The 71057-nt window shown below is 50.3% G+C and overlaps 2 protein-coding genes across 3 annotated transcripts in view; one reads left to right on the top strand and one right to left on the bottom strand.

Moving 5' to 3' along the window:
* Nucleotides 1-9447, top strand: part of DEXI (Dexi homolog) — a 12063-nt gene extending 2616 nt beyond the window's left edge. The window contains exon 2 of one of the 2 annotated variants that reach the window (XM_006096340.3): nucleotides 8782-9447. The gene's annotated coding sequence lies outside the window, so the exon portion shown is untranslated. Of the gene's footprint in view, nucleotides 336-8781 lie in introns of those variants that run through there. The other variant, XM_023760218.1, reaches the window with a different exon arrangement.
* A 4169-nt stretch (nucleotides 9448-13616) lies between these two features.
* On the bottom strand, nucleotides 13617-66942 carry CIITA (class II major histocompatibility complex transactivator). The gene is given in 22 exon segments (XM_014462275.2): nucleotides 13617-13737; nucleotides 14531-14627; nucleotides 15331-15414; nucleotides 15594-15677; nucleotides 18128-18214; nucleotides 20465-20557; nucleotides 21123-21203; nucleotides 24084-24155; nucleotides 25105-25263; nucleotides 26153-27132; nucleotides 27134-27230; nucleotides 27232-27799; nucleotides 28804-28872; nucleotides 29423-29578; nucleotides 30462-30605; nucleotides 31065-31217; nucleotides 32303-32347; nucleotides 36855-36935; nucleotides 37113-37175; nucleotides 39584-39679; nucleotides 39920-40066; nucleotides 66615-66942. Coding segments are annotated over 21 exon segments (3618 nt in total). The 5' UTR covers nucleotides 66898-66942; the 3' UTR covers nucleotides 13617-13737; nucleotides 14531-14551.
* Nucleotides 66943-71057: the final 4115 nt, after the last annotated feature.

The following is a 71057-nucleotide window of genomic DNA, read 5'->3' as shown; positions in this document are numbered from 1 at the left end:
GGCAGAGGGCACTGCCATTGCCAAGGCTGTCGGGTGGAGAGACTTGGTTCTTCCAACAACTAAAAGGAGGCTGTTGTGGCAGGAGAGCAGCCCCAGGAGAGGTCAGTGGGGTGGGCGGTAGCCAGACTGTGTGGGACTTGGAGGCCACAGCCATGAGCAGTGGGAAGCCACCAGCAGGGATGACACAATTCCACCTCACATTCTGCAAAGATGGCTTAGGCCAGTGGTCAGCAAACTCATTAGTCAACAGAGCCAAATATCAACAGTACAATGATTGAGATTTCTTTTGAGAGCCAAATTTTTTAAACTTAAACTATATAGGTAGGTACATTGTTATTAACTTAATTAGGGTACTCCTAAGGCTTAGGAAGAGCCACACTCAAGGGGCCAAAGAGCCGCAGTTTGCCGACCACGGGCTTAGGCTCTTGTGGGCAAAATGGGTTATAGGGGCAAGTGTGGAAACAGGATAGCCAGTTAGGAGCTGTTCAGTTGCTTGGGTCAAGGTGACCGAGGCTAGGATGAGGCAAGGTTAGTAAAGATGCAGAAACACAAGTAGACCAAGAACACCTTTTGAAGGTAGAACTATGGAATCCATTCAAAACCTGTACTGAGTATTGATCATCTATACTGGTTCCACGCCCTTTGTGTGTTCACTGACTCAGTCATTCAGCAAGTGTTAACCCTGCCTCCTCTTCTGCGAGGCTCCAGGATCCCAAGATGAATCCCTGCCTCCAAGCCAAGTGCTTGACTCTCAGACAGTGTAATTTGGAGGAGACTGTCTTATTTTATCTCCTCAGCACATCAACAGAAACACTTCCCCTTGCAAATGAAAACATTGGCATACTCTGAACCAAAAACCGAAGCCCAAATGCTTTGACATACTTTTTAGCAAACACTGTTTGAGGAGAAACACAGGAAGTGTGTCTCGGGGACACCCTTGCAAAGCTTTCAAAGTGACAGAGCTGGACCCTGGGAAATAGGGAGGTCAGGGGCGGTGGGATATACTCATGCCTGGAGAAATGGTGGAAGTCACGCACATTATTCCTTCTTCTCCACTCCCAAACCAAGGTAGTCTTGGCCCCAAGGACTGGAGAAGCCCAGACTTGGGTGGGTGAGGGGTGGCTAGAAGCAGGAGAAGCCTTGGGGAAGATTAAAGATGATCTGATGGCACCCCATCTCTAGGCTCCTTTCCATAAGCAGAGGCACAGCAGTGGTCAAATCTTACTCTTCTCACTCATTCTCACGTGGACACAGGCTCAGGAAACACTGACTAAGGGCGAGGGGCATGCCAAGCAGTGGGGGAGAGGGTGGATCTCCAGATGAAAAGATTCACTCACTTTTGCTCCCTCTTTTTCTTTTTTCTCTTTATGTGTGTACCTGCATAATTCAGGTCATCAAACATTTGTGGAGAACTTATTAAGGAGGCTGTATTAGGGTTAAACACCCCAGATTCAGATGCCCTGGGTTCAAATCCCAACCCTAATTGTGACTTTGGGCATGCTACATACCTCCCTGTATGTCAGATTCCTCTTCTCTGAAGCAGAGATAATGAAAATTGACTTCCTTGTGAAGATTAAATGAGATCTATGTAAAGCTCTTCAACCTTCCTGTGCTATATTAAAATTAAACACTATTATCATTAACAGATATAATGGAAAGTGTGTATACTCAGGCCCTTGAATATATAAACCTGCACATATACCCACTGGTAGTTTAGATTCCCTGATGAGCTACGGAGGACTGGCTGGCTGAGCGATGGGAGGTCCAGGCCTAGACTACTAGGATAGACTTCTTACTCTGCCTTCTAGGTCTGGGACCCTCAGGAGTCCTTGCTCATTGTGCTGTGCCCTCCAAAGGCCACCAGATCTGGAGCCCCGGAGCGCCACAGCTCTGTGGTTTTCCTGGAGTGTTAATCATTGCCCAGGAGCAGGGGGAGTAGGGAGTCAGGAGCTCTCCCTTCCCAGGAGAAAGGGCCACTGGCCTGGGAGCTGAGGAGAGTCCTAGTGTCCTAGCAGTGCTGGTGTTAAAAAGAACGTTTATATCACTGAAAAGAGAAAACCAGCATCAGTTCTGGTGTGGAGGCAGCTCAGCTGGATTGATTTCTCCTGATTCTTGATGAAAGCCCACAGTGCTGCCAGCCCTCTCTTGGCACACAGGAAGGGCTGAGGGAGAGGAGCCTCACTGCGCTGGGAATGGAGAGACTAGAGAATGCAGCTGCCAGTCACGTGCCTGGCGGAACTCAGATTTGGAGCTAAGGGTAACCAGACCCAGTGGTCAACTTATTACAGGCTTTCTCAGGCTCCAGTGTCCCGACTGGGTGCTGCAACTACTTTTTCCTGATCTACCTGCCCTGCTCCCTCATGCCAATCTGTGGCCTGTGCTATCAGCAGAAGACACAGGAAGCTGGCATACCACTGCTCTGCTCAGAAACCCAAACCTTTTTGGGGGCATGGGCACGATAGAGTCAGGTCCCGGGAGATCCCCCAGCTAGGGGTCTGGTCTGACAGGAAACCAGGTGGGAAGTTATGATTGTTACCCAGACAAGAGACAGGTGATGATGATGAGGGGAGGCACATGCTGGTGATGTGAACCTTGATCACTTGGCTAAGGTGGTGTCTGCCAGTTCTTTACACCGTAAAGTTACTATTTCTCCCTCTATAATTTATAGTTTGTGATTAAGTCTACTAGTTTTAGTGCTTCGTTTAAAAAAATATATTTTCATGTGAATTTTTTAAAAAGAACATTTATATCACTGAAAAGAGAAAACCAGCATCAGTTGGCTTGGATAAAAAACAGGAAGTGCCAAAGTCATTAAATTCTGGCCAAATACGAAGGCCAGCTAAAGGTGCAGGGCCTCTGGCCTGCTCTTTGTTAAAAAGGCAGATTAGCAACAGTCAGGTGATAAGATACTCCAGCTCCAGAGTGGAAGTTTCTCCTCAAAGTAATCAAGGGTCGATCTAGAACCAAAAAGAATCGCTTGCTCACCTCATGTGACTCGGTGTTACTTAAGGCCATCTCCATGTGCCCCCTAAAATTGTAGAGACTTTGCAGTCAGATTGGGGTTTAAATCCCAGCTCCACCAACACCTTGGACAAGTGACTTCACCTCCTCAGGCCTCAGTTTCCTTTCTGAACTGGGGATGATAGCATCTGCTGCAGGGCTTTGCACAGATGAGATGGGGAAGGAAGGACTCATAGTCGGTTCTTAATAAATGATGCTGTCAGTGTTGATGGTGTGGCACACCCAGGGGGGGGCTTGGCCCGGGAACCCTTCCCCTTTCCTTGGCTCTCTTACTCTTGGGGGCCAGTTACCAAGGAGGGTATGTCTGTGTGGGCAACCTTTGAAGCAGCCCAAGGCTGATAAATACCCTTGCAGCCCTCATCCTTTGCCCCATCCCTGGGGGTGGCTGGGAGCTGGTTCCAGGTCCTTACCTCCAGAAGGGACAGGAATCCTGGGATTCCTTCCTGGCAGGGGACTTGGTGGTGGGGTGGTTAAAAATAACTGCCCCTCCCACATCCATAGCTTCCCGGATCATCACCCGTGAAGCAGGCAGGGCAGGGCTCATTAACTTCGTTATGCAGGAAGGACACGGAGGCTTAGGAAGGTTCATTGACTCACCCCAGATGCCAAGCTATCAGGTGGCTACGGTGGGCCTCCCAGCCACACTTGTGGTGCTTCCCCAGTGATGTCGCCCGTCAGGCGTCCCTGGAGGCAGCAGGTACACGGAAGCAGAGTGCCATCCGCCTCTCAGCGCTCTGCCACTCTGTGGCACCTACTACTTGTCCCTTTGGACCAGAGAAACCAGGCCCAGGCTCGTCTTTGCAGGCCAGGGGTATCTAGCTAGACATCATAGTTTCATTTCCATGATGTTTACTTTTAGCATCGCCTCATGTTTATGACAAATGATACCAATTTTTATTCATGATAATGTCATAAAGGCTCCTTTTAAAATTTTGTAGTTAAGAGGTTTGTGGCACTAGCTGCTTTGGCTCAGTGGATAGAGCATCAGCCGGGTTCGATTCCTGTCAAGGGCACGTACCTTGGTTGCAGGTTCTCCAGCCCTGGTCGGGGTGTATGCAGGAGGCAACCAATCAAGGTTTCTCACATCGATGTTTCTCTCTGTCTTCCCCTCTCCCTCCCACTCTAAAAATCAAATGTCCTCAGGAGAGGATTGACGATAAAAGAAAAAGAGGTGTGTTGGTTGAAAATACTAAATAAGAGCAGTCCAGGTGGTTGTTGGGTGTGGCAGGACTCGTGAAGGTGTTGGGCAGACGCTGCCCTACAGAAGGCCTCACGGAATCTTGGACACGGACCAAATGGGAACACGTTGTGGACAAAGAATCTTCACAAGCCCCACTCTGATGAGCATCAATAGCTGGCATGTGAACCAGAATCCACATTTGAGAAGCTGACTTCCATCAGAGACATGAGCCAGGCAGCTTCTCCTTTCCCGTCCCCTTCTGGCCACACACTTGTCACCTAGACAAGGCGGAGGCCCTCCTGCCGCACAGCCTGTCCCAGAGACCACAGTGGAGACACTGGGCAAATCATACTTGGGTGACCTCTTCGGTGACGTCATCACTTTGGTTGTTTGTTTGATACATGGACAAAGAGCAACGAGTAATGGGTTTCCAACAGGCAAGGTCTTTGGAGGAGGAGAGCTGCTTTCAGAAGGCCCCAGCGTTGAGGAGGCCCCTGCCTGGTGTTTCTGGCTGGGAACAGGTGGGGACAAGGAGGAGGGGAACCCGCAGGTACCCTGCCTCCTGGGTGCTGGGTAGGGCAGGCATTCCACCCACAGGATTTCATGTAAGCCTCACAACAAACAGCCCAAAGAGGTAGGCATCGTTGTCTTCCTTTCAGATGAGGAATGAGGCCCAGAGAAATTAGGTGATTGCTTGAGGTCACCCAGCTGAGGAGGGAGAGCCCGAATGACCCGGTAGGGATCATACTGAATCCCCTTTCAGTATGTCCAGAGCAGGGGTCCTCAAACTACGGCCCCCGGGCCACATGCAAATACAAATATTGTATTTGTTCCCGTTTTGTTTTTTTACTTCAAAATAAGATATGTGCATTGTGCATAGGAATTTGTTCATAGTTTTTTTTTAAACTATAGTCCGGCCCTCCAACGGTCTGAGGGACAGTGAACTGGCCCCCTGTTTAAAAAGTTTGAGGACCCCTGGTCCAGAGCATCGTTACATCAGTACCCTTAAGATACATAGGCCATTTTCTCACTTAAGCCCTATCCTCAAGCTGGGATATTGGTGCTTAAAATGGATTAAGTGCCCAACTATCATTCTAATGACAAGCCAGTCAGCCACTCACTCCCTCTGTCCCCTCTGGGGAGTGGCCTGGAATGAGGTTACAGTCTCAGAAAGAAAGAAAAACAGCCAATGGCTAATGAATTGTCTCATGTTCTAATAATGTTAGGCATTGCTTATCAGCGGTTCTCAACCTGTGGGTCGCAACCCCTTTGGCGGTCGAATGACCCTTTCACAGGGGTCGCCTAAGACCATCCTGCATATCAGATATTTACATTACGATTCATAACAGTAGCAACATTACAGTTACGAAGTAGCAACGAAAATAATTTTATGGTTGGGTCACAACATGAGGAACTGTAAAGGGCCAGAAGGTTGAGAACCACTGGCTTAGATTCTCAACTGCAGCCCGGGATGGTTTTCAGCTGCGGCTTTTTTTTAAATCCTAAACAGGGTACAGTGGGGCCTTGATTTAGAGTTTAATTCGTTCAGAGACCGAGCTCGTTAACTCAAATTACTCTGTCAACTCAATGCAAAAAATCGGAGGATCGTTAGTCGGGACACTCCTAAGTCAAGACCCCACTGTATTTTTTCCTTTGCTTTTCAGAGAGAAAGGAAGGGAAGGAGGGAGAGAGAGAGACATTGATTAGTTGCTTCTGCATGCACCATGATGGGGGAGGGAGGGCAGGGAGCAAACCTGAAACTCGGGTACATTTCTTTGACCGGGAATCAAACCCACGACCCTTCAGTGTGTGGGCCGACACTCTGACCACTGAGCAACACTAGCTAGGGCTCAGCTAGGGCTTTTGATGCCTTGGAGGAAAGTGATGGACCAAAGATGCTGAGAGGAATTAAGACTTGGGGGTCATAGCAAGGAGGTTCAAATCCTGGCTTGGCTGTGTGGCCTTGCACAATTTACTTAACCTCTCTGGCCCCATCTGAAATTCAGGAAGGATGGTCCTCCTTGGCCCCACCTCCTAGGGTTGTTTTGAGGAATAAGACACGAGTTAAAGCAGATGGGACAAGGTGAGTGTAAAGCGCTTGATCGAGGTCAGCTGTTCTCATTCTGGGTTTTGCTGTGAGACCAGAGGAGCAGGGGGTTGGTGGCCCAGATGAGAGGTCCCAGGACATCTTCCAGCCGTGGACACAGAGGCCCGGGACGATGTCTGTGCTTGACTTGCTGTGTGACTTAGGGCAGGTCACCACCCTCTCTGGGCCCCTTCATTCTCTGTGGAGTGGAACTAACTTGGATCAGTATCTTCCCAAACCTCACAAGACCCCTTCAACACTTTTCGTCCTGTTGCCTGAACTATTATTTATGTGGTTGTTTTCTTTAAACCGGCTCTCTAAATTTTTAAAGTGAAATTAATGTTCTGGGAAAAGAGGAACTTTATGTTACTAGCAGAAATGGAAAATTGGCATCCCTTGCCATAAATAGAAAGTGACCCTATAGATAAACACCATGGAGACAGAAGCGCTGATGGATTCCTGCCGAGCCAGCTCCTGCGAGGCCCTATATTAGCACAGGAGAGAGGTGCTCCATCCTGCCTGATAGGCTCTGGGACTTGACGCTGTTTGTTGTGGCCACAGGACTGGGAAAGGAGTGGGTCTATTCCATGGGGGGGTTCTGTGTTCTCCAACACCCCATCCCCCAAGTCTGAAATGGGCTCGGCGTGATCCCCTGCCTCGGAGGTGGCTGCAGTGAGCCCAGTGAGGGTGAATCTGAAGGAAGAATCCTGCTCCAGGTCATGGACACCAGGAGCACCCCCATAGGAACCCCAGGGGTTACTTGGAGGAGAGAGGTCAACAGGAGGTGGACTCCAGGAGCCTGGGGAGGGGGGCCTGTGAACACCTCTCTAAGGGCCAAGAGCTCCGATGCTGACGCTCTGGCTGTGGCCCCCGTTCCCCTTCCCACCTGTCAGGTCTAGTGGGGAGGTGGGCTGGGGCCCAAGGACTCAAAGACTTACCAGTGTCATTAGTGGAAGCCGGGGAAGGTCTGAGCCGTGGAAGGATGTGTCCCCAGCCAGCCTCTATGAATCTGGCAGAGAACACAAGAAACTGGAACAAGTTGGTCCCTGCTACCCTCTCCAGCCTTGTCTCCCCACTGGCCTGCCTTCTACCCCTCCCCCACCCCATGCCAACCTGGCCACCTGCCCTCCACCTGGCATGCCTTTTGTGCACAGCCTTTCCCAGACTCTGAGACTCTGAGCTCCATGCATCTTCCTGTTGTCAGGTATCTGAAATTGTTCACTATATTGTGTCAAAGGCAGGAGCTGCACTCCTCATGGGGTCCCTGCACCCACCTGGCACACGGGTGGTACAAGGTTTGGTAGTCTTTGAGATCTCCTGTGGGACAAAGCCCTGGATAGGTGGGCATCCTTCACCCTCTCTTAGTGTCTCTCTCTGTAAAATGGAACCGTAATAGTATATAACTCCTGGGGTTGTTAGGACGGTGGAATGAAATCACCTGCGTGAGGCTCCATCTCAGGTGTGCTCTCCTGTGAGCAGACCCGGGATGAAGATTCAAGTGCAAGTTGTTTGTTTGGGAGGTGATCCTAGCACCTGCTGGCAGCCTCCACCTGCAGGAGATGCGTGGTTCTCAGTGGAAGCAGTTCTTCCCCCTTGGTCTTAGGAAATGGAGCAAGGGGGCATTTTTGTTGTTACTGTACTTGGGGATGCTGCTGGCAGTTGGTGGTCAGAGGCCAGAGATGCTACTAACATCCTTCATTGCCCAGAACAGCCCTCCAGCATCGGAGAATCATCTGCCCCAAATGTCAATAGCGCCCTGATGAACAAGACGTGTTGGGTGTTTAACAGCAGTTTCATATGATGCTGGATGACGTTTGCAGAAGCAATAGTCTGAACTGGCAAAGATGAGACTCAGAACTGGGGCGGAGGATGGGCATGGGAGTATGAGACACTGCAGACACACTGGCACCAGCTGGACAGAGAGAAGGGCAAGGGGAGTGGGGACCTTCGAGGGGCCTGGCGGGGGCGGGGGGTGATGCTATGTCCTGGGAGAAAGAGCTAAGTGGGGCTGCTAAGGACCTTGGCTGTGGCCACAGCCTTCCTGTAGGCTGTGAAGCATTTATGGGCAAGGTGGGAGGTGCTGCCAAGCCCTGCCCACTACCCAGAGCTTGCTCAGCTGCCCTAGAGCTCTTGTCAGCTGGCAGACCCTTGGGTGACCACTGCATGGGCTGCCCTCTCCCAGGTACCAGGATTCCCTCCCTCCTTCCCAATAACGGACAGTCTTCCTCTCCCACGTAAAATTGCACTGGTTCTTCAGCCCAGGGTCCTTAGAAATCAGGCAAATTCATTAAAAGAAGTTTTAAATAAGTTATCGGAAAACACTCCCAGCCTGAGTCTGTGGCTTCTGGTGGTTCACTGAGAGCGAGGAAGAGAAGGAAGACTTCCCTGGCCCCCAGGAGCCTCCTGAGGCCGGGTGGAGGGTCCAGAGTCCCATCCAGGACAGGTGGCAGTTGTTGCTTCCATGTTGGTAACACCCCTTTTTCTCTCTTGTTAGGCCTGCTCCCTTCAGAAGTTCTGTGCCAACAGAGAGGCTCCCATCCAGGCCCAGGACAGGGGGATGGAGAGGTTGAGACTGAGTGCCGAGGTCGGGAAGGCATTTGTCCCCCTCCCCAAAGGGAGAAGGCGGGCATGTCCGAAGACCTCTCCCGCCTGCAGCATTGCACAGATGGCCTTGCCTTGGCTTCTGGCCTTCCGCACCGCGATGGATGTTTACAGGAACCCAGCCAGAGTATGCCTCCCTGCTCTCTCTCCCCGACTGCACCTGCTCCCCACACTTAACTTTCAAGAGGACACTTCACACCGCGGACACGCACACAGAAACGACAGGCAACTCCGGCTGCTGCCCGTGGAGCCCTCAGCCCGACTGGGTTTGGCCCAGGCTGATCTTAGAGGCAGCGACCGTTTCCGGGAATGACTCCGAAGGAGAAGAGGCGGGGAAGGTGTCCGGGCTGAGGGCAAGGCTTTGACTTATTCATTTCAAGTTGCTTCTTCATCAAGTTGCCAAAACTGATCCACCGCGCCTGGGGAGGCCATGTTGCTCCTCTGGCCAGAATTATTTTTAGAAAATGCGAGTGGTTTGAATACTGGACTTTGATAAACCTGTAAAAGCAATACTTAGGAGGCTGACTTCTTTCAATTAAAAAAATGTATGCAACTTCAATCCCTGTGGACCTGCCTTTTTTTTTTTTCTTGGAGATTTGGCAAAGGAATTCATAAGCAGAAAACCTCATATTCGACAAAGGGCAAAAGAGGGCTTCCCAAGTAAGAGACCCAGCCAGGCGTGGAGTCTGCCCAAACTGGGCTGGCATGGGAGGCCCAGCCCAGTCCCCTCCCTGCTTCCACAAGCCTGGCATACCAGGGCTGACCTTTGGGGTGTGGTGGCACAGGCCTGGTGGCCACGCTGGAAATTGGGCCCAAATCCCCAAGAATCAGAGGTGTGGTATTCGCTGGGCACACAGTAGAATCCAGTGAAGGGAGGGAGGGAGAAACGAATGAGTGAAATGGGGCCCACTTGCCTCCAGTTTCATGAAAACAAATAGCATAATTCTCTCCAGTTGGCAGAGCACCTGCTGCTTTTCAAAGCACCTTCACCTGTGCCCCCACGTTAAAGCAGCTACAGATGATTAGCTCCATCTTACGGGGGGCAGACTGAGGTGTGGGGGACGAAAGGTCCGGCAGGACTCGAGAGAAAGGACAGTTGCAGCACCACTTGTCTTCATGTGACTCTAAGAAAGGGGGTGCTAAGGAACGTGCACAGAAGATGTTGGGGAGGCCCAAGGTGAGCGTGAGACAGGAGACATGTGGAGAGGCCTGCAGGGGAAATGAGGGTTTAAACCAGTGGTTCTCAACCTTGGCTGCACATTAGAATCACCTGGGAATCCTTTTAAAATCCTGATTTTTGGTCTCATCATCCGGAAATTCTGTTTCTTTGTTGCTAATGTTGTGGCCCCAACCCATAACAAAGAAACAGAATTTCCGGATGAGTCCCAGAAATCAGGATTTTAAAAAGATTCCCAGGTGATTCTAATGTGCAGCCAAGGTTGAGAACCACTGGTTTAAAAGATGCAAGCACTTGCGGCCTGACCATTGTGGCTCAGTGGTTGAGCATCACAGTTCGATCCCCGGTCAGGGCACATGCCCAGGTTGCCAACTTGATATCTCCAGCAGGGGGCATGTAGGAGGCAACTAACCAATGATTCTCATTAATGTTTCTATCTCTCCCTCTTCCTTCCTCTCTGAAACCAATAAAAATATTTTTTTAAAAAGATGCATGCACTTGAAATCCACTAAACATGAGATTGTGCCATCAACATATAGTGTGATTCCAGACAGGATGTGCGCAGATTCCTGTGAGCATCACTTCCCCTTCCGACAGGTGGGGCTCGGGGAGCAACTCCAGTACACTGTGCCCGTGGCCACCGAAAGACCCTCCAAAGAAGTCAAAAGGCAGCCTTGCATCTTGACTGCCTCCTTTGTAGGGGTGTGACCTTAGGCAAGTATATCTTCTGTGAAAGGCCCACTTCCCAAGATGGTTTTTGCATTAACAAAGGTGCCCCTCTGGGCTGAGAGAGCTCCACACCAGGACTCACCGCTTGGCAAGCAGACTGGGTTACAACCTCTATTTACCCCCATGTCCAGTGCCTTTGTGCAGTGCACAGACTGCCCAACCATACCTGGCAGCCTGCCCAGGGGTTTTAAAAATTTTACTAAAATGCAAGACTTACCAGAGCATCTTATTCACCACTGTGTACTCGGTACCTATTTGTGGAACGAATAAAGCAAAGTTGTGGCGAGGCTTATTTGTTCATTCCATGAACGTTTACTGAGCACTCACTATGTGCTGGCACTTTGCTGGGAGCAGAGGGCACAGCAATGAACAAAGCAGGCAAATTGCCCGCCCTCCTGGAGCTCACATCCTAGGATAAGAGCAGACAGCACAACAGATAAGGGTGGAAAAGAAAAACTGGTGATGAGCTTGGAGAGTGGGGGGCGGGTGTGTGAGTGTCTGTTTAACGGAGTGATCTGGCACACCTTCCTAGGGGGCTGTCCTTTAAACCTAGTCCTGAGGATGAGAAGAAGCCAGTGATGCGAGGGACTAGAAATCACAGTCCAGGCAAAGGCTGGAGTGCAACACATTCATATGTAACAAGGAGAACTGACATGGACCGAGCTGTGTGCCAAGCTCTCGCTCTCAGTGTGCTAGCTCACCGACTCTCCCATGACCCCGTAAGGAAGACAGCACGGTGAGACTTTTACACGTGGGGAGACTGAGGCACAGAAGCCATTGGTACAGGTGGGGAGCTGGGCATTGGGTCCAAGTGCTCTACCTCTAGAGTCTGTGCTGCTGACCCCAGGCTACGGTCCCTCCTGATGAGGAAGGTGCCTGACACAAAATGAGAATCAATTCTAATATTTACTGAGCACGTATTATGTCCCTCGCACTGTGGCGAGTGCTTTACGTGTATCAACTCATTTACTAATGGGGAGCTGTCATTTGAAATCATTGCTATGCATAATTACAGACTGAGCAGACCAAAAGCAGGGAGTACAGCAGCGCTCTCCCTGTCTGGCCAAGGGTGCGGTAGACGCCTCAAATGGAGGGGTGGGGTATTGGCTCGGTGCTCACCGCTGTGAGGACAAATGGGAGTATCTTGTGGACTCCACAAAGTCCATAAATGCAGGGGAAACCCAAGGGGCAGTGTCCGAGCTATTTAAAGCCGAAACCTGGGTCAGGACACCTGATGCCCTCTGCAGCTTCGCCAAGGCGGAAGGCACCGTCTCTCTGCAAGGATTGCCAACCAGGCAGCTGGGTCTCAACCCCTTCCCCCCGCCCCCACCCCACCCCGACTCCCAGTTGCTGGGAAGAGACGAGTTTGGGCCCAGGTGTCAGGGCCATGCACTAGAGCTGAACAGACAGCTCTTAGGGCTGCCAAAGCCAAGTCACCCCAAACCAGGCTTCTGACCGAGCAGGCCATGCCCCAGTGACAACAACGACAGGCGAGCTGGCAGCTCTCTGGGTAGAAACCAAAGCTGCCAAGGCCCTTCCAAGCTTGCCTTGGCCAAGGCAGAATCCAGCTGGGTTAGGAACGGCTCCCAGGATGCAGGGGCCAAAGGCAGAGGGAAGCACTCCGTAGACCTTGCTGCTCCCCTAATAATGAATGTCCCACTGAATCTTAGGATGTCACAAAGAAAATCCTTTCTGAAAGGACAGGACTTGGGCCAAGGCAGACTCAGGGCAGTTGGGGGGAGGGGGGGTGATTGTGTGTGTGTGTGTGTGTGTGTGTGTGTGTGTGTACGCGCACGCAATGTGGGAGGGGGAGAGAGTGACGGCCCCTGTCGGACTGCACAAAGAATTTGACAGAAGAGTTGCGGTGTGACTGCTAAGGCCGGGTTATAAAAAGGATACAACTTCTCTCTGTTCTCTCTCCTCTCTTTCCCTCTCTCCCCCACCCTCTTCCCTTACGGGTGACCCCCCTACAACCCAGCCACCACGCTATGAGGAGACCCAAACTAGCCCCCATGGAGAGGCCCCCCGCCGACCCTTCCTTAGGGGAACCAAGGTCCCCAACCACCAGCCAGCATCCAGGGAGCGAGCCTTCCAATGACCCCAGCAGACATGGAGCGGGGCAGAGACGAGCCCTGCCCAATGACAGGTGTGCGAGCAGAATAAGCGTGTGTGTTGTTTGAAGCCACTACATTTCGGGGTGGTTTGTGATGTCCTAGATCAGTGGGCACACCAACAGGGTAATCACGCTATCAACTCAAACACTGGACCTGCCTGTGGGGTTGAATGAGTCATTTATAATGTAGTGAAGAGGCACAAACGAAGGCAAAAGGCAGGCATGGCTCCAGTCGGCCCCCGCCCGCCCCTCCATTAGTGTACCATCAGTTGCTTCCAGCTAAGGTCCAGTGCGTCTGGCCTGGCCTGGCCTGGCTTGGGCCTCGGCCAACAAGTTCTGTGCAAACAGTGAGTCCCACAGACAGAGAGCAGCTGCCTCAGAGTCAGTTGCAGCTTGGATCCGGTTCCCGTCTGGGACCCTCAAAGCGCCGAGCGTGCCCTGTTAGGACAGCAGCCTGGACAAGTGCTTTCTCCCCAGCCTGGCGGGGCCCTGCGGAGGCGGAGACGTGCTGCCTCAGTTCCTCTCTCTGGCCTGGCCGCGACTTCCGGAGTGTCCCATAGAAAATGCGCCAGGGCTCCTGGGTGGACGGCAGCTGCCACCAGGCACCCACCTGTCTGCCAGGGCTGCAGCAGCTGTGTAGGGCTGGCATCAACCTGGGCCCCGGGCCTGGAGCCGGGCCTGGGTCTGTCCGGGCAGCAGGCCATGGGCAGCAGGGCTGGGTGCCGGGACCCTGAGGCTCGTAGGATATGACCTGAGAAGAGCCGTGTCCACAGATAACCAGTTCAAGGTCCAGCGTGGTCCGTGTCCTCGGAGAAGGGTCGGTGGGGGGTCTGGAGAAGGGGTAGGTCAGGAAGCTTTAGGACACGTGGAGAGAGTGTTGTCGAGACTGGGGACAGAAGGGATGGTGGGAAGGGAGGACGAGACAGAGGGTTTGGAGGGGGACCGCACAGGTTGGAGGAGCAGGGAGGTGGGAGGACAGTCATCTGCCAGTGAGAGGCAGGGAGCACACAGAGCAAGTTCCGATCAGGACGATCGGAGACATGGGGCCACCAACAGGCTGACACAGCAGCACACAGGGTTTGGGAGTCCCCGAAGGAACATCTTCCCAATGCTAAGGCTGTGGGATGTGGACGGCCCCAGTCTCTAAGCCTGACCACAGGGAGGGTCCTCAGGGAGGGTCCTCAGGGCTCAAGCGACAAAACCTTTAGGACACCTCCACCGAGCCCAGCGCAGAGACAGGGAGGCCCTAGGTCAGTGATGGTGAACCTTTTGAGCTCAGCGTGTCAGCATTTTGAAAAACCCTAACTTAACTCTGGTGCCGTGTCACCTATAGAAATGTTTTGATATTTGCAACCATAGTAAAACAAAGACTTATATTTTTGATATTTATTTTATATATTTAAATGCCATTTAACAAAGAAAAATCAACCAAAAAAATGAGTTCGCGTGTCACCTCTTACACGCGTGTCATAGGTTCGCCATCACTGCCCTAGGTGGTGTATGGTCCAGGGGTGGTCACCCACATCCCACCTGCTGTCCTGTCCACTTTTTGTGGATTCTGCCTTCCCAGGATGCTGACCCAAGGGGCCCTGTGGTGCTCCCCTCACAAACCTCCCCAGTTACCTTGTCCCAGGCCCAGTGGGGTCATCCCAGGCTGATCCGGGAGTCCAGCTGCTGCAGGTGTTCCAGGACACCAAAAGGGATGGTGGGTGTCCACAGCCTGCAGCGGGGCATGGGACACAGAGGCCAGGTTAGAGGGGCGAGCGTGACCTGAGCCCCCCACACGGCCGCTCCCAAATCTCTCATCAGCCGGGGACCTTGGGGACTTCCCAGCTGGCAAAACCAGACCAGTGTGGGGGTATGAGGACAGCAGAGGCCTAGGAACCCCAAAACCCCTTTCTTTAGACCTTTGGTTCTGATGCTGACTGGCTGTATGACCTCAAAAACGTTGGCTAAACTCTGTGCCTTATTCTTCTCAGCTGTAAAATGGGTCTATATGATCCACTGTATCCCTCTTAGAAGATGTAAGTGTTTATGTACATGAACGTGCTCTGAAAGTGTATAAAGTACCAGTATTGGACATTAGACATCATGGTGCTATAATAAAAAGTTTGAGCCATATGAAATTGCCGTTTTTGTAGGTCAACATGGTTTATACAGGCAATTTCGTATTGTTCAACCCAACATATTAAGCATTTTAATTTACCAAGTACTGTGCTAACTGCTTTTTAAGTCTTGTCTAATTTAAACCTCACAAAACTGCTTGGGGGCAAATATTATTACCACTGCCCTTTTACAGATGAAGAAGCTGAGGCCAGAGGGGTGACGTGTCCTGCTTGCCCAAGGCCACTCGTTGGTGACAGGCAGAGCAGGATTTGAGCTCAGGACTCACGGAACCACCCAGCTGGGCCACTGAGACTTACGCCAGTGTCTCCACATCAGGGCACTTTCTCAGGCTGGCCGCCAGCTGCTGGGCCCCGGCAGCTGTGAACTTGTTGTACTGGACACTGGGGGGAGAAAAACCCATCCTGGGGCCTGGCCCTCGGGACCATCCAGCCCCAGCCCAAGGCCACCACCACACGCTCGACAACCAGACCACAACCCATTCCTGCCGGTGATGCCAGAGGGAACCCCCGTCTCCGCAGGCCCTCGCGCTACCACCCACTGCTCAGGTTCCCATACTCACTCCAGCACCCGCAGGGACTCCATGTCCGGAAGCACGTGTGCCAGGCTCTTGGCTCCCACGTCACAGATGCAGTTATTGTACAAGCTGCCGGAAACAGAAGACAGGCACGGGCTGGGTGCAGGGGGTCAGGGCCCAGGGGGATCCGCACCCCTCTGGGATTACTGCCCCACTTTACAGGGGGCAAACTGAGGCCCAGAGAGATGAGGCCACTTCTCCATGGTCATACAGTGAGTCCAGGGAAGCAGCAGGACTGAGAAGCGGTAGCTTCCGTGCTGAGACTTCAGTTCAAATCCCAGTTCTGCCATCTGCTGCCTATGTGACCTTGGGCAAATTGCTTAACTCCTCTGTGGCTCAGTTTGCTCTTCCATAAAATGGGCATGATGGAGTCGCTGTGAGGAGGAGTAAATGAGTTAATGCTGGTATAACATAGAACCGCCCCAGCATGTGGAATGAACTAAATGTTAGCTGCGGTTATTTCACCTCCCAGGATGGGTTGTGAGGGTGAAATGAGTTACTGTAGAAGGTATGACCGGCACTGGGCTGGCTCAGGTTTCTGTGGTGTAGTCACGGTCACCATCTGCAGTGTTGAAAATAGCACGACGGATGTCACTGAGGCTGACTTAAGCTGTACACTCATTACTAAGCATCCTTTTAACAAGCCAGCTACTGCCGTGGTTCTAATCTCAAGGACATGACTTTGCCATGACAGCCTCGGGGCTACACTGCGGGGCTGCATGTAAAAGCAGCAGGTCTACACTGCAGCGAAGTAGATTCAGACTAAACTCCAGCATCCCCTGATGTCATGACTTGGCTGCTGCCAGGACAGGCACCAGGCAAGGGGCTTTGCAGTCTGTGTCTGGGGCAGGTCTTAGAACCCAGGAGGCCCATATTTCATTCGTGCCAAGAAGCACATGTTCATATATTTGAATATTACTGAGATCAGGATCTAATAATCAGTGGGGTTTTGTCCTCTGAAAGATGTCTTACAACAAATAGCATCTTAGATTCCACGACATGAGGTTTCTTTAAGCATCAGTCGGATCAGGTGTCACCTCCATAGGCCCCACCTGCTTCTTCCTTCACCGTTGAAAAACTCCAAACCCCCTCCTCACCTACGAGGGCTTCTATGCATGATCTGGCCTCCACTTGCCTCTCCCACCTTATCACCCAGCCTCTGTCCCTCATTCACTATGTCCAACCACAGGGGACCTCCTGGCGCTCAAAGACCCAACCTCTTTCCTACCCCGGCCTTTGGATCTGCCGTTCCCTCTTTTTGGAATGCTTTTCTCCTAAAGCGGCCCATGGATGGGGGATGGTCACCTCCTCAGAGGTTTCCTGACCTCTCTGGTGAACTCAGTATTCCCTGTTGTAACTCCTGGGCCTCGGTTAGTTTCCTTCCCAGCATAAATCACTATTTTATTTATGCATATGCTTACTTGCTTATGTAAGAAACTTGAAAGCAAGAACCACACCTGTTTTGCTCGTAGTTGTATCTCTAGCTCCTAGCACAGGCTGGCCCATGGTTGATGTGAGAGAATATTAGATGCCCTGCACAACTCTATAGGGTACCAATCACATAGACTAGGAATTGCACAGTACACAACCTATACAGCTGTACCCAGTGGTCCTGAATGGAAGGATAAAGAATGGATACTTCGGTAACTCGACGAACCAGATGCCATCTCCCCTGGGAATTTGACTCTGGCTGTCCTTGGCATGGGCTGAGGGCTGGGGAAGGAGAGGGAATTCCTCCCAGCCTGGTGAGGGAGGACAGCTGGCAATGCTGAGCTGGTCCAAGCTCTCAGTCCCTCACCAGGGTTCAGGCTGGAAGAAATCAAAAGCAAGAGGTGCTATACCAAGAACCACCACAAGGTGGCAGTATAGGCACTGGCTGGTGTATGAGTGAGAAGAGCCAGCCAAGGCTGAGAGTGGTCAGCCTTCTAGAAATCAACACCCCTCTTGCCCCTGTGGCTTAGTGGTTGAGTGTGGACCTATGAACCAGGAGGTCACGGTTCAATTCCTGATCAGGTCACGTGCCTGGGTTTCGGGCTTGATCCCCAGTAGGATTCATGCAGGAGGCAGCTGATCAATGATTCTCTCTCATCATTGCTGTTTCTATCTATCTCTCCCTTTCCCTTCCTCTCTCTGAAATAAAATAAAATAAAAAGGCTCTAGAGAAAGCTCAGTCCTCCATCCCCTGGGAGAAGAGAATCAATATGTATTGTGCCCTGGGCCCAGCATTGCATCAAGGGCTTTCCATAGGGCATTGGGATGGTACCCATTTTCCAGATGAAGAAACAGAGGCATTGCCCAACCAGGGGTTTGTGTTCATATTGGATTTTAGATGGGTACCACCACCACCACCACCCCTTTGCCCCGCCCCCCCCCCCCCCCCCCCGCAAGTTGTGCAACTCTGACACAGCAGAACAGCCTGCAGGGACTGCCTCCAGGGTCCCAGTGTAGGACTTTGCAGCTGGTACAAAGGGGGCTCTCTGCCCTCCCCCGGCCCACCAGCTCAGCGGGGCCCCACTCACCTCAGCCTGAGGAGGGATGCAGCCAGTGAGGGCAGGGCCTTGGCGAGCTTGCAGGCGCCCACATCCGTGATGTTGTTCTGGGACAAGCTGCAGGGACACAGCAAGAGGGCCAACCTTGTACACCCCTCCCCACTACCTGCCTTCCCTGGGACAGAACTGAGAAACTCGCTTCTGCACAGGGTGGCCCAGAGCAGCTAAGACAGGACAATGACCTCAAGGAGAGCTGTGGGTCATCAACTGTGAAGGGCACGTGGGTAGACTGGTGGTAACTCTTAATAAATAAAAGGATACTGCTAGGCCCTGTGGCTGAGTGGGATGATGGGGGTGAGGATGCACAAGAGAGAGCGCTTTCCTGCCCTCACCTGTTTTATGATTTTATAGCATCCCCTTTGAATGACTGTTTAAAAATATATATCTTTATTGATTTCAGAAAGGAAGGGAGAGGTAGAGAAAGACAGAAACATCACTGATGAGAGAGAAACATTGATTGGCTGCCTCCCGCAGGCCCCCCACTGGGGATCAAGACCGCAACCCAGGCCCTGGCCGGAATTGAACCCGGGACCCTTCAATCTGCAGGCCTACACTCTGTCCACTGAGCCAAAATGGTGAGGGCCCCTTGGGATGACTTTTCAGCTCTGTAACTAAGTAAGTGTTCATGTTATTTGTCTGATGGATGTGGGCTCCACAAGGCAAGGGGCCTGGTTTGTTTTTTGTTCATTACTGTATTCCTGCTGTGCTTAGAGTAACGCCACGCACATAGTAGGTGCTCAATAAAAAGTTAAGTAGGGCGGTGAAATGAAGGAAAGAGAGGGGAAGGGAAAAGAGGGAGGGATGGACGGGAAAAAGGGAGGAGAAAAGAAAAGAAGGAAAAGAAGGAAGGAAGGACTAAAAGAGAAATCTGGCTTACTCACAGTGTTACCTAGAACACTATAAATTACTTTGAGAAGTCTCAGTATCTTATAATCAAGGAAATGCCTAAGTGAATTCTGGTGAATTCTGTGGCCATCCTAATCATGGTTATGAAGTGGGGCGTGGATAAATTTTGATGATACCATCTATGTTCAGTAAAAAGAAAAATATCATATCGATCTTCTTGTATCATATCCATCTCCTATTTCCCGAAGCACAGAATAGCTTTTATTGTTAATCACCCCAGGATATTTTTTCTATTGATTTTTAGGAAGAGTGGAAGAGAAGGGGAAAGACAGAGAGAGAAACAATGATGTGAGAGAGACACATCAATTGGTTGCCTCCTGCAAGAGCCCTCACCAGGGGCCCGTCCAGGGAGGAGCCTGCAACCAAGGTACGTGTCCTTGACTGGAATTGAACCTAGAACCATTTGACTAGGACCCAGAATAGTTTAAAAAAATAAAAATATACTATTTTGATAATGTTTTACTGATAAATCCTAATCTATCTCTCCTATTTCACCTCCAGGGTAATTTTCTGTCACTAAACATTGTTTACTTTTATTACTATCCTATATAATAAAAGGGTAATATGCAAATTGACCCTAATGGCAGAACGACCAGGAATGACTGGCCACTATGACATGCACTGACCACCAGGGGGCAGATGCTCAATGCAGGAACTGCCCCCTTGTGGTCAGTGCGCTCCCACTGGGGGAGCTCCGCTCAGCCACAAGCCAGGCTGATGGCTGTGAGCACAGTGGCGGTGGCAGGAGCCTCTCCTACCTCCTCGGCAGCGCTAAGGATGTCCAACTGCCAGCTTAGGCCCGTTCCGCCAGGGAGCAGGCCTAAGCTGGCAAGTGGACATTCCCTGAGGGCTCCCAGGCTACCAGAGAAATGTCTGACTGCCAGCTTAGGCCTGATCCCCCAGGGAGCAGGCCTAAGCCGGCAGGTGGACATCCCCCATGGGATCCTGGACTGCGAGAGGGCTCAGACAGGGCTGAGGGACTCCCTCCCGGGCCCCCTCCCCCGCACCCTGCCAGTGCATGAATTTTCATGCACAGGGCCTCTAGTATACTTTATAATTATGGCTTTATTTGTTTGTTTGCTTGTTTATTGTGTCTTCTCACTAGAAGACTCCTGAGGTCAGGGATGTTGCTTATTTTGTTTAAAGCTGGATCTCTGGGGCCTAGAATGGAGCCTGCACACATTAGGTGCTCCTTAAATATTTGTTGATTAAATTAAGAAATGATTGGATGCATGAATGATTACATAAAGGAATGAATGACTGAAAGGACAAATGAAGGGATGGATGGATGAATGATTATGTGGATCAATGACTGGAGGATGGATAAGTGAATGAAAGAATAAAAAAGCCAGCCCGCCTTGAGGGAAAATGGAGCAAGAAGGGCAGGCCCAGCCCACTTACTTGAGCGTTTCCAGGGCCTTCAGCCGAGGGAAGGTGGCTGAAAGCTGCGCGACACCCTCATCCCCGATCTTGTTCTCGCTCAGCGAGTCCAGGCTGCAGGTGAAATCAGATGGGGGGGCCATCAGCCAGGGAAGTCACCTGACCTTTCCCCTCCCTCCAACCCATCTGGGGCCTCCTCCCATCCCCCACCCCTGGACACACCAGAGCAGATATCTATCTGCTCCTGAGCTTTTGAGAGGGAGTCTTCATCACCCAGGGGCACCAATCAGCCAGCCAGGCGACAAGGTTGTAGTTCTCAACAGACCCAAATCCCTATTTTGCTTCCTGGGAGCCCTCACAAGTTTGGGCAACTTCCTGGCAACCTCTTGGGCCTCGATTATACCGTGGGATCCTGCTCTCTGACCCTGCTTCTCTGTGGACTGCTGGGAGCACACGTGAGGGGAAGAGTTTCAAAGGTCATAAAAGGTTTCGACTTAAAAAAAAGGGGGGAGGGGGAATTGCCATCTGTTGTCACTTCCCTAAAGTGGGGTCATCTGGTCACTCACACCAGCCCTGTAAAGGAAGCAGCAGGACAAAGAGACACAAACTCACACAAACAGGGGCAGGGTTTGGGGGCTCCAAAGCCTGAGTCACAGGTGGCTCTGGGGTCTGTACTCACTCCAGATGCTGGAGGGAGGAGAAGGCCTCCAGGATCCTCACCAGTTTGGGGAAAGCCTGGGGGCCCGCGACAGGGCCCAGCCTAGGAAGCAAAGAGCAGAGGTAAGACCCTGAAACAGTCACGGTCCCTCAATTCAGCCTCAGGGTGGGGTACAGACAGGGCACAGAAGGCAGGCCCGTCTGAGGCCTCCTCCCCTACCCTGACTTTCCTCCCCCTAGTCCCATCAAGTGGGACCCCAAATCTGCTCTAAGATTTCAAAGCCCCTCAAGTGGCCACCTGGGGGCTCCCCACCTTTCATCTGGGTGGGTTCTCACTCCTGCCTACATCTACATGCACTCTTCTCCTGCCCTGGCCTGGTTCCCAAATGCTGACTTGAGGACCACTACCAGTCCCAAGAAAGATGGTTTGCTTATTTCCACTTTAATAACAAACAGAAGAGTTTCTGGAGCACTTATTACGTGCCAGGAACACAGCGTGTCCTTCACTCAGACTAGATCTCACTGAATTCCACAATGACTCTGAGCTAAGAGCAATTCTTGTCCCCATTTTACAGGTGGGAACTGGAGGCACAGAGAGGTTAACTAACTCACGGAGGCCACCTAGCCTGGATGGTCATTTAGACTAGACTTTGAGAGAATGAGAAAAATAAAGACAATGGAGGGCTGCTTTGTTTTAAGATATGGTAAACATAGAACAGCCCTTTATTCTGAAATTATGGTCTTTGGGCTTTTTTGCCATTAAAATGTTCGTTCTTTGATAAAACGATGGTGCCAGCAGGGGTTATTTGCTTGTTTGAATGAATTATACTTGATAAAAATTAAGATGGTAACTGCACATAGCCACTCAGATTCACTCTGAAATATTGTGTCTTTGAAACCCCAAAGTTTGGGAACCACTAGCCTCTGAGAAAGGCCATGAGATAGAAGTCCAGAATCTGATTTGAGCCGAGGACCTGCCGCTTCCCTTCTCTGGGGCCTTTTGGGCAAATCCGTTCACCTCTGCACCTCAGTCTCCTAAAATTTAGCTCTAACCTTCTGAGGTTTTTAGGATTAAGGGATTCATTCATCAAATATTGATTATTGGCCTCCTGGGTGCCAGGCCCATAGAGCCCACCACGGAGACAGCCGTGAACAAATCAGGCAAAAATCCTTGCTCTTGTGGAGCTGACATTCCAGTGGGTAAGACAGATAATCAAAGATATTGGTTATGCCCTTCAGGAGTGGCTCAGTGGTTGAGTGTTGACCTATGGACCAGGAGGTCAGGGTTGGAGTCCCCAGCAGGGGGCGTGCGGGAGGCAGCCAATCAATGATTCATCATTAATGTTTTATTTCTCTCTCCCTCTCCCTTCCTTTCTGAAATCAATGAAAATATATATATTTTAAAAATATTGGTATACTATCTGGTGTGGGGAACAATACATGATATGGGGTGGAATTTTACTTTTAAAAATGGGGTCAGTAATCAATAAAGAAAAAAATGGGGGTCAGAAAAGGCCTCACTCAGTGAGAACTAGAAGACAGTGAGGGCGCCGGCCATATAGCTATCTGGGGAAGAGTGTCCTGGGCAGAAGGCACAGCCAATGCCAAGACCCAGAGGCTGGGCCGTGTTTTGTAAGGTTGAAAACCAGGAAGGAGACCCATCTGACTTGAGTGGAGTGAGCAAGGGAGGGAGTGTAGGAGGTCAGGTGAAGAGGTAAGTGAGCGCTGAATCAGAGAAGAACCCTGTCTACAAGGCAGAGCCTCTGCAGGACTTTCAGCGTCCAAGCAGTCTGACCTCTGTGGGTAGGTGAGGCCTACAGTGTGCCTGGAACAGTGGCTGCCAGTCATGCACCCACAATATTTTTTCTTCCTTCCTTCCTTCTTTCCTCAGAACTGCTCAGGGCTTCCGGCCTCCAGGTGGCCTGTGTCCTGGTTCTGGGCTGTTCCACCCCATGGCTGCTGTTCCCTCCAAGCACAGTTCCGATCTTGAACTAGGGGCTTTTTAAGCTGAAAATAATTCAAAGCTAGAGGAGCCCTTGGTGATTGTTTTCACACATTTCCTCTTTTCAACAATATTTTTATCTCTGCACAAATTTAGCAACTTGTCTCTGATTGAAACAAGAAACGCCCCCCCCCCCCGCTTTTTTTTCTGGGCGCAGGGGGAGCAGTGACCAGGAGAAGCAGACAGCTTGTGGGTGGCCAGCTGGGAGGGAACCTTGGGCAAGTTACTCAACCTCACTGGGTCTCAGTTTCCTCATCTGTAAAATGGGAAAGATAATGACTATCTCCCAAAGTAGCTCTTGAAATTAGTGAAATTATATAATATATAAGATGTGCTGAGTACACTGTAGGCGTTTAATAAGTCCTTCCTAATTGTTAGATGATTTTAGATTCCCTTACTATGACCAAACACGAATTTGGCTTTTTCCTTTGTTGGAGCAAAAGCCAGGCTACACTGACTTCTGTGACTCTGCACAAGCAATTTACATTCTCTAGGCCTCAGTGTTTGCATCTGTACAATGGGGAGGTAATAACAATACCTCTGCCCTGTGTGGCCTCCCCACATGCTCATGCCCACTCCTCTCTCAAGGTTTATTGCTTTAATCACCTCCTCCAGGAAGTCCCCTGGCCTCCCCCACATCTGCACTCTCACAATCCTGGAGTTTCCTGCCACTTATTTCAGCAGGTGGCAACGGTCTCTTTACACTAGGCTGCAAGCTCATTGAGGACAGTGGCCTTGTTCACCTGAGCAGGTCTGTTGAATGAATGAATTCAAATAAGCATGTTTGCCAGGAAATGAGCCAATTATCTTCACTAGCCCAGGAAGGGCCAACCCCCAGCTGTGAGAAGCTAGTTTCCAGAGGGGTGGGGTGAGAGGGTAAGAATAATTCTGGGGACCCATCTCCATTCTGGTGGCACAAGCCCAGCTAATGCTGGAGAAGAAACCCCATGGGGACCCGAGACAATCCACCCCTTTGCTTACGCAAACTCCAGCTTCTTTAGGTCCCTGATGGCGGGGAGTTCCCCGGCTATGTCTTCTGAGGAACTTCTTGTCCTGGAGAGAAGGAACAATGTTAGGGGGGAGCAAGCTCTCTGCCTGTTGCTGAGCCCCTACCTATGTGTCCTAAGATGCCTGCCCCAATGCCCAAAATTCCCCCCAAAGATTGCCTTTCTTGTGGCTACAGATGCCCCCTATTAAAATATAAAACCTGAGACAGGACGTTATTAAGGCATTACTGTGTGTGCCATGGCAAAGCCCAGAGTGGGCACTTCCCAGACCCATCCCAGGCAGCACGGAGTATGTGCTCAGACAATGCATGATGATGGCATGACTGAAAGACAGTTGTCCTGTGGCCAAGTTTCCTCTGCTCTCTGGACTTTAGAGCGCTGCTCTCTATAAAATGGGTATGATACTGGTCCTGGCTGCCTTGAAAGGTGGCCGGAGGTGTCCCTTCTGTTACTGGCTGCAGAAGGCAGCTCAGCTTATTAAAATCTCTTAGCAAAGCCCTAGCCGGTTTGGCTCAGTGGATAGAGCGTCGGCCTGCGGACTGAATGGTCTCAGGTTCGATTCTGGCCAAGGGCATGTACCTTGGTTGCGGGCACATCCCCGGTGGGGAGTGTGCAGGAGGCAGCTGATCGATGTTTCTCTCTCATCGGTGTTTCTCTCTCAATCTTTCTAGCTCTCTGTCCCTCTCCCTTCCTCTCTGTGGAAAATCAATAGAATATATTTAAAAAAAATTTTTTTAAATCTCTTAGCAAAGAAGAGTACGCACATCCCTGGCTTTAGCTGAGAGAATGAGGTACATGATGGCGAGTTTTGTACGGGACCAAGTGAAAGTTCTCGGGGCTCTGCATTGAGAGATTCTGGTAGCTGTGGCCCAGGGCGAGGGCCCGGGATGCCCCAAAGGAGAGGGCCTTGGAAGTGCTAGTGGCAAACTTGATCTCAGGTCCTATAGGCCTTCCACTTGCATGGCCTGGACCACTTCCCTCCCCTTCCCTCTCACCTCTGGATCTGCACAAGGTTGCCCAGGTCTTCCACGTCCTTCATGGAACTGGCTTTGAAAGGCTCAATAGTGAACTTCTCTTCTACCGCCTGGAGTAGCTTGGCCTCCCCATGCTGTTGCAGGGACTCCCACAGCCCCACCGTGTCACTCAAGGCGGCCCTGTGGAGGGAAGGCCTCAGACCCATGCACAGTGACAGGGCTAGACCATAATGAAGGGGCAGCTTCATGAAGGGACCTCCTACGTAACCAGATACTTTCCTCTCTCAGCTTAATCCCTACCTCCTCCAGAAAGCCTCAATGACCACTCCAGCCCTTACTGATTTTTTTTTCCAAATCTCTGAGTGGTTTTGTTTCCCCTTTTGCTTTGACTACTAGGAAGCTCAGTGCTAAATTCTTGATTGAACCACTACAATGATGTAGGACCTTACAGCTTGGGTAAAGCCTATTTATGGGTAAGGTGGGAGGGAGTCTCTAGAGATTAGGCTGAAGTGATGAAACAGATCACAGAAGGATTTAAATGAACCAAATTCAGGAATTTAAACTTTTTTCTGAAGGTACTGGGATACTTCTAAAGAATTGTAAGTATGACCAGATTCAAGTTCTGGGAAGATTGCTCTGATGGTTAAATATAGTGAAGTGGAAGAGGAGAGAATGGATGTAAGTATGGAAGTTGAGGGAAGGCTGTGGCTTTAATCCAATCATGACAGAATGGTGGCTTGATCAGGGGTGGAGAGAAAACAAATATGAACCTCAATCAGTCTTAGATTCTAGACACGGCCCAGTGCCTGGCCTATGGGCACCTTCAAATATTGGTTGAAAGAATGAAGCTGTCCCTCACTGGGTGTATGGATGATCTTGGCAAACTGCTGGCCCTCTCTGAACTTCAGCTTCATCTTAATAATGGAGGGAATCACTCTGCCCGCCTCCCCACCCCGCCCCTGGCTGCTGTGCATACTACAGGAGACCCCACAGCATGAACTCAGCATGGGAGCAAGACCACAGCAGGTGCTCAATGCAAAGAAGCCGCCTCCCTATCCCCTGACCCCACCTGAACTGGGTGACACAGCTGAGTCCCACGAGACTCCTGAGTCCAGAGGGGTCAATGCCAGTCCTGCGGAGGTCCAGGGAAAAGTCACGGCCCGCTGTCTCCAAGGTCCTGCCCAGGATGTGGGTGTCCGGAGGTGTGAGCCGGGTACCCAGGAAGGAGAGGTTGGCGGGGAGCCCCTGCACCACATGCTGCCAAAGGCCAGCGTTCAATGCCTCATGAGTACAATGCAGCAGCTCCAGCAGCCGCCTGGCCTGCAGCAACCCTGGCTGCAGCCGCTTCAGGTACTTGGTGAGCGCCTTCTGCTTCCCATCCACCACACTGGCCACCACCGGCCCGGCCAGGGCTCCCAGGCAGCGGGCATGAGGCTGGAAGACCAGCCCGGCCAGAAAGCGCGGCATGCCCTCCAGCCAGTTGTCATAGGGCCTCTTCTTCCTCGGGGTCAGTGCCAAGTACTGCGGCAGCTCCTTGTCCTTGATCTCACTGCTCAGGGCCAGCCACAGGGCCGCCAGGAAGCACTGCAGGAGGAAGCTGGGGAAGGCCAGCTCGGTCTCTGAAGCCCCAGGGCAAGGCTGCACCAAGCCTTTGGCCACAGCCCAGGCCCTCACCTTCTCTGGGAGCTGGTCCTCCCGCAGGGCGCTGTGGTGTCTGCGGCCCAGCTCCCAGGCCAGCCTGGCCACGGTCTCCAGGGCCCCAGGGGGGCTGTCACGGACCGCTGGGCCTAGGAGGCCAACATAGAGTCCTGTAAGTGTGGAAGGCAGCTCGGCCTCCTCTCCCAGCTCCAGGAGGGCCTCCGAGAGCTGGCACACGGCCCGGCACACAGTGGGACTGTGGCTGTGACTGAGAAGAAGGGGCTGGCCCCGGAGGAGCGCCACGGCTCTTTCCTGCTGGTGAGTGGCCCCCAAATGTTCAAAGTAGCGCTCCACGTAGGTCTCAGCCTGCTGGGCGGAGAAGCCGGCCATCTGGAACAGGGTGTCCGCCTTTGCTCAGGCTCTGAGCCAGGCGGCCCCGGAACCGGGCTGTGACCAGCAGGGTGCAGCCTCGTAGCAGCTGCGCTGAGGAGGCGGCCAGCAGCCCTCGAGGGAGCTGGGCTCTCCGCCGACATGGGTCCACATGTACTGGGCAGGAGGCCGTCTTGGGCTTCGAGCTCCTCAAAGGCATCCAGGATGAGCAGGAGGCGGTCAGGCCTCCTCAGGATGTGACCAAAGACCTCACTGTCCCCCGGCAGTGGCTGTGGGCCCAGGGAGAAGAGCAGATCCTGCAGGCGGTAGGTGTCCCCTGGTCGGTCCAAACAGCGGCAGGGCAGGTAGAAGACAAAGTCGTACTGTGGCAGCTGGCCACAGGCCCAGGCCCGGCTCACTGCCCGGGCCCAGTGGCTCTTCCCCTGTCCTGCCTTGCCCAGCACAGCAATCACCTGTGTCTCACGCAGTCGCCGGCAGTCGCTAGCAGCAAGCAGCACCCCAGCCAGACCCTCTCGGGCTGGCTGCTGCTCTGCCCAGTCCAGGATGACCAGTTCCCTCTCCAGGCTCTTGCTGCTGCTCCTCTCCAGCCGGGCCCTCATCAAGTCCACCTCCACCAGGATGTCTTCCGGGCCCGCAGGCTTGGCCTGGTACTTGTCCCGTAGTGAACGGCAAAACTGCTCCACACACTCTGCAAAGCCAAGGGATGTGTGGGGTGAGGGGAGGATGCTAGTGGCAGGACTGGCCACCAGGAGGGCAGCCAAGAGGCCAGCCTGGCCACCATCACTAGCTTCTTCATTTGTACTCCACACAATCTTTACCAACTACCTTCTTTATTAGCTGCCTCGTTGTTACCTAAATACAGTGGGGCCTTGACTTATGAGTGTCCCGACTAACGAGTTTTTTGAGATACCAGCTGTCTCTCTGCCGATTTTTTGCATTGAGTTGATAGAGTAATTTGAGTTAACGAGCTCCTTAACAAGCTCGGTCTCGGAACGAATTAAACTCGTAAGTCAAGGCCCCACTGTACTCATTCATTCCCTCATCTTCTCACTCATTTACCTTTCCACTCCTTCATTTACTCACTAACCTCCTTCTATATTCACTCACAATAGGGAGGACATTGGTGGGGTGTTAAGAGTTAAGATTGTGAAATCCAGGTGTCTGGTTCAAATCCCAGCTCCACCACTTATTAGTGTATCTTGAGCATGTTATATACCTGCTATGCCTCAGTTTCCTCATCTGTAAAATGGGGGTAATATGAGGGTTGTTTGTGATGTTAATGATTTAATATAGAAGAGTACTTGGAACAGAGTAAGCACTTAACTAACTTGCCTATTCACTATTTGCTCTTCCATTCTCACCTTCTATCCAATACTCATCATCAATTTCTTCCATCCCCTCACTCAGTCACCCACTCTTCTTTCATTCATTCTCTCAACCTTGCAAACAAGATGCAGCACTAGTGTGGGCTTATTGAGGGGTAGGTCCTCAATAAGTATTAGTTAAGTTTGAGTGCCAGAATGAATGCTGATATGATGCAGAATCAAATGAGTGAATGAGTGAATGAATGAATGAATGAATGAGCATGCCAACATAAGCAGTTGAATAAATGTTGAGTGAATGAGTGAAGTAAAGCCAGATTTGGGCTCCCGCCTCCAACACCCAGGGCAGAGGGACCCTGCTACCACTCACCAGGATATTTTGGAAGCTTGCTGGAGACCTTGCGAACTGCCCGGCATTTGGTGGGGGACATCTCATCCTCTGGAGACGAAGAAGACGGTGTCAGAATTAGGGTGAGGAGTACGCTAGGGTCTTCCTCCCTCCGAGGCATTCAGTCCTCTGAGTATGCAGAAGCATGCAGAGGGTAGAGCCCACAAGGGCTGGGGGGCAAGGGGGTATCACAAGGTGGGGACTTGAGGTTGTATCCTGCTCAAAGATGTCTTCCTTTGGCCAGCTTTACTGTACTTTTAAACATTTTCGCCAATGTTTTTAAAAATCACAATACGTAAAAAATCAAGATTTTCAGATCCTGCTGACAATTCAGAAGATCTGGCCACACTGGGCTTTCCTGCCAGGCGAGAAGCTGGTAAAGGCTGGTGGCCTGGTTTAGGTGGGACATGGATTCTCCAGCTGTCCCCCTCGCCCACCCTCCCAGGCCCTCCACTCCCTGGACACCCTCCCGGCCCTGTTTACATAAACTCAGCCTGCTTGTCCCCGCAGGCAGCTGGGTGTGGGCCTGATTGTCTGCAGCAATTCTCCCCAGGGCCCGAATCCTGCTTCCAGTGCCTCTCACAGGCCCTGAGCCCCTTACCTGTTATGTTTGCACGGGAGGTCAGGGCTGGCTCCGGCATGCTGGGAAGGTCGGCTGCAGCCGGGGCGAAGGGGCTGGTGGAGCCAGGCCGGTCTGGGGACTTCGGGAGGCTGGGGATAGCTGGGCTGCTGGAAGGGGGTGCTTGGGGCATCTCGCCTACATTAGGTGGGAAGGAAATATAAGAACAACCGGATACCCTTGCAGGAACCCAACTGAGTCACCCCACCTCAGATCAGCCTGTGGGGCTTGGGAGTCTGGGGAGAGGAAAAGAGAACTTTCAAAGGACAACATTTCAGGATGGAGTTGAAGAAAAAGCTCTGGAGTGACATCTAGCGCCTGAAACCTTGGTTTCCCCATCTGTGAAACGGACACAATTAGCTCAGAGAGAGCTTAGGTCAGCGTTCATTTTCCTAGATGCCCCAAATGTCCCTCTGCTTCTGGGGCACCTGTGCTTATACATAAATTGGCAATGCGACCTTCAAAGGATGCTCTTCAATTGAGCGGAAGTGTACCCCTGGCCTCATTCTCTCTCCCGTCTCTGAGAGCCAAACATGCCTTCCCTTGGGCAATTCACAGCCCATCATTGTGGCCGACAGAATGGATCATTTTACTAATCACGAAACAAGGTAATTCAGGGAAAGCTGTGCAAGGATGCACACCAAACTGCTCACAAGGTTTTACTAAAAGAGTGAAGGAGAGACTCAGTGATCCTTATAAGCATCTCTTATTATTTGACTTTTTAATGTGTATGTATTGATGTTGTAGTTTTAAAATATAATAATGTTTAGTGGTGTGGGGAAAAGAAGGAAAAACAAAGGCATAGTGGGGAAAAGTGACACTTGAAGGCCACACAGCCATTCAGTGGGTCCCTCACCCAGACCCCCTTGGGAGCTCTGCTCCTCTACTTTGATTCTTGGGAAATGGGGACAGAGAGGAGGAAGGATCATGAAAGGGTTCTAGGCTGCACCTGCCACATGCCTGGGGAGGAGGGAGCAGTCAGGTAGCAGGGAGGGGGTGGGGCCAGGCCTCCCTCACTCACCTTGGTAGATGAGTATACTGGACACCTCTGTCCCGGCTCCTGAGATTTGCCAGAGCCCCTGGGGCAGAGCAGGCAGGGTGGGGATGATGTGGATGGACCCAGCAGGGAGACTCAGGCAGCTCAGCAAGGAACTGGAGGGGGGCGCTGCAAGAGACCAAGGCAGTGAGGTGCGACCCTCTGCAGCACCTGTGTTTGTGATCCTGTTTTGTGCTTATCTGATTAGTATCTGACTCTCTTCCTAAAGGGCTCCAATCTCCCGAAGAGCAGCAGCGGCGTCTGCCTTGCCCACGGCAGTGTCCCTGGCACCTGGCAGAGTGGCTGGCACAGAGAGGTGCTCCCTCCACAGTGGATGGATGCACTGGCTGGCGGGCGAGTTCTCTAACTGGTGGGGATTCCCTGCTGTGCCTCCCGGGGAAGGGGTTGGGGGGGTGGGGACATGTTTTCTGGCGCAGACTGAGCTGATGGGAACCCAGGATGGGACTGGCTGGGACGGGAGTGGGTGACACTGGCTGGGTTCCGGATTCTGTCCCTGGTGGGCCCTGCCTTCGTCACTCCTCTGGCACAGGGAGGGGGGAGCCCTCCTTCTCCCAGCCCCTCACCTACCAGGCGTCAGGACGGTTTCCTCCAGCTGGGTCTGGACGGATGTTGGCTCCTTGTTGAACAGAGCAGGGGGTGATGGGCAGGGCAGAGCTGAGGAGTCACTCACTGGCCCCACCAGGAAAGTGCCGGTCACCACGGGCGCAGTCAGGGGCTCGGCTGTGTGGAAGGCCGGGTTAGAGGCTGCGTGGGGTCTAAGTGGGTGCCTGGAGGGGCCTTCCTGGGGTAGGAGCGCTCTGGGAGCAGAGTAGATCTCTCTCCTGGCAGTTGGAGGAAACTCCCGTCTGCTTCTCAGCCCTGGGCAAAGCTGGTTTGATCAGCAACTACTCTGTGCCCAGCAGCCAGGCCCCTGTCCCCAGCCCTCTCCTGTGCCTGGGCCCTTAGAGCTTCCTGAATGGAGACTCGTGATGGCCCCATTGAGCCACTGAGGCAGGACAGACCTGTACGCAGGCTGCTGGCCCAGGGCCCTTCCACTTTCTACAGCCAGTCACAGAGCTCCCAAGGAGCCCCAAGCACTTCCCAAAGAGGAGTGGCTGTACCCCCATCAGACTGGGGCAGGGGTGTAATGGGGAGATCTAAGAGGTTAGAGACTTGCTTCCCCCATTTGATTGGGAGCTCCCTGAAGACAGGGACTGCTTCTCCATTATCCTGGGATCTTCATGGGCAGGACCCCTACCTCCCTGAGCTCAGGGACTAGGCTTCCTCCATCAGACCATGAGCCTTTCATTCCTCAGTCTGTTCCCCAGGGGCTGGTCTTTCCACCTTTGCAATAACAACTGGGTGGGAGGAGGGAGGTGGCGGGGCGGAGGGGGGGGGGGGGGGGCGCGGGACAGGGGAGGAAGCATCTGGTGGGGAAGATGGTGAGCTAGGAGGAAGAGGCTCACTGAAGCTTGGGGGCGGGAGGGCACGGGTGACTGACTGCACTCTGAAAGCAGCAGTGGAGCAAGGTCTCAGCTGTGACTCAGCATAAAGAAGAGGGATGTTAGGGAGGAGGCTTTGTAGAAGCTGAGTTTCCCAGCAGCCCTCGGACTATACAAGCTTTGGGATCAAAAACCTGTTTTTAATCCCAGCTCCCCCTCTCACTAGCTGTGTGATCTTGGACATGTGGCTTTGCCTCTCTGATCCTCGACTCTCAAATGCCAGTTTCTATGTGCACTTGAGGAGCCCTGGCTTTTCTGCCTTGCGGTCCACCGACCACCCCCCCCCCCGCCCCCCACCACCCTGGGCCCACCAGCCCTGGTCACCGAGCTTCCTGTGCTTCAGGTCTGCAGGCAGCTCCTCTGGGAAGGCTGCAGAGAGAACACCAGGGTCAGCAGGCCCAGGGGAGGGGTGTTCCCAGCCAGGAGGGGCTCCTGGGCCCCAACAGGCTAAATAGCTTTGCCTGGGAGGTGGCCTTGGGGGTCCCACTCCCTTCCCCTGACCATTCCTGTTCCCCATGTCCATTTGTTTATAACCAAACCCCACCTCGAAGCTCACAGGACAGTGAGGTACTGGAAGTGGCACGAGCACAGAGTAGACACACAAGAAGAGTTTGAGTTTAAAAAAATATGAAACGCCTGCTTTTGATCCCTTTCCAGCTGTGTGTCTTTGCAACACAGCCTCTCTGAGCCTGTGATCTTTCGACTGTAAAATGGGCGTTTGGGAGGGTGATTCCACCTCGCAGGAGCACACTGAAAATCAGTGAGTGAGGATCAGATACTTAGCACACCAATGGAGAAAACCCCCAGGTGTCCCTGAGCAAGGGGTAAACAAACCATGGTTCATCCACCAACAAAATACTGTGCAGACCTGAAATGAACAAGGAAGGACGCTGAAAGGGGGATGTATGGGGAAGTGTGCTAGCATCTGCAATTCACTTAAAATGTTCCAAATGTAAGATGAATGAATGGGTGGATGGATAGGGGGATGAACAAATGGATAGAGATGGGTTAAGGCAAATACAGCCAAACATTCATTATAGAATGTAAAGTGGTAGCTATGTGGTTGTTTGAAATACAATTCTTCCACCTTTATTGTATGTGCAAATCTTCATAACAAAATGTTGGAAAAATATTCATAACATGAAGACGAGAGAGAGAGAGAGAGAGAGAGAGAGAGAGAGAGAAGAAGAAGAAGGAAGGAAGGAAGGAAGGGTTTCCTGGAGGCAAGACAATTCTGCATCAGTGATACACAAGTGACGCCCGCGCCCGCCCCCCGACTGTTAAATGAAGAAAGCCAGGTGCAGATAGTATAGGTAAAAATGTGGCCATTTGTGTAGAAAGTTAAAAAAAAAAACAACAATAACATTGAGTTCGGTTCTAGGTAAATAACATGTCTAACAAGGCAAAAAGGAAAATGACAAATAGGTTGTCTTCAGAGAGGGGAACCGAGAGAAATAAACTGAGAAAAGCTGTTTGAACATAAAGAAATTGGTATAGGGCTTACACGTGGTCTGGCAGATAGTATGCACTTCATTAACTGTTATGCCCATTTTACAGATATTGTCATTCAACGGATACTTATTGAGGTACTGCTGCATGCCAGGCACTGTGGTAGATGCTGGGGCTGTAGTGACAAGTAAGAAAGACAAGGTCCCTGTCCTCACAGAGGGGGAACTAGGCAAAAGGCAATAAATAAAATTAGTTCAGACTATGACAAATACAGGTTCTAGGAGAGACACAGCAAGGTGAAAGTAAACGAGATAATCACGTGAAAATTGTGGTCAAGGAAAGCCTACAGGAGGAGGTGACATGTTAGCCAAGACCTAAAAGATCTGAAAGAGCTGGCCATGGAAAGAAGTAGAGACGGACATTACAGATAAAGAGAACAGCCAGTGCAAAGGCCCTGGGGCTAGGAAGGGCCCGTGGGTTGCAGGAATGGAAAGAAGCCAGTGTGGCTGGAGCAGGGTGGCTTATGGGGTTTGGAGAGGTGGAAAGGGCCTGATCATGCAGGCCTTGTGGCATGTATTTTGTAGCCATTGGAAGGTTAACAGGGAAGCGGAATGATCTGATTTGTATTTAAAAAGCTCATGTTGGGAAACCAAGATGGCGGCATAGGTAAACACCAGAAATTGCTGCCTCGCACAACCACTTCAAAAATACAACTAAAAGACAAATCGGACATCATCCAGAACCACAGGAAGGCTGGCTGAGTGGAAATTCTACAACTAGAAGGAAAGAGGAAAGCACACTGATACTCAGAGGAGGTGTGGAAGTAAAGTGCAGAGGTACGGAGGCGCACATGGAAAGTGCTGGCAACTGAGGACACAGTTGTCTTTTTCAATCAGGAGGGAGTCTCAAGCTCCCGACTGCTCTGAACTCCAGTTCCGGGCGAATCTCTGGGGACTCATACGGGGAGAAACTGGACTGTCTGGCATCGGTCGGAACTCGAGGGCGGCTTTCCCTCAGAGGTGCCTGCAGCGATTACCAGGACACTGAGAAGTGGGGCCTCTTAGGGTAGGACTGAGGAGCAGCCATAGCTGCTTGCTCCGCCCTGTTGATCCCCTGAGACCCCGCCCCACCCAAGCTGTGGGCAAAGGCTTTTGCATATGAAAGGCCTGGCCCTTTGCAATCTGAAAATTACCTAACAAACTGCAGCTGGGTCAGAGAGACCCAGAACATCCAAAAGAAGGCCCAAGGCCCCACAGCAGCTTGCATTGCTTCACAGCTGGGCCTCATCTGGACACCTCCAAACCCCAAACAAAGAAGAGAAATCTGCAGATCTCTCCATAGCTCCTGCTGGGTAGCCGCAGGCAGAGGCTAAATTAGCACCTCCTTAGAGATCCAAGAGCCAGTGTACCCAGTGGTCAGAGTGGGACCATCCAGATTACAAGTCCTCAGATCCATAAGGGACACACTCAGGTGGCAGACTCAGTGAGCACCAAAGCCCCACTGAAGCAAGTCTTGCCCCAGAAGGGTGTCTCCAGCACAGAAGTTCTCCCACTGCAGACACAGCTGATTCTCACAGCCAATTGGCCTGGAGGTCAATTCCTCCCAGTGATACCTACAACAATCAAGGCTTAAATACAACAAGACTGTGCACAAAGCCCACAAAGGGTTGCACCAAGAGCGTCCACCTCAGGTAATTGGGGAGGCTGAGCCACTGGGCCCTATAGGACACCTAGCACAGAAAGCCACTCTATCAACACAGGGAAGCAGCCAAAATGCAGAGACAAAGAAACAGGTCACAAATGACAGAAATGGAGGAAAGCAAACTACAGGATATAGAGTTCAAAACCACACTTACAAGGTTTTTCAAGAATTTTCTAAAAACCGCTGATAAATTTAGTGAGACCCTCAAGAAATCTAGTGAGACCCTCGAGGATATGAAAAAGGACCAACTAGAAATTAAGCATACACTGACTGAAATAAAGAATATTATACAGCAGACTAGAGGATTGCAAGAATCAAGTCAAAGATTTGAAATACGAAGAAGCAAAAAACACCCATCTGGAAAAACAAAAAGAAAAAAGAATCCAAAAATATGAAGATAGTGTAAGGAGCCTCTGGGACAACTTCAAGCGTACCAACATCCGAATTATGGGGGTGCCAGAAGAACAGAGAGAGCAAGATATTGAAAACCTATTTGAAGAAATAATGACAGAAAACTTCCCCTGCCTGGTGAAAGAAATAGACTTACAAGTACAGGAAGTGCAAAGAACCCCAAACAAAAGGAATCCAAAGAGGACCACACCAAGACACATCATAATTAAAATGCCAAGAGCAAAAGACAAAGAGAGACTCTTAAAAGCAGCAAGAGAAAAACAGTCAGTTACCTACAAGGGAATACCCATAGGACTGTCAGCTGATTTCTCAACAGAAACTATGCAGGCCAGAAGGGAGTGGCAAGAAATATTCCAAGTGATGAATAGCAAGAACCTACTACGAAGATTACTTTACCCAGCAAAGCTATCATTCAGAATTGAAGGTCAGATAAAGAGCTTCACAGATAAGAAAAAGCTAAAGGAGTTCATCACCACCAAACCAGTATTATATGAAATGCTGAAAGGTATCCTTTAAGAAGAGGAAGAAGAAGAAAAAGGTAAAGATACAAATTATGAACAACAAATACACATCTATCAATAAGTGAATCTAAAAATCAGGTGAATAAATAATCTGATGAATATAATAGAATTAGGGGCATAGAAAGGGAATGGACTGACTATTCTGGGGGGGCGGGGAAGGGGTGTGGGGGGTGCGGGAAGAGACTGGACAAAAACCGTACACCTATGGATGAGGACAGTGAGGGTGGAGGGGGGTAAGGGCAGAGGGTGGGGTGGGAACCAGGTGGAGGGGAGCTATGGGGGGAAAAAAGAGGAACAACTGTAATAATCTGAACAATAAATATTTAATTAAAAAATAAGCTCATGTTGGCTGCCAGATTGAGGAGGCAGGGAGACTGAATAAGAAGCTCAAAAAGGTGCAGGTACTTGCCACGGGCACAGGGAGCATAAGTAGCAGATCCAGGATTAAAACCCAGTTCTTGCTGATTCCAAAACCTGCGCTTGAAGAGACCTCCCCCAAATACAGGGGTATCAACTAAGGACGAAAGGGAAGCCAGAGCCTAAAGGTCCTTTGGACATGGCAGTCAACACAGCCAGTGACAGAGACCCACCAGCAGAGTAGCCGTTTGCGCCTGGGCCGTCTGCTTCCTCCCTGGGGGCAGGGAGGGGAGAGGCAGGCAGGTGGGACACCCACACCCAGGTGGATTAGTCAGGACTTAATGAGGGAAGAGGCTGAGAGCCTCAACAGGCTGTGGAGCGAAGGCAGGGCCAGGAGGCAAACATGACTGGGTAGGACCAGGGAGGGGCTCACTCACGTCTTTTCTGACTCTTTTGTGCTGCTTCCTCCAGCATCTCCACACTCTCGCTGATCATTTCTTCTAATCCTATGTGCTCGACTATGGAAGAAAACCAGACACCAACATGCACAGTCAATGGACACCCCAGCTGAACCCGTGCTGTCCCTCTGTTGGGAAGGGATCTGACCACCCACTAAAGAATGGCCTTCTGGCATTACAGTGCTCCCCAAGGAACAAGGAAGGAAATGTGGACTGAGCCAAGAGCCCCCAACTTACTGAAAATGTCTTTGCTCAGGCCCTCGAACTGGGAGTCCTGGAACACATACTGGTCCAGTTCCGCTGCCCAGACAAGGAAAAGTGCAGTCAGTGAGTTCTCAGTCATGTTTGCTGAATGAATGATCAAATTAATGAAGGAACACTGAGCCTTCATGGGCCCTTAATCTAACTGAAGGGTAGGGGTATGTATCCACAGAAACTTATCTGTTGCTCTAAAGGAGTGCAGCGCAGTGTGGATGAGTTGTCAGGGGGGCTTGAGTTCCAATTCAGCTCTCTCCCCCACTATGCCACCTTGGGCCAGTTACTTAACCTCTCTGGGCCCCCATTTCATCATCTATGTCATGAGAATAAGTAATGCCTACAACCCAGGGACCGATGGTGAGAATTAGAGGCTCTGCATTTAAAGCATTCAACACAGTAGTCAGTACACAGTAGGCACTCAATAAATGAAGTGGCTAATTATATGAAGGAGAATGTGGTTTGGAACCAATAGGAAGACAACGATCATGGCAGGAGGTCAGGGGAGAGAGTGGGATGGGGCAGTCAGGGAGGGCTTCCCAGAGGAAGGGATCCTGGAGCCAGGCCTTGAAAGATGGGGCAGAGCCTGAGAGGTCGAGAGTGGGGGCTTTCTGGATATTTGGGGTACGTATGGGAAACTGAGAAACAGGTATCTGCAGGAGAAGTTTCATGTTGGAGAAAGTTAGGACTTAATTTTACAGATAATAGGGAGTCATTAAAGGCTTCTGAGCTGAGGAATGGAGTAAGGGCAAAAATGATGATGATGATGATGATGATGATGATGATAAGGGTGATGATGACTATAGGGGTGGGGTGGTACCTAACACTTATTGAATGTATACTCTTTGCAAATTCCTTTTCTAACTGCTTTACACACATACATGTATTCAATCCTCCCGAGCCATTACATGGGGAAAGTGTGATTATTATTCCCATTTCTTACATATATGGAAACCGATGTGATATTACAGGATGTCTCAAATGATTGCGTGCCCAGGAGCAAACCCACAGACCTGAGGAGCTCAGGCAGTTCCACTTCCTGTGTAGATGCCCCTTCCGGGAGAAACCCCCAAATCCTAGTGATGCCCAGCTCCTTTACTACAGCCTCCCGCTGTGAGGAAGTGTGAGTGCCCTCCGCCCCAAACACTTCTGCTTCCTGCAAGTAAATTCCCAGGAAGAAAGGAAGCAGGCAGGCTCTCGGTTCTGTAATTTGAGACACCGCTCCATCCTCTGCGCTGGCGTGACACTGGACTGTGCCCTGGGAAAGACCGGCCACATTTGTGCTGACCACAGGCCTCCTGAGTGACGTGCTCCTGGGGTTGCCAGGAAAAGGGCAACGAAGAACAGCTGTGCAGGCTGTTCAGTGTACAAGGTGCCCAGCTAAGAGGGCAAATGGGGGGCAGGAAATTCAGCCGGCACTTTAAATATTTTAAAATTGATTTTAGGGAGAGGAGAGAGAGAAACATCGATGTGAGAACGATTGATTGATTGCCTCCTTCGCACACCCCAAACCAGGGATCCAACCCGCAACCTGGGTAAGTGCCCTGACCAGGAATCGAACCCGCCACCTTTTGGTGTACAAGACGACCTACAACCAGCTGAGCTACAAGCAGCTGAGCACATGGCCAGGGCTCAGCCTGCACTTTAATAGCCAAGTGGTTACTTTCCGGTGGGGGCTGTGTCTTCCAGAACAAGGGCTGCCTTTTTCCACCTCAACAATGTCTCCGTGTGGGATAGTGGTGGCTCCGGCGAGGAGGGATCCTTGCCCCACCCAGCCCCAAACAACTACAATGCAAACACCTCTCGCCCAAGACTTCCACCCGTCTGAAAGCCTCACTCTTTGTAAAGCTGCAATCCAGCCTCTCAGCTTAGGCCTTAGCAAACCTTCCCACCCCAGATACTTCCCTTTTTGTGGTTAAGTGTAAGACCCTGAAATGAGAAAGGCGTCGGTTAGAATTTCAGACCTGCCCATGGCTATCTCTAATGCAGGTTTGGGTAGACTGCTTCACCTCTGAACTTCATTTCATTACCAGTAAAATGGAGATACTAAGAATGCCCACTTCCTCTGTTGTAAAGGATGCAACACATCTGGTGATAAGAGTAGTTTGGTTTAGGAGCTGGGAGAATGGGAGGGAAGGATGTATAGCGTGGGCTTTGTTCAAAGGGAGGAAAGAACAAGAAATAGAAAAAGGGAGAGAAATGGAGGCAAAGGATGTAAAAGTGAGGGTTTTTTTGCCTGTGGGTCATTAGTGGAGGGGTCCCTTTCCCTCACTTTTCTCCATCTTCTTGGAGTCCGCCCTGGAGTCTGTTCTTTTAGCCCTCGCCCCAAAACCCCCTTGCCCCGATTTGTGAGAGAGCGGCTGTGGCTCATGGTGAATGGGGGAGATTAACAAAAGAGGAAAAACACCTTTCCCCTTAACTGTCCTTTTTCTGGGCTCGGAGTACTTTCTCACCGATATTGGCATAAGCTTCCTTGGTCTCTTCATCACTTTCTATGTCGCACAACAGCCTGCTGAACTGCTCGCAGTTGATGGTATCCGTGTCAGGTTCTGTGAGGAAAAGCCCCTTGAATGAGACAGGAGAGATCTGGGAAGAGGGCTGGTGGGGAAGGCGGAAGAGAGGAGCGGGGCTGGGCTGGGAGACGTTCCCAGTGAGAGAGCCAGCCTCCTGCCAGGGACAGGAGCTGTCCGCGGTGCTGACCGGAGCTCCGTGGCCCGCGCTTACACTGGTTGCTGCCAGTCTCCACTGCAGGCTGAGGGTGGGGAGGGACGGGAGGGAGGAGAGCGCACCTGAGCAGAGCTCCATCTCTTCCTCTCCAGCCAGGTCCATCTGGTCATAGAGGTGGTAGAGCTGCAAAGGGTCGGCATTGCTGTTGAGCAGCTCCAGGTACCCACCTTCTAGAGGCCCCAACTCCATGGTGGTACACTGTCCACTGCCTGGAAGGGAGACACACGTGGTCATCTTATCAAATGTTGAAAAGATGCAGAGAATTAATATAGTTACCAGCTGATTTACTTGGTAAAGACCGGGGTTGGGGTAGCCAACGAAAGTGCGCAAAAGAGCTCAGTCAGCTCCTCTTATATGCTCAGGACATGGGAAGAGGACGCCATAGTTCCTTCCTTCAAAAAACTTACAATTACACTAGGAAGATGCTCATAACACAGGAGAGGAAACTGGAGAAGTGTAGAGTCAAGACATCTTACACATGGTAAGCCAGGAGACCCGAGTTCCACATCCTGCACTGCCATAAATGATGACAGCTAGGACCGAGAGCACCTACTATGTGCCAGACCCATAGGCTAGTACACTTACTCCTCACATCAATAACTATATGAGGCAGGTATTATCACTAACCTTATTTTGTACTATGGCTCTAGGGGAGAATCCTTCCTTGCCTCTTCTAGTAAACTAAGTCTCTGAGAGATGAAGTGACTTACATAAGGTAACCCAAATCCAAGTGGAACCAGGATTTGGTCTGGGCAGACTGACTCAAGGACCTACATTTAGCTGTAATGCTCTACTGCTGTGGGTGACCTTGAGCAATTCTCTGCTCCTCTCTGTACCTCAGTTTCCTAATCTGTAAATTGAAGCAGTTGGGGCAGATTTTCTGTAAGATCTTTCATTATCCTTTGTTAAAGGCCATAGAAAGTACCTTAGATGCTACTTCATTTAATCTTTAAGATAACCTTGGACATGTCCACACAAAAACTTATCTGTAATTCGTAACAGCCAAAATAACAGAAGCAACTTAAATGTCCATCAATGCATGAATGGGTAAACAGGATGTGGTAAATCCATACAGTGGAATGTTATCCAGCCATAAAAAGAAATAAGTATTGACATATGCTACAACATGGATGAAACCTGAAAACAATCATGCTAAGTGAAAGAAGTCATACAGAAAGACCCGCATATCGTATGATTCCATTTATATGAAATATGCAGAATAGGCAAATCTTTAGAGGCAGATAGTAGATTAGTAGCTAGGATTGGGGTCGAGTTGTGGGGGGAAATGGGGAGCAACTGTTAATGGTACAGGGTTTCTTTTGGGGAGGATGATGAAAATGTTCTAAAATTGACTGTGCAGAGGATTGCACAACTGTGTGAATATACTAAAAAGACCATTGTATTTAAATGGGTGAATTGTATGATGTATGAATTATATCCCAATAGAGATTTTATTTTTTTCCACTGATTTTATTTTTTTAAGAGCCGGGGGAAGGGAGAGAAAGAGAAAGAAACATCTATGTGAGAGAGAGACATTGATTGGTTGCCTCCAATCCAGGTATGTGCCCATGACCAGGAATCTAACCTGCGACCCTTTGGTGTGAGGGCTGACATTCTAACCACTGAGAAACACCAGCAGGGCAAGTTTTTAAAACAAAACAAAACACTAACCCTGGAAGGTAGGCTAGCTCCGGCCGGATAAAGCCAATTTGAAGCCTCACCTGTGTGGCTCCAATACCCCCACCTGCTCCCTAGTTCAGGTAGTCTACTGCTGCAACAAACCACCACAAAACGAGCACCTTAAAACAATACAGCCTTATTCTCTCACAGTTCTGCAAGCCAGAACTCCAAAATCAAGGTGCTGACAGGGCCCTGGTCCCTGGAGGCTCTGGAGGAGAATCCTTCCTTGTCTCTTCTAGCTTCTGGGAACTGATGGCATTCCTTGGCATGTGACCTTGTTGGCCAAGACACTCTAATCTCTGCCTCTGTGGTCACATCACCTCTTTGTGACTCAAATTTTCTGCCTTTTTCTTATAAGGACACTTGCCATTGAATGTAGGGCCCACCCGGAAAATCCAGGATGATCTCATTTCAAGATTCTTAACCTAATTACTGCAAAGGCCCTTATCCAAAATAAGGTCACATTCTCAGGTTCTAGGGATTTGATGTGTTTATATCCTTTTGGGTGCCACCATTCAACGCACATGGGACACAGATACATGTTGGAAGGAATCAGAGGAAGCTTCTTGGAGGAGGTGAGAGAAGAGCTGGCCTTGAAGGCCAGGGATGTGAGAGAGCCTTCTGAGAACCCCCACCTGACCCAGAAGAAAGCAGAGTTAAAATGGGGAAGGAGGGTAAGATTGTGAGAAAATACACACAACTCACTACCTTCCAGGTGCTCTTTTCCTTTCACTCTCAACAACTCTCACTACTGATGGGAGGGGGTGGGGGGATCTCAGCACAGACCCAGAAGTCACAGAGAATGGACTTTCCAATCCAACAGAGAGCCCTGGCTGGAGTTGCCTATTTATAATGCGTTAGGCGGAAACAACAGGTTTGTATCAGAGCCCAGCCAGCCATGACTGGAGGAAGCATAACTGAAAGGCCAAGCTACCGCCCTTTTCCTGGGCCAAGGCGGGGAGGTGGGGAGGCAGGGAGACAGAGGAGGGGGAAGGGCTGCATTTCTCCCAACACGTGGCCTGAGAGCCCCAAGAAATCTACCATTTTCTCAAGGATGGGGAGGAAAGATGTCCCTGCCCCAAATCTTGCCCGCTGCCTGCCTCCCACTTTCAGTCCATGCTACTTGTTGGGAGTCTACTTTGTAGCAATCTGCCGCTTTTTCCAGGCTGTTAGGCTTAGTGCTAACAACCCACAACTGAGTGCTAACAACCCTCTTCGCCATTACCCTGCGGGACCTTTGGGAGCGGGTCTCCACAAACCCTCACCAATAGACAGGCTCAGCTTCAAACTTTGGGCAATATCACTAAATGTGGTAAAATGCAAGAAACTACACTGACAAAGAGAAAGAAGGCAATTCATGGAAGTTTTGGAGTCAAATTGCCTGACTCTGAAAACACTGCTACCGACCAACCCACCCCAACCTGGAAAGTTCATTTTTTAAACCTCTCAGAGCATCAGTTTCCCCACCTATAAAATGGAGATTAAAATAACTGGTAACTCCTAGGGATTAGGTAAATTAATTCATGTAGTGCCCTTGGGAGGTGACTGGTGCTTAGTCAGCACTTTATGAATGGAAGCTTAGAACAGCATCCACATATACATGATGAGTACAATATGGGTAATGGCCATTATTATTATTACTAGTGGCCTGGTGCATGAAATTCGTGCACATTAAAAGGGAATTAGAGGAAATATTTTAATATTGCTATTTGCCCTTTATAATAGAAGTGTCAGAGATAAAAAGAAAATTAGTAAAATGTATATGAAAATCTTCCTCCTGTCAGAGTCTGGGGCGTGCCGCAGGACCCAGAGTCAAGTCCTCACCCACCCACGCACACCTCAAAATCACGCGAGACCCAGACCCAGCCGCCCCCACCCCCATTGGGTGAGATCCAGACCTGGCCGGCCCCACCCCTGTCAAGCCCCACCGGGTGGGAGGTGCAGCTTCAGGACCCCCGGCCTGGCACCAGGTGGGGGGTGCGCCTTCAGGTCCCCCGTCAAGTCCCACTGAGCAGGAATAATGAAGCCTACCTTGAGGGACCCTCAAAAGGCCAAGGGGGGGCTCTGTGTGGTGCACCAAGCCCTCAGGAGGCCCACAGTCAGAGGAAGCCCATTAAGTCTGAGCTAGGACTCAGACCCAAGAGTCTAGGCTCCTAGTCTAGATCTCCAGCAAGGCCACAGTGCCTCCCATTCTTGCCAAGATCTACTTGTCTCTCGGTCTAGCTCTTCTCCCCTCAAGTGGTCCCATGACCATGTTTCCTGTGTCTCTAGATCAGCAGTTCTCAACCTGTGGGTCGCAACCCCTTTGGGGGTCGAATGACCCTTTCACAGGGGTCTCCTAAGACCATCGGAAAATACATATATAATTACATATTGTTTTTGTGATTAATCACTATGCTTTAATTATGTTCAATTTGTAACAACGAAAATACATCCTGCATATCAGATATTTACATTACGATTTATAACAGTAGCAAAATTACAGTTATGAAGTAGCAATGAAAATAATTTCATGGTTGGGGGTCACCACAACATGAGGAACTGTATTAAAGAGTAGCGGCATTAGGAAGGTTGAGAACCACTGCTCTAGATGCTTAGGATATTATTCAAAGGCCCCTCAACTGGACCCTTTCTCCCACCAGCAATTCCGGGGGGGGGGGGGGTGATGACAGAGATGGCCCTGGTCACCACACTGCAGAGGAGAGAGGCCCCTTCAGCTGCCCAGCACAGGGCAGACCATAGAGGCGGAGCCCTGGGAGGGCCGGCCCCTGTCCGTCTCACTCACCTAAACCTGGGTTCCAGCACGTGGTGGGCTCCCTCCATCAACAGGAATGATGTATAACTAGAATTCACAGGTGCCTTCTGAGTGCCAGGCACCAAATGACATGATGTATAAACATGACCCCATTTAGTCTAACTCACACATTAGCTATTTGTATTCCCTTTCCTCCGAGGAAGAGTCAGGCTCAGAGAGTGGGGAGCTGGGTTCTGAACCAACTGCCTGGCTCCCAAGTCTTAGCTTCTGCTAGTCACTCTTGGCCCCCAGTGCCCCTGGGGAGGTGCCCTCACCCAGCAAGAGAGGATGTGGGTGGCAAGATGATTTCTCCTTTTGAGGAGCTTCTGGGGCGCAGCAGAGCAGTCTGTGTTTTTGGTAAATGGGCAGTATTTTTAGAAGGTCCTCTTTGAACCCAGCCTTCCCCCCGGGCTACCACCATCCACATCAAACTGAAAAAAAGTTCCTAGTCCTTTTGCCACCAAAAGTCCCTTCTGGGGATCAGTTCTATCTTCATTTCAGACTATACTGTAGGTTTTGAAAGAGTGTATGCACCCAAATGGTTTCTGAAATAAAAATTCATTTTTTCTCCCCCCACCCCTGCCCCGCCCCTGGGAAATCAAGTGTGACCAGAATGTCCTCAGTCAGACCTGAGCAGCTTGACGTTCCGTTTATGTAGCTCTTCCTGTGTCAACACAACATCCTCCCAGGAAGAGGGCATATATCTTTGAGGGTCTGAGGAGGAATTGAGAGGGAGAAAGGGGCTCCTCTGTTGCCCCCCCCCCAAAACCTTCAGCACTGCTCTGCACTACAGTGCAAGAGTATGAAAAGTGATACTTCCCTACTTGTTGACTATGAGCTTCTCCTCTGGAGGAAGGAACGGAAAAATCTCAGAACTGTGTGTCTAGAGACATGGGTTTGAGTTCCAGCTCTACCTTTGATCTTTAAAAAAATATTATATATATATATTTCAGAGAGGAAGAAAAAGGGAGAGATAGACAGGAACATCAATGATGAGAGAGAATCATTTAATGGCTGCCTCCTGAATGCCCCTCAATGGGGACCGAGCCTGCAACCCAAGCATTCACCCCGACCAGGAATCAAACCAAGACTTCCTGGTTCAGTGGTTGATGCTCAACCACTAAACCATGCCAGCCGGGCTATCTTTGATCTTGAGTTCATTTCTTTACCCCTCGGAACCCGAGTTTCACCAACGGGTGTGGGAGTCCATACAGCTAAGGCCTTTTGGGATTCTAGATTTCTCATGCCTTTCCCCTTTCTATTCCCCCAAGGCCCCCTCAGCACCCTCATAACAAGCTGCTTCCGGAGGTCAGACAGTGGTAGGAAGCAGAGACCCAGAGATACTTATCTACCACAACCAGCACCCAATCAGCATCTCTGTGGGTCTCAGGTCAAAGAAGTTCCTCTTTCCTCTTGCACCCTGCAGCCCTCCAGATAAACACAAAGAAACCTCTTGCCCGTTTTTTTCTCTCTGTAACACAATGATTTACTGAGCATCTCCTACAAGAAAAGCACCGGCTCGGGTCTCCAGGGCCCCTAAAGAGGTTTCAAAATATCGTCCCTGGTGGTGCAGACCCGGGTAATATTCTAGAAGAGGGACAAAATAGGATCATAATAGTACAGGGGTTAAGAAGGTGAGCTCTGGGTTCAAACCCCAGTTCCACAGTAACTGTGTGAGTTCTCACGGCTGACCTAGCCTCTCTGGGTTGTGAGGTCTACGGTGCTGGTTGGGCATCGCGTGTCTACCTCATCTGTTTGCTGTGACTCGCCTACAGTGAGACATCAGGACGTGCTTCTAAGCTGTAAGCTCCACAATGAAAACAGCGAGTTGTCACTTGACACTGTACAACCGGCAAAAATTGGAAAGCTGGGCAATGCTCTCAAACGGGCTGGAGGGAGAGGGCTGGTGTGACCGCCCCAGAGAAGAACCTGGACCACGTAGCACAGGGGTCCTCAAACTATGGCCCGCGGGCCACATGCGGCCCGCTGAAAACATTTATCCGGCCCGCCGGGTGTTTTTGCCGAAGCTGCCTGTCCTGCTTAGCAGCCGACTCGTCCCGTGCCCGCAGTGCGCATGTGTGGAATGTCTGAGGGACAGTGAACTGGCCCCCTGTTTAAAAAGTTTGAGGACCTCTGACGTAGCATATCTAAGGATGTGGAGACCCTACAACCCAGCAATTCTGTTCTTGGGTCTGTGCAGCTCCAAGAACTATTCCCATAGCTCTACAAGGACACACATCTGAGGATACTCACTGCTGTGCTGTGAGTGGTGACAGGGAGTTGGAGGCCACCTGTCATCCCTTGCTGGGGGAGGGACAGGAAAAAGTAGCCACTACAACCCATGGAGGACGGTGCAGTGATTAGAAGCAGCAGACCAAATGCACACAGAGCAACACAGGCGGATTGTAATAACACAGTACAGAGTTAAAAAGTAAAAAATACAGGATGAACTCTGGTAGCCCAGTTCTAGGCGTGCAGAGTGACAACATGCACATACAAAAAGCAACACCTATTTTACAAGAACACATACAAAGAGGAGGAAGAAGGTAAAGGGGTCAAATATATGGTGATGGAAGGAGACTAGACTTTTGGTAGTGAGGTTACCATGCAGTATACAGATGATGTATTACAGAGTTACTGGTATACACTTGAAAATTCTATAATGTTATTAACCAATGTCACCCCAATAAATTCAATTTAAAAGAAAGGACACATATAAACAAAAGGACACACACTGAATGCGTTGGAATGGGTGACAGAAAGGGAAGAGGGAAACTGAGAGTTGCCTTATGTGGACCAAAGACCATAGAGTGCTATGAAGTGAGGTGTGTAGTTAGCAAGGTTGAAAGGTTCCTGAGGTTTATAAGAAACAAAGCAAAGTCAAACACGATGGACGCTTCATGGGGTGGAGTATCTCTGTGGCTCCCCAACAGAGCCTGGCACCTATTGATACTGGGAAGGGAACATCTGTACTCTTGAGACCCTGTAGGCTACCCCAGGAGGGGCAATGTGGGCCCAAGAGCCTGCAGTTCTGCGGGGAGGAGATGAGAATGGCCAGGGCTTGGAGGAGGACAGGGGAAGGCAGGGCCGCCTTCAGAGGAGAAATCCCCAGCACTCTGGCCCGCTGTCTGCCAGCCCAGCGTGGGCACCGCAGGAACATAAGAAACTGCTAGTCCCACTCAAGACTTTCACTTCCTAGAGGGACTGGAGGAAGTCACAAGAGACAGAAGGGAAACTGAGGTATGTGGCAATGCTGAGGGGCTTATGGTGCTGGAAGTGGCTGGAGGTTCTAGTCTCTTCTCTTCCAGGCAGGGAGATCAGAAGATGTGTGTGCATGCAAGTGTGTGCATGAGTGTGAGCATGTACTAGGGGGCAGCAGGCCAGACAAGCTCCATGTCAGGAGAGGTCTGGAAATACTGCTATTGGTTAGCTCTGGCACTCGACTCTAACTGCAGGCTCTTATGCCTCAGGGAGCTTGACTTGGAATATGACTCAAAAATGAGGGTTGAGTCAGACCCATAGGCCTAGGTATTTTATCTCCCAAGGCCACCTGAGTATGTATATGGGTGTCTTAATTACCCTTGCAACGTCTCCATACAGAGTACATGATTGTTGCCAAAGTTCCCACTGTCCCCTATTGCCTTCTGCCTGACCCCATTTTGCACTATTATGGTCCTTCAGGCGTTTGGGTTTGCAACCTTTGTCTTAGAGACCCTCTAAGGTCCCTTCTGTCTCTGACCTGCTAGAAAGAGGATGGCTTGGAATGGGTGGGTGATTGGGGCAGAAAGAGGCAGGATTAAACTGTTCTGCCCCACAATGGCACAGGAGGGTCTATTCCGACAGCAGGTCTTGGAGGGGACTGGCCCTGCACACCCACACGGTCAACTCCACAAAGGGGAGGAGCAGGAAGCATGGGAATTGTGGCATCTGGGATGGTAGGTGTGTCTTTCCAGCTCTGATGCCAGCTTGGACTGAAAGGCGGTTAAGAGATAAGCTCTCTGGGAACTGTGGGGCATGGAGTTCCATTGGATGCCAGTGGGCCCACCCCCCGCCTCCCCCAGTTCCAGCACCCTCAAGTATCTTGGCATTTCCATCACAGCTCCCCAGCCCCTCTGCGCTGAACAAAGAGGCCTCAGAGCAGGAAAGCCAAAAATGGAAGCATGATTGGCTCCAGGCCCTGATCACAGGGCTTCTCAGCAGTTGGAGGGAGGGGGGAGGGAGGGGACGGGCATGGCCATAGCGATGGCTGAGTTTACAACAGACCAAGGATGACATCAACATAGGGACTCATGAGACCTGGGATTTGGGCCCTGCTCTGCATCTGATGGGCTGTGATAGGTGAGCCCCTTTCCGTCTCTGGTCTCCAGTGCCCTCATCTGTTAAGTACGAATGTCACTCTAGAGCAGTGGCTTTCAAATGAAATTGAAAAGAGCCTGAATCTCAGAACAGGCGATGAGGGAGCTGTTCGGTTCAAGGGGGTGGGGGGCCCTGAACCTCCCCTCCCCAGAAGGGGCTGCCCAGCGTACAGTTAAAAACACAACTTCAGGTGACCGTTTAGGCCTTGACCTCCAGATACTCTCTGACTTGACAATTTACACTTGTGTGGTGGATACTGCGGTGTGTCGCTCAGATCAACACAATTAGCAACAGCTGCTCAGGGCAAGTGGTTCAAGCTCACAGCTCCAGCTCTTTCCAAAGTCACACTCTCTCTAGGGGTAGCCCACGTGTGATGATTGGTGGCAGTGGAGTGCAAAGGTCTGATCTCCGTGCCTCAATGTGAGATAACCCTCTAGTCTGTCCCAGCTTCAGCGTTCCCCCTGGGATTGGCTGAGACCTTTGATATGACTATATCGTAACCCAACTCCTCCCTCTGCCCAGTCCTGCTTTCTGCCTTTCCCCTCGTGTCTCCCCGACCAACCATGTCCTCTCTCCAATAACCCTCTATGTGCAAATTTCCATCTCCTAGTTTGCTTCCCAGGGAGCCTCACCCAAGACAACTCGGCTCTGGTTTTTCCCAAGTGGGGTCTGGAAATCATAAAGAACCCCACAATTGGCTCGGTTGACATAGTTCAGTGGTTGAATGTCAACCTATGAATCAGGAGGTCCTGGTTGGGGTGCATGCCCTGGTTTCAGGCTCGATCCCCAGTGTGGGACGTGCAGGAGGCAGCCGATCAATGATTCTCTCATCATTGATGTTTCTGTCTCTCTTCCTCTCTCCCTTCCTCTCTGAAATCAATAAAAAAAATTTTTTTCTATAAAGAACCTCACAGATGCCCCCACAGAGACCAGTTCTGAGAGCTCAGGTAAGCCACCTATCTCTCTGGACCCCCATTGAAGGAATCCGCCTCATCACAACTTGGGGAATCTTAGAAGTCAAACAAGACCACCTTGGTTTGTGCATGTGTCTGTAAGTGGTACAGTTATTGGGGGTGGGGGGCTGGTGGCCCTGGGACAAAAAGGGAGGAGACACACTATAAGAGCTGCAGCCAGGGGCAGAGGGGTGCCTGCAGTGCTAGTGCAGAAGGTAATCCTCCTTCTGGCTCCCTGGCCTCCCCACCCTCCAGTGGCCTTCCCTCTGCATGTCCCAACATTTCTAGCTGCAGTCAATGACCTGGAAAAGGAGTCAACACATTTTTGGGGGAAGAGAGCCTGAGCCAGATGCTGGGGCGGGGAGGGGAATGAGGCTGCTGTGCTCAACCCTCGCTCTACCTAATATGGCACCTAAACCAGCGCTTAGCCCTCTGCTGGGCACTGGGAACTCCGAGATGAATCCCAGGCTGGCCCTGTCTGCCAGGATCTGTCTACAGAGCTCAGCAGTTGACAGACTTGGCTATGAATAAAACTGCCCCAGAAAGAAGAAAGAGAGAGAGAGAGAGAGAGAGAGAGAGAGAAACCTGCCTGGAAAAAGTTGCTAACCACATAGCAGCCTGGGCCTCACCCCCACTAAGTTCTGATTCAGTAGGTCTAGGGCAGGGCCTGGGAATCTGAATTTTTGAATGAGCATCCTTTTGTGTCTCCTTCTTGACACATTCTGAGCACTAAGAGAGGTCCTATTTCCAAGGAAACTGAGTTTCCACTTGCCAAGAAGACACTGACTCACCTGGCAGGGCTTTCTTGACCACCAGGAAGGCGATGCTTCTCCTTCCCTCAAGGGAACTTTATAGACCTCCGTTTCTGCCACCGCTGGACACTTCCTCAATTCTTATATTTTTCATTTCAAAAGACCCTCAACTGCTCTGTCCTTGATCTAGGAGCCCTCAGTCCCACAGCCTAGATTGTTACAATAGCTACAAGGTCTTCCCACGCATGCAGAGTCTCCCAAACTTCAGCCAATCATCTGCCTCCTTTAGAATTTTTCATCATATCTTCATACCACCTATTCTATAATTTACCTTAGCATTTTCCTTAAATTAATTTTAAAAGAAACAAATATATTCATTTTAAAAGAAAACTTTCTAGCCTGGCTCAGTGGCTGAGCGTTAACCTATGAACCAGGAGGTCTGTGTTTGATTCCCGGTTGGGGCACAAGCCCGGGTTGCAGACTCCATACCCAGTGTGGGGCATGCAGGAGGCGGCCAATCAATGATTCTCTCTCATCATTGATGATTCTATTTCTCTCTCCCTCTCCCTTCCTCTCTGATATCAATAAAAACATAGATATTAAAAAAAGAAAGAAAACTTTCTAGAGTTGAAGGCAAGGACTCAGACATATACATGAATATCCATAAAAGCGCTATTCACAATAGACAAAAGGTGGAAACAACTCAAGTACCCACGGACAGATAAACAGATAAGCAAAACATGGTCTATCCATACATTGGAATATCACTCAGCCATAAAAAGGAATGAAGTTCTGACCCAGGCTACAACATGGAGGCACTTTGAAGGTATTATGCTAAGTGAAAGAAGCCAGACACAAAAGGACAAATACACGATTCCACTTATCTGAGGCACTTAGAATAGTCAAGTTCTTAGAAACAGAAAGTTGAATGGTAGTTGCCAGGGACTGGGGTGGGGAGAGGAGAATAAGGAGTTATTGTTTAATGGAGACAGACTAAGTTGGAGAAGATGAAAAAGTTCTGGAGATGGATGGTGGTTACGTTTGTACAACATCGTGAATGTACTTACTGCCTCTAAATTGTACATTTAAAATGGTTACATTGGTCAAGTTTGTTATTATTTTAGAAAAAGAAAACTTTCTGTGACTACTTCATATGAAAAAACAAAACCAAAACCACAGTATCACTTGCCATTGAAAACAAAACAAGGTTATCAAAATAATGTTAGCTGCCTTACCAGTTTGTTAAAAAGGAACCTTAGCGAGTATCACATAGCCTTTAGAGTGCTGTTAAAGACCCCTACACACAAAACAGAAGGAGGATGAAAAAGAACCAGAAAAGCACCAGTTTCCTCCCTATGAGAACCAGTGTCAATTAATGCCTCTTGGAGAACGGTCTTTGGACCACTCACCACATATGTGTCCAAGTCTTTGGAAAACCTCCCTTCTGCTCTGAAGACCTCAGTTCAAATCCTGACTCTACCAAATACGCAGCTGTGTGGCCTTTAACAAAACCTCCCGGGGAGGTTCCCAGAGTTTCTGTAACATGGAGAAAGCACAGGGGTTGGGGCACATCTGTGCCTCTCAATGTGTGTATGACCATTGGACCCCTGACATAAGAATCGCTTGGGATAACTGCTTTAACCTGCCTTTTAGAGGCCTACCCCCAGGCCTAGCCAATGGGGTTTAGGGGCAGGGCCTTGGAACCTGCACACTATACAGCTCCAGGGGATCCCTTGTGTGGGAAGTTGGGACTCCCTGGCTCAGTTATCTCTGAGGACCCTTCCAGTCCACATCCTGGCATCTTGGAGACCAGGTCCTTGCCTAAGGCAGCCTGGGGTTTGGAAGATGAGTTGCTGGGGTCTCCTCCCCTCCCCCTTCATCTCCACCAGGCCAGGCACAGGGATGGGGAACGTCTGGCCAGCAAAATCTTTTAGCCTGGCCCTGCCAAGGAACTAGGGGTGAGTTAATTAAATGTTTGACCAAATCTAACAGGCTAATTTTTAAAAATTATATTGATAATTTTTAAGTTGATAATCTATATATATAAAAAGCCAGTGACCAGAAGGCCTTAATGACCAGAACAACCAGTCGCTATGACACACACTGAGGCCAGCCAACTGGCTGATCAGGGGGTGGGGTTGGATGGCCAAACCCCCTTTCCCCCAGGCCGGCCCAGCCCCAGATCGCCCACCCCATCCCATCAGCCCGAAGCCCCTCCCCCCAGCCAGCTCCTGCTCCCCATTGCCCCCCCCCACACACACCAATTGGGGGTGGGGCTGGCCAGCCAACCTCCCATGGCCCCCAATCGCCCCCCCACTCCAATTGGAGGCGGGTCTGCCAGCTAATCACCCACGCACCGCTCCCTATCCCACCAGCCCTGATTGCCCCTATGGGGCAGGCCTGCAGGCCAACCTCCCTCATCTCCTCCTCCCCACTGACTCCATCCACCCTGATTGGAGGGAACCCCACACATGCTCGAATTGGTGCACTGGGCCTCTAGTGACATTATAAATATCCAAATGGCCTTTGGCAGAAAAATGCTGCTTCATCACTGCTAGAACAAGAAGCGCCAATTTTCTTAGCCTCTGGTTGACCTGAAGTAGTTCTTTGGGCAGGGAAGGTTGGGTGGGGAAGGGAGCGTGCACAGATGGAAGACTTCCTGCCCAAGTAAGGAACCCCTGGCTGCCATTGGAAGCGGGGCGCTGTGGTCTTCTGGGCTGTATCCCTTCCCCTGTGTCAGGTGGACAGAGGGCCTGTGGGACTCAGAGACCTGCCCTGTTACGGGCCCCAGACAGAGCTAGATATGGTGGCTCCAACTCCAGCATTCTGGGGCCCTAGAGAGCGCACACCCCCATTCCAGGGGCTCAGGACCCCAAAGAGAGGCAGAGATACCAACTTTCAAAGACATTCCGGGAAAGACCCCGCCTCCCAATATCCTCAGAGAGGCGCGGATTTCACCAGCGGCTAAAGTTTCTCAAGTTCGGGCTGCCCGGAGCCCTCCCTGCAGGGGATCCCCCCAGGAGGGCCGTTCCCAGACTCCAGAGTCTGAGCAGAGATATGATCCAACAGGGAAACTGAGCCCCACGCCCCCGTTTCAAGGGCCCCCACGGAGGAAGAGCTTGCGTCCCCTGCACTCACCTGCGTGCCTCTACAGACTCTAGGAGGCGCAGTCAGTCAGCCCAGGCTGACCCCACCACCTGTTTCTGCTCCGCCCTCTCCCTCTGCGTCCCAGTCCCTCTGCGGACCCTCCCTCCCACCGGGCTCTCCCTGCCGCCTCCCTCGGCCCCAGCGTTTGGGGCGCTGCAAGCCCAGCGCCTGTTCCCAGCTCCGGGTCCTTCAAGGGATGCTGGAAACCACGAGTTTCCCAGGTCTACATTCTGCACACCCTCTTCCCCTGCTCCCAGCCTTGCTCTGTGACCTCCAGCAAGTAGCTGCCCTGCTGAGTCTCAACTCCCAGCCCAACTTTACGGGCTGCAGAGGGGACCTTGCGCACCTACCGCTGTTCCCTGGACTCGCGCGCGGTGCCGCGCTGCTGGCGGCCTCTCCCTCCGACAGCTCCGGGGCTATGGTGAGCCTGGGATAGCCAGTGACCTGGCCACCCCGCCTCCACCCCCTGCAGCTGCCCTTTTTCTCTTTCATTTTCATTCTCCTCCGCGAGGCTTGGGCCACACCGGGGAGTAAACAGGCATCCAAGCCTCCCCCTGCTGCGTCTACCACGTGGCTTCTCAGAAGCACCTCTGTGGCACCCTTACAGCCCTGGGTGCATCCAGGGCGTCCCCTGCTGCGGGGCGCCAGCCTGCCCACGGGCATGCGGTCTGCACGCCCTGGCTTACAGGGAGTTCATCCCCTTGGTTTCTGTCTAGCTCACCACCGTGAAGGCAGCACACCACGCTGCAGGGCATGTGAACCGGAGCCTGCTCCCTGAGCTTTACTTCCAGGAAGCTGGGTGCCCTTTTCGGGGAGAAACAACGCCTCAGGGACCTGCACTGGAGGTTCAGCCCAGCAACCTGGCATTTCCAATACCACACCCCCTGCCGCATGACTCTTGCCTTCCTCCTCCAGAATCCTGGACCCCTGCCCCGCCCACTCTGAGACCTTTTGGGCGGTAGGTTGCGGGTGTGCGTGGGGGGGTACTTCCCTTCCCAGTCTTGGATTTCCTCACCTGGAACTGAGGGGGTGGGTCAAAGTGGCCCCTCTCTCTCCCTCAAAAACTCCCCCTGGCCCTGGCCCATAGCTCAGTTGGTTAGAGCATCCACCTGATACGCCAGGGTTGCGGGTTCAGTCCCTGACCTGGGAACTTACAAGAACCAACCAATGAATGTGCAACTATGTTGAACCCCAAATCAATGCCCCCCTCTCAAATCAATAAATAAAAAAATTTAAAAAGCAAACAAACTTCCCCAACAAGTTCTGGCTGCATCCAACAGAGCTGGCAAACTTGTCATAATCTGGGGTTCAGAGGAAGCCACACATTTCAACGGTGTCTGAGCCAAGGAGTCCCACCACTTCCCACCACACAACAATGGCCACACCAATAACATCGGGCTCCTATGATGACAGTCAGTTCCTACAATGTGCCAGGCACTGGGCTAGACCCTTTAATCCCTCACCATTGTCCTGTCAGAAGACACTTCCCCTTCTCCCATTTTACAGCCCAGGAAAACAGCCTCAGAGAGGGCTGGCGACAGGTTCAGTGTCACACCGCAGCCAGTCCACCCTGCAGCCGGGATTCAAACCTGTGCTCTGACTTCAGAGCTGGTGCAAGTTGTCTGTACTACGCTGTCTCTCGCCATCTGTCCCCTGCCCCCCAGTCCTCCCCCAAAACACCACTTGGAAACTGGGGAGAGGGCAGCGTCTGTCCAGGGGCCAGCTGGCTGAGGCTCAACAACTATACCAAGGGGCTGACTCTGGCTTTGGTTTCCCTGCTTCTCTGAGGATGGGGTGCGGTCTGGCAGGAGTCCCGTCCTTCAAGGGCACCCCTCAGTGTTTACCTGGCAGCTAGAGGGCCTTGTGATTGGCCAAGCCAGGCCACCGATGCTGAGAGCTAACAACACACCCTCTGAAAGTGGGCCCTCAGAACTCTTCAAGGGCTGATAAAACCCTCTCACATCCCAGGCATCTGGACTGACTGCCCCTCAAGTGGAAGAAAATAGCCAACCACCTCACTTCTTCCAACAGCTATAGCTGGACTAGGGCCCTCTCTCTTACCCCCCAAGCCCCCCCCTCCAGAGTGTGTCTCTTTATTTGGGATGGCAAGACCAGCTGGGACCACCCTAAATTAAGAAGCATCCTCAACTTCCTCCATCCACTTTCTTACCTTGGGGCTCCGGCAGGTAGGACCCCGCAGGGCGTGGAGCCAGGCAACGCATGGTGTGGGAGATGCAGCGAGTCCGGCAGTCCCTCCTGGTACCCTCAGCCTGCCCAGTGGTGCTTTCGGGTGCTCAGCTCAGGAGCAGGCAGCCTCATCTCTAGCCTGTTTCCTTACAGCAGTCAGGTCAGGACAGGAGCCCGCCAAGACTAAGCCAGCATGCAAAGAAAGCCAGCAAGGGACCAGCAGAAAACTCTTCCCCTACAAGGTGGCTTCAAGCTCTCAGATCTCTCTGTTCTAGACACCACCTAATTTGTCCACACTCCCTTAAAGCCAAACTCCCCAGCCTCTGTTAATTTCAGTTCCTGTTGTGGACAAAAATGGGGTGACTGAAGGAGGTTGTAAAGTTGTTTGTTGGGCTGCCCTTCAACACACTAACATTCTGAAGTGATGGAGACCACAGTGGTGCCAGATGCCAATATGTGCCGTACTCTGCAGGATGGGGCCAGGACTAGAGATCCCCAAATATCCTAGATTCCACTCCCCTCCACCACTACCCTTACACCAAGTCACCCTGAATTTCCCTGCACAGCATGAGTGGTTTGCCCCTCATTTTATTCCAAGACATTGAACTGAAACATAAATTATAAAAAGGCGCTACCCAAAACATGGGATGTGTGCCCAGTGTTTGGAGTGACACGCAGATGTGGTGGCAAATAGCTTTGACTCGCCCAGGGAGAAAGTTAGTGCCCTTGCAAGTCCCTGCCCATGTTCCTGAGGGCACCAAGGAGACAGTCTCAGTTTGGGGCTATGTCTTTAGCACCTAATGTCTGAGGTCCCCATTTCACAGAGAGCAGCCCCCAGCCTCAAGCCTTCGGTAGACAACAGCATTTGTCTAGAATCAAGCAACATTGCTCTCTTTTCCTATCTCCTGTGTGGCATTCTTCTTCATTTATGACAGACACAAACTCTCCTTAGGGAATAAAGTTGAATAAAAAATGTGAGCGCTTTGAAAGAAACTGTCAAGTAAATAATAGTGTGGGTGGTAAGCAGACACCATGAGGGTGGTACTGAAATGAAAGAAGTTTGGGAAACAAGCACTTAAGAGCCTCATGCATTTTTACTGAAAGTGCACTGGGTTGGGCCTGGCCAGTGTAGCTCAGTGGTTGAGCATCGACCAAGGAACCCAGAGGCCACGAGTTCCATTCCTGGTCAGGGCACATGCCTGGGTTGCGGGCTCAGTCCCTTGTGCTGGAGGCAGCCAATTGATGATGTTTCTCTCTTATCAATGTTTCTATCTCTTTATCCCTCTCCCTTCCTCTCTCTCTAAATAATCAGAAAACATAAAAAAAATAAAAGCACTGGGTTAGGAGCGTGAAGAGCTGTCACTAGCGGGTATGTGACCTTGTGTAATAGGCAGTTAGACATCAGCAGAGCAAGGACGATGGGCCAAGTACAGAAGGTCACCAGGGCAGAAAGCCCGGTGTCGGGCAATGGGCTAAACTGGGAAAATAAGGACCTTGCCCCTAAGGCAGCAGTTCTCAACCTGTGGGTCACGGCCCCTTTGAGGGTCGAACGACCCTTTCACAGGGGTCGCCTAAGACCATCGGAAAACACATATATAATTACATATTGTTTTTGTGATTCATCACTATGCTTTAATTTTGTTCAATTTGTAACAATGAAATTGGGGGTCACCACAACATGAGGAACTGTATTAAAGGGTGGCGGAATTAGGAAGGTTGAGAACCACTGCCCTAAGGTAACCTTTCCTCCCCTAGCATTGCTGGTCATGCGATCTAGACACTCAGACTTTTAATCCCTAAAGGTAACATCTAGGCCTCAGTTGTGTTTTAGCTCCAGGCCCAGGAAAGCAGCAAAACCGGACAAGTGCCTCTGTGGCTGCCTCAGGACCATGGGCAGTGACTAATGACCCCCTGCCCTGGCTCTGACCAATCAGTGGAGACCACGACCAGGAAAGAGCGCACCTGGAAAGCTGATGGATATTCTACTAAGACCTTCCCCTGAGACCTCCCCTAAGATTCCCACCTGCAAGACAGAGCCAAATACCCTCAGGATGAAGACTCAGTGGGTGCTCTCTCCCTCTGGGGACCACACTGTGCCATTCCCTGCCCTCTTACTTTCCCCCACAGGTGTGCATCTCCTAATGTCTAAGGCCGTGGTTGGCAAACTGCGGCTCGTGAGCCACATGTGGCTCTTTGGCCCCTTGAGTGTGGTTCTTCCACAAAATACCACGTGCGGGCGTGCACGTACAGTGCGATTGAAACTTCGTGGCCCATGCGTAGAAGTTGGTTTTCGGCCTGGGCGAGTCTATTTTGAAGAAGTACTGTTGATATTTGGCTCTGTTGACTAATGAGTTTGCCGACCACTGGTCTAAGGGACCCAGGACACTTACAACCAGGGGAGCAATGGGCAGCTCCTCCCGCGCTAACCCCTTGCACCCATCTCCAAGGCCCTTTTCTCTGACTTCTCAGTGAGCCAAAGCAGCCCGGCCGAGGCCCTCCTGGAGCTTCTGCCATGCCCTTCCTCGTTTCCCTGTCCAGGTGTGTTTTTGCCGTGGCCAATAAATTCTTGCTTGCTTTGCTGCACTTCGTCTCTTAACTGAAATCTTTCCTTTAAGAAGATAAGAACCGAGGTTTCCTTATCTCACCGGTAACACTTGGACCCCTCACTTCCCTTGTGTGGGCCTCAGTTTCCCCATATGAAATGAGGATAACGATGCCTATTTTTGTATGGTGGTTATTTTGAAACAGTCACTGCATTCAGAAGTCCCAGGAGAGGAAGTAGGCAGACAAATAAGAAATGCTAGTAGTCAACTTAGAAATGCTAAGAGTCAATCTGAAACAGAGTCCTGCTTTGGTAGGCTAACAAAACAGAAGGGACGGATATTAGAAATTCCAAGAATTCTCACAGTCCCATGACCTGGTGCCAAGAGAGGCATCCCTGGCCATTCAGCTGTCTTGAGGCCACCTATGGGAGTCCCTTCCTGTCCTCAGACGCAGCCAGTTCCAATGGCCAAGGCCAACGCAGTTCTGAGTCGGCTTCATGGCAGGGCAGAGCTTGCTGTGAGAGTCAGCCAGGCCTGGAGGTGGGCCTGCCTGGATGCCATCATCTCTCACATGGGCGATAGCAGCAGCCTGCCACCTGGTCTCTCCACATCCCCCCTGGCCCCTCCAGACTCACACTCCACAAGACCAGAATCTGATCATGCCTGTGTCAACGCAGAAGGTCTCTGAGCTGATCAGTGACATGTGCTAGTCTGTGTGATTGGCTGGTGGTAGAGCCTGTAGATCAGTACAAGGAGGGCCTGGGTGGAGAGAGGCACAGTGCTGCCTTGCCAGGAGCTGATGGGGGTCTGAATTCCAGCAGCCTGATGGTGGAGAGATGAGGAGAGAGTCAGGCAGGTGCCGAGTAGAAGACAAGCCTCCTGAACTGAGTGGATAGGGCAAGGAGTGGGTGGGCAGGTTACTGGTTAAGCCAAGCCCAGATTTTCTCCCTACGAAAGCATCCTGTATTCCTGCTGATGTTCCTCTTCAAAACTCCCCCAGAGGTGGTGACCATTCTCTTGAGCCCAGGTCTCCATTCCCTCCTGCTGAGGGGCCCTCTCACTGCTACTGAAGCCAGCCTTGCCCTGGGCATCTGAATGTGTCTGTCTTAAGTCAGGATCTAGCATGACAAAGAGTCCCCTCCTTCCCCACAGGCATGCATCCCCGAAACTCTAAGGGACCCAGGAGACTTGCAACCAGGGGAGCAGGGGCAGTGGCAGCTCGTCCCAGGCAAACCCCCTGAACCTGTCTCCAAGGCCCCCTTTTTTCTGACTTCTCAAAGCAGCCCAGCCGAAGCTCTCCTGTTGCTTCTCTGCCCTTCCTTGTTTCACTGTCCTGAGGGTGTTTTTGCTGCAGCCAATAAATTCGTGTTTGTTTTGCTGCACTTTGTCTCTTGACTGAAATCTTTCCTTCAAGACAAGAACCAAGGGCTCATCATCTCGCTGGTAGTAGTGCTAAATGAATGATTAAGGAGGAGGAAAGGAAGAAGGTGAGAAAGGAAGGAAAGAGATCAGTGAATAGAGAGCTAGGCACTAGAGGAAGCATGTCAAACTCATGGCCCGCGGGCCCCATGCTGCCCACAGTGAAGGTTTTTGTGGCCCAGCCAATATAACGGTATGTAAGAAACGTTTTAATAAAAATTTTGTAACTTAATTTTTACAATATCCTGTTATACATAATCATTAATAATGAACTACAACATTCGCTAATGACTAATTACTATAATCATGTTGCATTCATTTCCCTTACATGCCTTACTCGAAGGCTCACCATTTCTCTCCACTAATACTAGCAGCGGATATTTTAGCAGCCAATTGCCACGTCATTAGTCTTGGACCGACTTGTTTGGTGTGCGCAACCGGAAATACTTTGCTTTCGGAGAACAAGAAAAATAGGTTTATTTGCGTTACGCATACTAATTTGTGCAGTTATTTAGTGTCTGGTAAGTTAATGTTCAAGAAAAAATATTAATTTTTATTAAAATGTTCTATTATTTTATGTTAACAATTACTCATTTATTTCAGCCCTTTGAATTCAGCACGTTTCTATCGAAATAAACCTACGTTTCTATGAAAATTGAAGCTTTTGTTTTTTTGCAGCCCACATAAACTTAAACCTCGTTTATTTGGCCCGTATTAGCCTTTGAGATTGACATGCTTGTACTAGAGATAATAAAACTGTATGCAAATTAGACAGGTTAAGGAGGTATATGAGAACGTAAGCCTATTAGTAGGTATTATACAAATGGATTAGTTGATACATAAGTATATAGGCAACTAGATAAGTAGAAAGACTGATAAGTTGATACATAGATATAAGTAGATAGTAGGTGGGCAGGTAAACCAAGTAAGTTAGAGGGCAAGCAAGTAGGTGGCTGGAGAGACCAATAAACAGTAAGTAAAAACACAGGTGTGCTGTTCAAGGTAACAACACAGAGAACAGAAACCATCTGTGGTTGGCTCAGGCATCAGGCATGGAGCCAAGCCGAGTATGGAATAGGCAACTGGTCAGCCTGGGAAAAACCCATAGGGAAGTGCCAACTTCCTGGTGCAGGTGATTCTCCTTCTGTGGTTCCTGCGGGTGAAGGTGAAATGGGTCTGACTGGCTGAGAAGCCGTCCAAGGTGAAAGGACAATAGTCACAATAGTTCGTTCGCCAACTTGTCTCCTTCCAGGAGGCACGGGAGGCTCCCCATAGGAGCAGGACCAGGTTCAGGGAAAGGAGGGAGGCGGGCGGGAGGGCACAGCTCCTCTCCTCTGTGGCCCCAGCCCTGGGGCTCTCATCCGAGGGCCAAATGGGGAAGGAAGCTGGCGGAAGGGCTTGGCAGCCTGGGCTGCCCCTCCCTTTCCAATAAATCATGCAGCATCCTCGAGGGGGCTTTGTTCTACGGTTCCTAGGACAGAGTTCTCATGAAAACAGAGAGCAATGAAACACAAAGGAAAGACAAAGAAAACACTAATATATAAAATCAATGGGGGAGAGGGGTGTCCTACAGCCTCTTGGAAAAGTGCCCTGTTGCCCCTCACTCTGTTCACAAACCCAGGGGCAGTGACATTGGCATTCATCCACAGTTACCTTTCTATTCCACCTCTAGTCTGCGCTTGCCCCAAAGGCTGATGAGTTAGAACCAACTTTCCTCTTGCCAGAAATGCACGTGCCTTACGTTAGATGAGGTCACTGAATCCTCAGATCCCCACTCTGGGGACTGTTATTACCTCTACTTTTTAGATGGGGAAACTGAGGCCCAGAGGGGTCCCAGGAAGTGCTCTCAGTCATACCCCTTGGAATCAGGGAGTCATAACTGGAACTCAGGCCCTGAGGGCACAGCCCAATTAACCAATGTGCCAATCTGAGGGCAGGGGCCACACTGCCTCATAGCTCAGATGTCCACAGCACCCGAGCACTCAGCAATGTGTTTTTGCATGAAATGAGTGTCTAGATCAGGGGTGGGCAAACTTTTTGACTCGAGGGCCACAATGGGTTCTTAAACTGGACCGGAGGGCCGGAACAAAAGCATGGATGGAGTGTTTGTATGAACTAATATAAATTCAAAGTAAACATCATTACATAGAAGGGTACGGTCTTTTTTTTTTTTTTAGTTTTATTCATTTCAAACAGGCCGTATCCGGCCCGCGGGCCGTAGTTTGCCCACGGCTGGTCTAGATATTATCTGAGGCTCCCAATGAGACTGCAGACACAATTGTTTTCTCAACTCCTCAAACTGCTGGTTTATTACTTCCATGTTCAGTTCTCCTTACGGTTAAGCGCCCCTAGAATTATTTGTCTAAAGCCAAGCACTACCATGGAAAGTTTCCAGCTGCCATTTCATTTAAGCCCCACCATAGCCCTGGGAGGTTTATATCACCACTCCCGTTTTAGAGATGAAGAAACTGAGGGTCATCGTGGTTTAATTACATGGCCAGATCACACAGTTGTAAGGAGCTGAACTGGGCCTCAGACCCAGAGCAGTCCAGCTTCCAGCCTGGTTCTTTCCCTGCCACTGCCTTCCTAAGTCTCTCTTTTCTGGCCTTGGATTGCCCCTCCAGGGGTGGTCGCCCACTGTCAACCAAAGAAGGCCCGGGCGTTTGCTCTGATTCCCCAGAGAAGCTGCTGCATTCTGTCAGGACAAGGACCTTGGTCCTTGAGCCTCAGGGCCTCCCTGAGCCTGCCTGGGGCTGGATGCACACGTGCTGCTTTGTGTAGCAGAGTCAGACTCCCAAGGCCACAGTCCCAGAAGTGGGCTTTCTGCACAACTGCCGCAGTCAGTGTCGGAAGGTGCCTAATGAATCATCAGGCTGGTTTCATTTTGAAGCTGGTTAACCGGTTTTTGGTACTTTTACGGTATTCCTTTGAGTTGTTCAAAAGAGGCAGCCAAGCAGAAAGTGCAGCAATAGATCTGGACTTGAGAGATCCAATAGCTTCCCTCTGCAGGCCGTGACTTGAGGCAAATTACTTAAGCTCTTTGTGCTTCAGTTTACTCATTTGTAAAGTGAGAATGATGGTAATAAGTGACCTATCCACCTATCTACCCATCCACCCACCACTCATCCACCCATTCATCCACCTATTTATCACCCGTCCACCTACCCACTTCACCCACCCACTCATCTACCCACCCACTCATCTACCCACCCATCCATCCATCTCTCCATCCACCCTACCCACCCACTCATCCATCCATCCATCCATCCATCCATCCATCCATTCACCCAACATTCAACAAATACATAGTGCACACCTATCCTATGCCAGGCTCCACGCTAGGCAGTTGAGATGCATCTATGATCAAAACATAGATCTCTGACCACATGGAACTTATTTTCTAATGGGAGAACCAGACAGTAAACAACAGCACACAAAAATAAAATACATAGAAGGTGAAATGTCAGTCTGGGGGGTGGGGGGTGGTCTCAGGGTGTAGAGGGGCAGTTGCAATTCTAGATGAGATGGTCAGGGCGGGCCTGGTTGAGAAGGTGACATCTGAGCAAAGAGCTGAAGGACGTTAGGTGGTTGGCCAAGAGGGTATCTGGAGAAGAGTGTTCAGGTGGAGGGAACTGCAGGTGCCAGGCCTGTCCCAGGAACAGCCGGGGGCCAGCATGGCTGGAGTATGAGCAAGCACAGGTAGGTGATGAGCGCAGAGAGGTGATGGGAACCAGAAGGGTCTTGTAGGCCATTGTCCCGATTTAGCTTCTCCTCTGAGTGACATCAGGGCCAGTGCTGGGTTTAGAGCAGTGGAGGGTGAAGATCGTTATGGGGTTGTGGAGAGAGTTACAAAACTTCACATGATGATTGCCTTTTCTGAACCCTCAGTGAAACTACAATGAGTGCAATTAATTTATAAATCACACTCTTTCCCGTTCTTCGCCCCCCTGAAGGCTGCTCCCTCTCCCGTGCACCACAGCCACACACCTGCCTAGGCCTGGGTCAAGCCTCCGGCCCTGAGGACAGCTGGCCTGGGGACAGTGTGGACGAAAAGGGGCCACATGCTAACCTGACCAGCTCAGGGAAGGCCTGCATGATGGCCTTGCAAACTCAGACCTAAAGTAACCACAAAGGATGGTCTAAAATTAAAGTTTTTTAAAATTAAAAGGCAGTTTATAATGAGTAGGTATGTCCTAGTCCAGTATCTTCCCTATAAAAGGTCAACTTTGATCTTGACTGAGCCTATTGTGTTTTTACAATATCAGGGTAACTTGTAACTTCTCTTTTTAGGGACCCCTCAGGACACAACCAAAGCACGAGGGCAGAGATTACAAATTCCCTCACTGTTACTGTTACCATATTAATTGTTGACTGTTAACTATCCTGTCCCCACCTCCGGAAAAGAAGCATGTGCCTATCATTTTACTTTTTATCCGACCCCAGAGGTTCCCTGCCCTCCCCCCTTTGCTTTCTCCCACCTCCCTAATCTATCACCAATGGATTTCATGCAACCCACTTATGTCTCCTCCTTTGATGGTAATTTATAAAAATAGGTGAAAAACCGCCCGTTCTCCCAGAGCATTATCTCACTACATTGAGATTTTGCTTCCTGGCCATTGTCGACAGTTTGGCTCACACTCATAAAAATTCTTTGCAGGTTTGAATGTTTCTTATGTTGACAACAGAAAGAGCAGAAAAGAGAGTTGCCATTCTCTGTCTCTCAGCCTCCTGAAGACCATGGGACCCTGAGCTCAGTTCTCTTTCGAGAGTCATGTGGGGTCAGAAATAAATATATTACATCCCCAGGGAGGAAACACAGTTAATAACAGGAACCCGAGAGAGGAGGAGGGAGGATCGGAGGTGTCGGAAGGAACATGCAGTTGGGGGGTGGAGGGGCTTGTCTAGAAGAGAGGAAGGCTTCGACTTCCCCCAAGGTTGGCCTCTGCACTGCCCAGTGCCCTCCTCTTAGACCACCAAGTGGGTGAGGGCACTCAGGTAAGCAGTCAGGGAGATCATTCAGATGTGAAAGGTGTGTCCAGGAGACCACCTGGGTGCGAATTTAACCACAGAGAGCCAAAACCATGTAAACTTATGTCTTGGCAGAAGAGTTGGAGAAATTACTGCACCACCCTGATGCCTAAAGGCAAGACCATCAAAAGGCTCATTCCCCTCCAGGCCAGGTTGAGGATAAAAGCTTATCTGTCTTCAAACCCTACCTCCACCACTTCCCACCTGGGGACCCAGAGTTGTGTCACCTCTGAGCAGTGTCTGCTTTCTTCTTTAAGTGTAGAATAAGGCTGGAGATCAGCAAAGGGCTTAGGATGGATGTGGGAACCATCTAAAGAGGTGCTTGAATGGGCTAGGCCAGTGGTCGGCAAACTCATTAGTCAACAGAGCCAAATATCAACAGTGCAACGATTGAAATTTCTTTTGAGAGCCAAATTTTTTAAACTTAAACTATATAGGTAGGTACACTGTTATGAACTTAATTAGGGTACTCCTAAGGCTTAGGAAGAGCCACACTCAAGGGGCCAAAGAGCCACATGTGGCTCGCTAGCCGCCGTTTGCTGGCTACGGGCTAGGCTGTGCCTGGCTCACAGTAAATACTCCCGCAAAGTGAATCACTGCTATTATCCCAGGTTTCCAAGTTACTCTGAAGCCATAAAGGAACCAAGAAGGAGTAGGAATTTATGACACCAAGTCATAAAATTGGAAAGGCACAGATTTGCATAGAGGAGAAAGGACAAACACATGTTTTTGGGAAGAAGGTTGTTTGCAACAAAGAGAACCTCTTTGTAACTCTGGGGAAGACCTAACATGTTTGAGGAGCCAAGGCTGTGAGTGACACGGTATGGTGTGGACTTGTTTTGTCTGACTTAAAATGCATCAAGTGTCAATGCACTTTAAAAATAAGACACTCTCCCTCTGATCTACTTCCTATTGCCTGTCTCTCTCTTTCTCTTTCTCCCTCACCCCCTTTCTACTGCTCTTTCTCCCCCACCCACTCTCTCCCTTTTCCCCTTTCTCCCTTCCTTCCTCCCTCCCTCCTCTCCATCTCTGTCTGTCTCTGTCTCTTTCTATTCTGTCTCTCCCTTCCTTTCTCTCTCCCTCTCTGTCCTTTGGTTTCTGACTCTATCCGTGACACAGATGCACATACATAGAAATGCATTACATGTACATATATGCCCACACACATGCACACAAGCCCACTCACATGTGTGCATGTATACATTATGCACACACAGCATCCTCTGCTCTCCAGCCCTTTGGTCCCTCCTGTCTGCGGCATCTCATTTCTCTATCACTGAACCACACTGATTGTGCCTGCATCCGTCTTCCCCACTGGACTGTGAGCCCCTTGCATGCAAGCCCAGATCTGTCTATCTGTGGCTCCCAAGTGCCCAGTACAGTGCCTGACACATCAAGGCAGCTCAGAGAGTAAACCAAGTGGGCATTATGCCTCCAGGAGGATTTTTTTGTTGTTAATCCTCCATTGATTTTTTTTTAGAGAGAATGGAAGAGAGGGAGGGAGGGAGAAAGAGAGGGAAATATCCATGTGAGAGAGACACATGGATCGGATGCTTCCCACACGTGCCCCTTCAAGGCCAGATATCGAACCTGCAACCCTTCGGTGCGAAGGCTGACACTCCAACCACCGAACCACACCAGCCAGGGCAGGAGGATTTCCTCTTTAGCAGAGTGGGAAGCGCGCTGTACGCCTCCAGCACGCCCATCATCACAGATTGAGTTCTCCAAGCCCTTGCGGCTCCTGCCAGCTCCACCAGAAGGTCTGATTCCTGTCTAAGTCTGCCTTCCCATCTTGGAACAGGAATGATCACACTGACTTTCCTTTCAGAGAGGAAGGGGAATCCTTGAGGTGCCAAGGGCCAGTCGTTGCTCCTGGAGCAAAGGGGATGTCAACTTACCACCATGGTCCTTGTAGCCGGGGTCCCTCTCCACCACTGGGCCCTGCAGCCCACTCCAGGCCCATCCCAAGAGGGCCAATTCTGGGTCTCCTTTCTGCAGCAGCGTCAACGAGATCTTCCTGGCCAGAGCCTCGCCGTCAGGCTCCTGGAGCAGGGCGCAGTGGTACTCCCTGGAGAGAAGCTGCTCCTCCAGCAGGTTGTCCAGGAGGGCCTGCACCTGGCTCCGCTGATGGCTGGAGAGCAGCATCCGGACCTGAGTCAGGATGGTCTGGAAGTGGTTCATGGCAGCGCTCGGAGGAGGGCAGCTGCCCGTGGCCAGAGCCTGGGATTTCTGCTCACCCAGCCTGCAGCATCCAAAACATGAAGTGAAAAACAGGATGAGGGAACCTCTGCAGTTTATTGCAATTTATTCCTGCTTAGGAAGAGTTCCTCATTTGCATTGTAAGCTGGGGTTCCTGGTGAAGGGTTGGACATGGGTTCGTGGGTGGATTCAGACCCCACTGGCATTTGCAGGTACCACCAGTGTGCACGTGCAGAGAAGCCCACAGCTGTGGATTCCATTCGATCTGGTATTTACTGAAATTCCAGGTTGGTATGTACTGAAAGAAAGGGAGCCTGACTCTTCCAGGACCTCTCAGGTGAAAGGCCTTTTCAGATGTTTTATCAGCACAGGAAGGCAACTGGGGCATAAAGGTTAAGCAATTGGGTTTAGAGCCTGAGTTCAAATCCTAGGTCCACTGTTTGCTAATTATGTGACCTTGAACAAGTTATTCAGCCTCCATTCTTCCAGCCTCCATTCTTCCACCTGAAAAGGTAAAGTGATAATAATAGTATTTACCTCATAGAGTTGGATGGAGTGATAATAATAGTACGTACATCCAGTGTTTATAGAATACCTATTATCTACAATATGATAAATATGAGCCATTATTTTAATTTTCATTGCCATTATTATCATTATTGATTAATCATGCCAACAATTCTGTGTCATCTTGGGTTTAACCTCACTAAACTTCAGTTTCCTCCTCTGCAAAATCTCCTATGAAAAGTAATCCAATCTCATCTAGTTTTCTTGAGGATTACAAGAGATAATGAATGCATTTAAGGGTCTCAGCATTAGACCTAGTAAGTATGTAATGAACATTAACTATCTATATATATATGAAAAGCCAGCAACCACAACATCATAACGACTAGAATGACTGGTCGCTATTACGCCCACTGTGGCCAGTGAACCACCTGGTCAGGGGGTGGGGTCTGCCTGCAAACCTCCCACCATCTCCTCCTCCCAACAGACCCGGCCCCAATCCGCCCCGATTGGGGCCTGGCTGGCCAGATACCACCCGTGCATGAATTTGTGCACTGGGCCTCTAGTATACTAATATTATCCCCAATTTAGTAATGCACAAAAGAAAGGTTTTGCACAGGAATAGGTCTCTTTCAAAATTTTACTCTAAAAATCCCCAACCTAACTTTTTTTCATAGTTGACTGCTCTCACTGCCCATTCTGAAACATAACCATGACCTGGTTTCCTCTCCTGGCCTCAGCTTTACCATCTCTTAGATGAGACCATTTGCATTCGCTCATTTTTATGAGACAAATAAGGATTGCCATTTCCAGTATGGTTGAGTGGCTCCTACCTGAACAACTCTACCACAGATAACAACTATAAACTCTGGAGAAAAATATAAAAATAACTACCTGGAGGTACTGGAGAGTGACCAGAGATGGCAGATACTAGAAGGGAGTCAACTTGTGGAAGATAAGACTATCACTGGTGAATTCTCAGCTCACAAGTTTAGTGTGAGGGAAGGTCATAATCACTGTTGTGCCAGACAAATAAAACTGTTGAAACATACAAAGTGTTACTGCCCTAAATGACCAGAGGACAGAATTTGGGATAACAATCCCTGCTGGAAAATGGGGGTTGAAATTTGACAAAGGAGAGAGGCACAGAAAAGTTGCTCCAAATTCTATGCATAAACTGCCCAAATATTTAGCTGACCTCCAAATAGCTCAGCTAAGGCTAAAGGAACTGAACTGAGAATTGAGTTGCAACCTACTATGGGGGTGCGGAGTGGATGGGAGACTTTGCATTTGATGCCAACCAAGTTATGAACCTGCTAAAATAACAAAGAAGTTAACACTGTTCCTATTAGAACAGAATCCAGAGTGTTTACAATCTTTCATTCATGATGTGCAGCATCTATTCAAAATGACTTGACTATAAAGAAACAGGAAAAAGAGACCTAGAGTGGAGAGAACACGTTTGGCTTCTGGGGGCCTGTGCTAGGCTAGGTGCACTGTACCTGCTTGTGTATCTTGTAAGTCGCCAGCCATTTTCAGTTACTATACCAGAACCTCTTCTCATAGACCTATTAGTGCATCTGTAACTGGATTGATTTCTTAATATATTGGAAGGTTTTTGTTTCCTTAAACTAGTAAGTCATCATACAGAGTTTTATTTTGAGTTTTTCTTTTTGTGCACTGTCCTCATGGCTATACTCTCCAGAGAACTCGTTCCTCTAGGAATCATATTTAATGAAGATATTTCCACATTGAAGTGAGGTAGGTGGGGTATTAAAATGAAAGGGAGGGGGTCGATGCATTTTATTCTGGACTATATTTGAAGTATTAGATGGCTAAGTATTAAAAGCATTCAAATTAAATCCTTAGCGATCAGAACACTTGCTTTATTAGATTTTGCCAACAGCTAATCTGTTCCTCTTTCTGAAACTATTGAGGAAAATAATTAACAATAAAACTTCCTGTTATAAAGGCAAATAATTAATAATAATAATAAAATAAAGTGCAGAAATTCTGTGAAGCTTAGTAAATTCCATGCAGGATAAATGCAATGCAACTACACCTAGGCACATCAGAGTCAAACTGCTGAAAAACAGATCAAAACAACTTATTACATACAGGAGAGCATTAGAAACCATCAATGCCAGAGACAGTGTAACTATACAGTAGGTCCTTGGGTTACATCAGAGTTCTGTTCCTACAGCGCGACGTAACGCGATTTTCACCGTAAGTCAGAACCCACCTACATAAGCACCTACGTCACTCACATGGAGCACATACACAGCAGTAATGAAGTGAAACAGTAAAAAAATTTAAAAGAAAGATAACAATTCCTGACCTTTACTTGTGGTAAATAAATAATAAAAAACACAAAGCACATATGTACATACATTGAAATGACAGAACTTTTTTTTTTTTTTTACAAATAAATGGGAGATAGTGACACAACCATAAAACGATGTACGTCGAGTCTGATGTAACCCGAGGACTGCCTGTATCTTGGAAGAACTGAGAGGAAAAGACATTGTCAACCTAGATTTCTAAACCCAGTGAAAACAGTCTTTAAAAATGCAGAAAAGATAGATATTTTCAGGTAAAAAAAAAAGCAAAAAACTAAAAGAATGTGTTGCATCAGACCTGCACTTCAAGAATTGCTAAAGTAGCCCTAGTCGGTTCAGCTCATGGACTGAAGGGTCGAGAGTTCCATTCCCCAGTCAAGGGCATGTACCTTGGTTGCAGGTTTCCAATCAGTGTGTCTCTCTCACATTGATGTGTTTTTCTCTCTCTCTCCCTCTCCCCCCTCCCTTCCACTCTCTCTAAAAATCAATGGAGAAATATCCTCACTCCTGGGTGAGGATTTAAACAAAGCTAAAGTAAGTTCTTTATGTGGAAGGTAAATAATACCAGTTAGAAACTCAGATCTACAGGGATGATTGAAGAGCAATAGAAATAGTAATCTCTGGGTACAGATTTAAAAGCTGTTTTTTCTCTTATTTAAAAACATAAAAAAATAAAGCAAAAGTTATAGCATTGTCTTGTGACTTTTAAATATATGTATATACTAAAGGCTCAGCACACGAAATTCGTGCACGGGTATGGTCCCTAGGCCTGGCCTGTGATCAGAGCCATCTTCCCTGGCTGCCCACAGCCAGCCCTGCCCCCAGCATGGGTCACTCTGTGTGTGGGGGGCAACTGGCATCGCGGGGGCCTTGGCCTGGCACTGCCCGCATGCCCTGCCACCCACCCCCAGTTCCCTGTTCACCATCAGGTGATCGGAGCCTGCCGGCTGGGGAAAAGGACCAAGAGGTGGTAAGTGCGCCTCATAGTGACTGGTCCAGTGGTTGTTCTGGTCATTCTGCCTTTAGGGTCATTTTTCATATTACCCTTTTATTATATAGGAATAGAGGCCTGGAGCACGAGTGGGGACCAGCTGGCCTGCCCTGATGGGGGCCTCCGGATCCGGGTGGGGGGTCCCTGCTGGGGGGCGGGGCTGGCTTGGGCGAGGGGCAAGAGCAGTTTGTAGGCCAGCCACAACCCCAAGGGTCCCTGCTGGGGGTGGGGCAGGCCTGGACAAGGGGCCACGGAGTTCTGGTCGTTCTGGTCGTTCTGGTCGTGATGGCGTTACGGTCCCTGGC

The sequence above is a fragment of the Myotis lucifugus genome, unplaced genomic scaffold (assembly GCF_000147115.1).
Source record: "Myotis lucifugus unplaced genomic scaffold, Myoluc2.0 scaffold_176, whole genome shotgun sequence".
In the NCBI taxonomy this organism is placed as follows: domain Eukaryota; kingdom Metazoa; phylum Chordata; class Mammalia; order Chiroptera; family Vespertilionidae; genus Myotis; species Myotis lucifugus.
This window is presented reverse-complemented; position numbering and strand designations above follow the sequence as displayed.